At 49.7% G+C, this 70,833-nt stretch overlaps 1 protein-coding gene across 4 annotated transcripts; it reads right to left on the bottom strand.

Annotated features, from left to right (window-relative positions):
• Positions 1-890: 890 nt before the first annotated feature.
• On the bottom strand, positions 891-53,916 carry RAP1GAP (RAP1 GTPase activating protein). Of its 4 annotated transcripts, none has more exons than XM_033159388.1 (23): positions 53,859-53,916; positions 44,000-44,035; positions 41,944-41,991; positions 40,913-40,951; positions 38,807-38,992; positions 33,108-33,211; positions 32,018-32,096; positions 30,341-30,394; positions 29,045-29,128; positions 25,801-25,901; positions 25,493-25,622; positions 25,083-25,238; positions 23,629-23,700; positions 21,276-21,362; positions 20,379-20,519; positions 18,622-18,753; positions 15,583-15,660; positions 12,039-12,148; positions 10,772-10,885; positions 9,041-9,158; positions 7,697-7,799; positions 4,140-4,243; positions 892-1,323 (listed from the first exon to the last, which is right to left on the bottom strand). In XM_033159388.1, exons 2-23 carry the CDS (start codon positions 44,015-44,017, stop codon positions 1,213-1,215), a joined length of 2,169 nt encoding a protein of 722 aa, XP_033015279.1. In that variant the 5' UTR covers positions 44,018-44,035; positions 53,859-53,916; the 3' UTR covers positions 892-1,212. The 4 variants fall into 4 exon arrangements, with proteins under 4 accessions (XP_033015276.1, XP_033015279.1, XP_033015275.1 ...); XM_033159384.1 differs by lacking the exon at positions 53,859-53,916 and adding an exon at positions 45,445-45,680; XM_033159387.1 differs by lacking the exons at positions 892-1,323; positions 53,859-53,916 and adding exons at positions 1,979-2,054; positions 45,445-45,679.
• Positions 53,917-70,833: the final 16,917 nt, after the last annotated feature.

The raw sequence follows: 70,833 nt of genomic DNA on the forward strand, positions 1-70,833 counted from the left end.
GAGGATGAGGGCTCCCCCAAACCCTGCCAATCCACCCTGTCTTGGGGGCTCGTATATTTGGGAACCATTATGTGAAGTTACCCGGACGCCGCCTCCAATTCTGCCCTGGTTCCCATTATTGCCAGATGTGCCACTAGGAAAGAAAGGATTTCGGACTGTGTGGATGAGCACAGCAGCAAGGCTCAGCTGGAGAAAGAGAGAGAGAAAGAGAAAGAGAGGGATTCACAGTGCCACTTCTGATGGAGAGCAGCTGATGGACTTGGCAGCTGATGGCAGGATATATACACAGAAGGACGAACGGGGAGCATGGCTGTTTTACAAACGGAGAGAGGAGTGCCTTGATCTGTCCCAGCCTCTAGTGAACCACAAAACGGCTTAGACTCCACAGTCACAGCGCTTCTGGAGCAGGGTCTCCGGTTCCGCTCCCCCGGTGTGTCGAAATGCTGGAGATTCGGCACGGCAGGTGCTCCGTGGCGGAGCGTGAGCAGAAGTCGTAGAGTCGAAGAACTGCAGGGTTGGACGGTACCCCCAGGGCTCATCTAGTCCAACCCCCGGCAATGCAGGAATCGCAGCTAAACCACCCCTTGCAAGTGGGCCACCCAACCTCGGCTTCTAAACCTCCAATGAAAGAGAGCCCGCTGCCTTCTGAGAGACTCCACTCCACTGTCAAATGGCGTTCCCCGCCGGAAAGTTCTTCCAGAGGTTTTGTTCTTCTCTCCAAGCTCCCGATCCGGAGCTCTCCACTCCCTTTGGTGCCCTCGAAGCACCCGGACTGCCGAGCTCTTGGTTCGTTTTCTGCGCTGGTTTCCCTCTCCCCAGGTAGTTTGATGGCAATGCGAGAGCCGCAGAGCCACCCCACTGCCCCTTGCTTCTAGAGACAAGTGAAACAGACATTGCCGCCGCAGAAAAGGGCTGGGGGGAATCTGGATGTGGGTGGGTGATTGTCCACGTTTTGATTCAAAGAGCGCCATGTCCTCATCTTGGCTTCACAGTTGGGCCTGCCAGTCATCACTGATGGCTGCGAGATGTCGTCCGCGGAGGGCCAGACCTAATAATGGGGTGGGACAAGGGGGTGTCGAGCACAGCTCATGGAGGGGACAGGGATTAGGCAGGGACCTCGAGAGCCTCTCCTCAAGGCCTGGCCAGTCCCAGCATGCCTTGCTGCCCTACCAAAAGAGTCCGGAAGGAGAGTAAGGGGAGGCAGCTGCTTGTTTAAGATGGCGGCTTGGGCAGGTCAGCTTTGCCGGCCGGGCAGTAGTCTTGTGCCGTGACGAAGATGGGGGCCTTCCGCAATTCCCTCAGCTTGTGCTTCTTCGCCGTGTGCTGTAGGGGGGGGGAGGAAGGGCGGACGAGGAAGAGGAGGAAGTCAGTTTGGGAAAGATGGGGAATGCGGAACTCGTCCCCCTAAAGGCACCCTCGCCCTTTTAGGATGGGGAATGGGATTGGAAGACTGGGGGTAAATTGCAGAGAAGGGAGCTGAGGGGTGGGGGCCACAAGGAATAGGGTAACAGAATCCTAGAGCTGTAGAACAGGAAGAGGCTCCAAGGGACAACTAGTCTGACCTCCCCACTCCCCCGGCCATGCAGTGATCACAGCTAAAAAGCCCTGGCAGGTGGCTGTCCAACCTCTGCTTAAAAACCAATGAGCTATTTGGAGCTATTTTGGGTGGGGTGGGGGCGAGGGGCAGGAAACATGAAGGAGGGAAAGGGTTAAGTTAGAGAACATGCCTTACGTGCGCATGGTCCAACAGAGAATGGCATCACAAGAGGGTGGCACAAAGGAAGGGGCTGGGTGTTTCTGGGGTGCCCCTGGGGAGGGGCAGGGTTCTTTAGGGCAGGAAATGCCAGCCCCACCAAGGCAAGAAGTGGAAAGGAGGAAGCAGCCCTCCTTCCCCTTTTACGACGTGGAGCAATATGGGTCTTGCTCTGAGAGGGACCGGGAAGACTTGCTCAAAGCCTGCTGGCTTGCTCACTGCATTCCCGAGAAGCGAAAGAGGGTCTGACCTTGTGGGGAGAGAGGCATCCACGGAGGCTGGGCAGGGAGGGCTAGCAGCTCTGCGGGGGACACACAGAAAGGAAGAGAACTGTAAGGCCACATGCAAGGGGAGTCGAGGGAAACCACGGAACGGATCAGCTCGTGCAAGGGGGGGAGCCTCGGTGGCAGAGCCCCACGGCCTCCTCCAGGCCTGCCCCAATCCTCGTGCCTTCTGCCCACTGACACACTTTCCCATGGGTACAAGTGGCTGTATCGATTCTTGCTTAAGAACGTATTAACTGTCCTGTTGGATCAGGCCAACGGTCATAGCTGTCAAGTTTCGGTTTTGAAAACAAGGGATCAGCAGTCTCACCTATCCCGGGGACAGTCACATGTCAGTGGTGGGCGGAGCCAGAAGCAAAAGTGGGCGGAGCCGCAATGTAAACTCCAAGTGGGCTCGGGCTCGGAGCGGAGCAAATAGGAGGGCAGCCACCAAAGAGGAGGGCAGCCATGTGCTCCGCGCAATGGAGCCCCATCGTCTTCTTGTCTGATCCCATCAATACAGGACAGGAAGCAGCAGCTGCTCAAAGGCAGCCAGGCTCCGCCCGCCAGCTAACCCTATTGGCCGGCTGAGGGGCTCGGCGGCAATGGATAGGGGCTGATGCAGGGGGAGGAATACACCCCCTTGTAAGCACGGGAAACGGCTCCCACTTGCTTGGAGGGCTGAGGCTTTTCTCTCCAAGTAGGCGAGGTCTTCCCACCCAGTCCCTGGCCAGCAGGGGAGGAGCTGCTTCCATTAAAAACGGGAAATTTAAGGGAAATAAAAAATAAGGGAGAGCAGCGGGAAACTGCTTAAAATAAGGGAGAATCCCGGGGAAAACGGGATACTTGACAGCACTGCCAACGGTCCATTTGGTCCGGTATCCTGTTGCCACAGTGGCCAAATACCCCTAAGAAGCTGGAAATCTAGGCAGACTGCCCCTGAACCTGGAGGTTCCATAAGGACATAAAAAAGCCCGGCTGCTGTATCAGGCTAACGGCCCAACTAGTCCAGCATCCTGTTCCCACGGTGGTTGAACAGTTGCCCGTTATGCAATACCGGCAAGCAGGATTCAAGTGCAAGAGCAACACTCTCCCCTCCTGTGATTTCCAGCAACTGGGATTCAGATGCACCGCTGCCTCCGACTGTGGAGGCAGAGCAGAGCCATTGTGGCTGGGAGCCATCGATAGCTCTTGAATTTTTCTAACCCTCTTTTAAAGCCATTCAGGTTGGTGGCCACCACTGCATCCAGTGGGAGGGAGTTCCGTAGTCTGTGTCGCTTGTGTGTGTCAGCCACCGCTTTAATCTGCAAGATCAGCCCCTGTCCCACAGACACCAGAAGGGTGTCCTTTTCCTAACGCACCCACAGGAAAATAATCCACACACACACACCCCACCTTATGCCGCTGCCTCCTCTTGCCTCCTCCCATATCCCTGAAAAAATAAACCTATGCTGCCAATACTCGTGGTAAATCAGTATACAATAAGCAGCACAAAAACGGCGCACACAAATCTACCAAACCATTCCACGTATTGAATTCTATATTGGTAGTCCAATCAAAAAGAGAGCAATGCAAAAAGTCCAAACAAAGAAGCCACAAAGAGAAAACTCATTCAAGTTAGTACAACAGGACAATTTCAGTCTATAAATGTCTTTAGCCAGGCTCCTGTAGATATTGATGAAAATAGGTCCAGTCAGATGATACGCACAGATGTTAATAGATGAAAGCAAGTCCAATCAGATGGAATATTGAAGATGTGATGCACAAAAATTAGACAGGGTGCCGGCATTTGTCCCCTGTTTCGCCCATGGACAATTTGGGGCTTCTTCAGTAAATTCTTTCCCAGGATTTACTGTATATTCATACATACACTGGTGGGATAAGTCAAACCTTATTAGTATTAAAACATACAGCGCAAAGGGTATCAAAGTTTGTAAATAACGACTACCAATATAGAATTCAATACATGGAATGGTTTGGTAGATTTGTGTGCGCCGTTTTTGTGCTGCTTATTGTATACTGATCCTCCCATATCCCGGCTCCAGACACTCGCAGGCCTCCTCCTCTGCCCTGCAACCGGAAGACTGTGTTTGCGGCAAAACTTGGCCCTCTCACACACTTACCAGGTGGGGAGGTTGCCTCTCAGACTGTTCCAGCTGGATTTTTATTTCTGGACAAGAGGGGTCCGTAGATTTCCTGGGGTCTGGCTGCGGAGAGCGAGAAGGGCCTGGAAAGATGGAGAATGGGATGGGAGTGGGGGGACAGAACAACTTAAGTATAGCCTTTACCAGGAACAGTCTAAATGGGGACCCATTTCCCTACGGCAACGTTTTTTTTACCAGTGTGCCATGTTGCATGCCTTGAATGATGGTCAGGGATGCCGTGGGCAACGCTGGCCTCTGTCCCTCTTTCCTTCCCTCCCTCCTTGGATGCCCTCTTGCGTCTCTGCCTCCCAAAGGCTTGCATGGCTGTTTGTTGCAGCAGCCCTGGCTACAAGCTCCCCAGGCGAATGGTGCCTCTGGGGCTGGCCAGGGGTCAAAGCAATGATTTTTCAGCATCAACTTCGTTGGACTGGTCATGTTATTGCGGATGCCTGATGATCGTCTTCCAAAGCAACTGCTCTATTCCAAACTTAAAAATGGAAAGCGTAACGCCAGTGGTCAACAAAAGAGGTTTAATGACCCTCTCAAGACGGATCTTTAAAAAAATGTAGGATAAACACCGACAACTGGGGAACACTGGCCTGCGGGCGCTCCAGTTGGAGAACAGCCTTTACCAAATGCTTGAACTCAGGGTGAAAGGGAGAAACGTGCTAAGAGGAAGGCACACTTGGCAAACCCTCGCCGTGATCAACTCCCGCCCGGAAACCTATGTCCCCACTGTGGAAGGATGTGCGGATCCAGAACTGGCCTCCACAGTCACTTACGGACTCGCTGTTAAAACCGTGTTTATGGAAGACAATCTTACTCGGCTACGAGGGATCGCCAAAGAGAGAGAAGAGCTGGTTGGCAGGAGCTGAGGCGGCTCAGAGACCTGGGGTGGCTGTGGCGGCTGCGTGGGTGACTCCCAAGGAGAGGGGAGACAGGAGAGGAGGCCGAGAGAACACTCCACAAGGGAAGGTGATTGAATAAAGGGTGAGAGGCTGCCAGCTCAGCAGGCAAGGAGTGACCTAACTGGGCTCCTGAGCCTCGCCGGGGTGCCGCAGAAAGGATGTAGTTGGTCACAGGAGCTTTTGACGACTTCTGCCCTACGGGAGGTCCGCACAGAGGACCCGAGTTCAAGAGAAACTCCCTCCTCCTGCGTTTTCCAGCTATGGGTATTCAGAAGCATCACTGCCTTAAAGTGTCAGGTGGGTAGCCGTGTTGGTCTGCCATAGTCGAAACAAAATAGAAAATTCTTTCCAGTAGCACCATAGAGACCAACTGAGTTTGTTCTTGGTATGAGCTTTCGTGTGCATGTACACTTCTTCAGATACACTGAAACAGAAGTCACCAGCCACTTCAGAAATAGACTGGAAAGAGAAGTGGCTGAATTGCAACTAATCACCAAACTTAAAACCATGGAGAAACCTGGTCTGAACAAAGACATTGGATTCTTATCTCATTATACATAACAAAGCTATCTTTAGCCACCACACCCCTTGCCTTTTCCTGCAAGACTAATTGCAGCCGTTAACAGTCGTCAACAGGTTTTCCACACCTATCAGCTGATCACCCATTCCCACCACCCTTCTGAGTAATACCCCTCCCCACTCTCTCACTATATATAAGGATCTGGTGACTTCTGTCTGAAGAAGTGTGCATGCACATGAAAGCTCATACCAAGAACAAACTCAGTTGGTCTCTAAGGTGCTACTGGAAAGGATTTTCTATTTTGTTTTGCCTTAAAGTGTGACAGCAGAGCAAAACCAGCACGGTCAGTTGGCATTGATCCTCCAGAATAAGAGGAGAGCAAGAGGCAGGCAAAGGGTGCTTTGATTCGTGAGCAGAACATCTTCCCCCATCCCTGGGAAAGGAAGCGCAATGACGCAGGCCAATGAGCTCCATGCCTTAGGGGAGAGGAAGAACAGATGGGAAGAAGGGAGAGGCAACCACGGCAGCATCAGGACCGGTTAACATCTGGTTGTAACATATAACACACAGAGAGACCTGTAGGCTTCCCTTTCGTTAGCGTTGATTAATTGAACCCGGGTGGGAGCAGTGGAGAAATTCAGTCTGGTTTGCATTTTAAGAACGAGCCTAGCAAATTCAACAATGCGTGAAAGGAAAACACAGCTATTCCCTGGGTTTTTGCTCTTCTCCAAATTCAGCTCTCCAGCCAGACGATGCGTACAAAGACCAGGGTTCAAATTGCCCGCACAGCCATGAAGCTCACTCAGTGACCTTGGGGGCCAGCCATTGCCTCTCAGCCTAACCTGCCCCACAGGGTATCTGAAGAAGTGTGCATGCACACGAAAGCTCATACCAAGAACAAACTTAGTTGGTGTCTAAAGTGCTACTTGGGAGAAAAGCAATGAAAAACCTAGACAGCATCTTAAAAAGCAAAGACATCACCCTGCCGACAAAGGTCCGTATAGTTAAAGCTATGGTTTTCCCAGTAGTAATGTACGGAAGTGAGAGCTGGACCATAAAGAAGGCTGATCGCCGAAGAATTGATGCTTTTGAATTCTGGTGCTGGAGGAGACTCTTGAGAGTCCCATGGACTGCAAGAAGATCAAACCTATCCATTCTCAAAGAAATCAGCCCTGAGTGCTCTCTAGAAGGACAGATCCTGAAGTTGAGGCTCCAGTACTTTGGCCACCTCATGAGAAGAGAAGACTCCCTGGAAAAGACCCTGATGTTGGGAAAGATGGAGGGCACAAGGAGAAGGGGACGACAGAGGATGAGATGGTTGGACAGTGTTCTTGAAGCTACTAACATGAGTTTGGTCAAACTGCGAGAGGCAGTGAAGGATAGGCGTGCCTGGCGTGCTCTGGTCCAGGGGGTCACGAAGAGTCGGACACGACTGAACGACTGAACAACAACAACAACAAAGTGCTACTGGAAGGATTTTTTTATTTTATGTTTTGTTTTGACTAACCCACAGGGTAGTTGTAGGGATTAAATAAAGAGCTCCTTTGTGGGGGGGGGAGGTGAGACATGAATGCAAAGAATAAATCAAGATATATAGGGGAAAATGGGCATCAATGTACAGACATTAATGAACGTATCATATGGAAATTCATTCAAATAAGTCCTACTCGGAGCAGACACCCTGAAATTAATGAATCAAAGTCAGCCACGTCCATCACTTTCAATGGGTCTCCTTTGAGTAGGACTAGCATCGAACGTAAATTTCATTTATTTGTTTTATTTATTGGACCTTGGAGAAAAAGCTCAATTAATCAGCACAGTAATCCTGTGAGGTAGGCTAGGCTGAGAGGAAGGGTTGGGCCAAAAATTAGCTGGCCAAAAATGTGTATATTAGGAAATATGAGCACTAAGGACTTCCGGGGAGGCAACACGGCTGGTCAGTCGTCTCTGTCGAGACTGTCGGCAGAGATAATTAAGTGGTGATTAACGCTGACCGACCCATGCAAAATGGGGGGCGCAAGGCCCACCTCGCAGGGGTGTCGCAGTGGACAAGGCAAGGACTGCACGGGGCAGAACGGAGAGGGGTGTTTTAAAATGGAATCCGGTACCTGGTGAGCTGCCTCCACTGGTGTTGCTGAGGCTGTCGTCCAGCCAGGTACTGTAGATGAAAGAGTCCCGCTTGTGGGGGGTGCCTGATGAGGACTGGCTCTCCTGGGGGGCAGACACAAGAAGGAAGACACAGTGTTGGTGAGTGGGGGAGAAGGGGGACTTTTCTTTGGCACGGAAGAGAGAGTGAACCATCGCCAAGCTGATCATTTTATCACCTGTAATCAATGGCATTTATTCTGCAAACATCCTCCTGGGTGTTCTCCAGTTCATTTCCCTGCGATCTCAGTGCTTACTTTTTCATTCGTCTATTATGAACGTTTAAAACAATTACCCATCGCAAAGTGTTGTCTTCCAGGACAAATGCATGAACAGATGTTAAGCCTTGTCTGCGGTTATCCACATGGCAGCAGCAAAACAGACTTGAAAAATGTTATTAATCTCCCATCCACAGGGTATATACCTCAGTCTAGAGTGTTAAGATAATTTCTCCATAGTGGCTGCTTTGACTGGAGACAGAAGGGAAATTACTGCACTATTCTTAATAAACAATATACCGCATTGGTCCGAATATAAGCCACGCTCGCAAATAAGCTGCACATTTAGAATTCAAGGGTGGGGGGGAGACAATACCCGAAAATAAGCCGCTCCCTTAAAATTGGGTTACAGGCTAAAAATTGCTGCGGTTGGTAGAATTGACCTCCGAGCCAATTTAAGCCTTTGATCTTGCAAGTCCGCAAAAATTACCGTACAGTCACTAAAATCGCAAGTCGCCATTCCGTTGCTACAATTCCGCAGCAATTTTACTCCCGTAAATAGCAAACGAACAGTCACAAGCTCACAAATTGGAAATAAAACAATTTTTTGGGTTCCGTTTTACCGCATGTCTGTTTCAGCAGCGGTATCGTAAAAGCCAGTTTTCGTAAGGTCACGCATTTAAGCCACACTTTTAACTTTTCACGGTCGGAATTTGGAGGGAAAAAAGAGTGCGGCTTATATTCAGGCCAATACGGTAAATCATGTGCTTACTGACAACTTTACAAGCACACGGTGCTTAAAACCAAGCAACTCCCCATTTATGCATTACGCATTTGTGCGCAACCGCGCATACCATGCGGTGCCGGGAACCCAGAAGTGGAACCTGGAGACGTGGAGCCCCCTGGAGAGTCCTAGTGGCTTGCGAGGAGACCCACCCCAGAATCTGAAGAGGACACCCTCTTCGGCCTCCAAGGAGGGTCTCCTCGTAAGCCAGAGGGGCAGCGGGGCTTTGTTGAGCCTTAACAACTGGGGGAGCCATCGCAGCTTCCCTGCATGTACTAAGCTCTGCCTCGTCGAGACCGTCTTACCATGCCGGTGTCTTCATCGTGGCCCCCCTCTTCTGCCACGCTGCCAAAGCTGCTAGCGCTGGAGGAGGAACGCGAGAAATCGCGCAGGGCGTCTGGCTTGGGGGCTACAGGATCCGGTCTGCAAGGAGAGAGAGAGAAAGAAGGCCCATTTTCTCTGTGTCCCAAACGCATCATTGCGCCTAGAGGCTTATCTTTCCTAGGTATAATTACGGATCTGGCGCTGGACACTTAACTTCGCCTAAACTCAAATCCTCCACTGAGATCCAGCGCTGAGGGCCTTCTGGCCATAGCTGTCAACCCTCCCTGCTATTTCCCAATGCTATAATAAGGGGATTTCACGCAAAAAAGGGGAAAGGTTGACAGCTATGCTTCTGGCGGTTCCCTCATTGCAAGAAGTGAGGTTACAGGGAACCAGGCAGAGGGCCTTCTCGGTAGTGGCGCCCGCCCTGTGGAACGCCCTCCCATCAGATGTCAAGGAAATAAGCAGCTATCCTATTTTTAAAAGACATCTGAAGGCAGCCCTGTTTAGGGAAGTTTTTAATATTTAACGCTGTATTGTTTTTAACACTCGATTGGGATCCACCCAGAGTGGCGGGGGAAACTCAGCCAGATGGGTGGGGTATAAAATTATTATTATTATTATTATTATTATTATTATTATTATTATTATTATTATTATTATTATTACTCCCGGTCTAATATCCCTAGTGCTGCAAGATTGTCACAAGAGTGCCTGGACTAAAATTGTCTATCAAAAACTTCACTCTTGTGGTTTATCACCACAACAGCTACTCACTTTGGGTTTTAGTAAAGCAAACAGAATAATTTGTCAGCGCCCAAATGATATCGAGCATCAGAACAACTTGGCCACAATAAGGAAATTTTACACATGGTAATACTATTTTCTGCCTTCCCATTTTGACTCTCTGGCACCCTGTCTGCATAACCTAGCAATTCTAAAATATAGGCGCGCTTTTACTCTCGCAAGATTGAATGTATTGCCCTCGGCTGTACTTGAGGGACAATTCCAAACGAAAAACGCTTATGTCCCTGTGGAGATGGCAGTACCGAATCGGTGGCTCATGCCCTTCTGACTTGCACTCTTTATAAAGACTTGAGGAATGAGATTATCACCCCTCTTTTATTGTCCGTTCTGGGTCGCCCAACCACTGCCACAGTGTCCTTTCTCTTGGCACATCAAGATGAGCAGGTGACAGCGAAGGTTGCAAGGTTTTTTCGCTGGGGCAATCAGAATAAGATCCGCTATTTGACTATTGATTCAAAACCCTAAAATGTATTTTATATAATTGACTTTTAATTTCTATTCTTTGTATAGTCTGCGGTTGTTTTATTGCTAGGGCCTATGGCTGACACAAATAAAGATTCCTTCACTCATTGGTGTGCTTTCAAACTGCTAGGTTGGCAGGAGCTGGGGCAGAGCAACTGGGTTCGCGGGGATTCGAACCGCCGACCTTCTGATCGGCAAGCCCAAGAGGCTCAGTGGTTTAGACCACAGCGCCACCCGCGTCCCACTGCATGAAGAACCTAAGAACAGCAGAAGAGCCTCCTGTCTGGGTCAGGCCATGGCCCACCTAGTCCAGGATCCTGTTCTCGCAGTGGCCAACCAGATGCCCCGACTGGAAGCCTGCAAGCAAGACCCAAGCACAGGAGAAACACTCCCCTCCTGTGGTCCCCAACAAGCCAAACTTATGCCAAGAGACATATGCCAACCTGTTCTTGGTGGTGGGCATCTCTGGAGAGCTCTGATTGGATGAGTTCTCAGACTTGGGTTCTTGAGATACATGGCCGCTGTCCGGAGTCTTCTGGGTCCCAGTGGGGCTTTCCCTGTGGGGCACATAAAGCTGGCTTTGCTGGTCAAGTCAAAAGAATTTGGGAGTGGGGAGGAGGGCTTGGTTGCCACGATCATGTGATACTGGGGGGGGGGGGCTAATGGGAGCATGGCTGGAGTTAGCAGTAGGCAAACAAGTCAGTGTCAATTTTGGGACTCCTCGATTTCTCATTCTTAAACACAGTTCTCCACGTTTGGGAAATTTTATTATTTTGAAAAGTTGTGCGTTTTTTAAAAATAAAAATATTCATCTACCCCTACGTCATTAAAAAGCACCAGTTTACAGCAGTAAATCGTAAAACTTTGCAATAAAAAAGTATTAAAAGGTTTTTTTAAAAACAGGCATAATTTAAATATTGCGGAAGGATGTACAGTGGAACCTCGGTTTCCAAGTGTCTCGGAAGCCGAAAACCCAGAAGTAATTGCTTCCGTTTTCGAAAGTGCCTCAAAGTCAAACGGCTTTCGCTGCATGTTTTTCCGTTTTCTTTATTGAATTTGCAGACTGCCCTTTGCGCCTCGGTTTTCGAACTTTTCGGAACTCAGAGCAGTCTTCCGAAATGGATTAGGCTTGAAAATCGAGGTTCCACTGCATTCTTAATTGCCTGTATACAACAGAAAAGCTTTCACCGGGCATTTAAAAGTTGGCACGGCAGTTTAGTGTGAATTTCTCCTAAAATACACACGTTTGTACACAACTGTGCCCAAGATACACATTTTTGCAGAGTGATGTCTCCTAACGCAATGAATTTCGTCTGCTATTTTCTCTGAATATATACGCAGAATATATCTGTACACATTTCTTGGCTGGAGAGCTGCCTTGCGACATGCGGAGAATGGCGGATTTCATAGATCTGCAGAGTTGGAAGGGACTTGGAGGGTCATCTAGTCCAACCCCCTGCAATGAAGGAATCCCAACTAAATTTTAAATGTTGGTTTTGTGTTGCGGTTCTCCTATCGCTTTGGAAAGTGCAACCTGGATGAACTTTTGGACCAAAAAATAAAAATAAAATAAAATAAATCAGAAGGTTTAGATTGAAAAATAGTTAAGAAAATAACAAGGCGAGAAGAATATGTTAGTAAAATAGAAGAAGAAGCAAAACTGCCCACCTCCACCCCTTCCACCTCACTTGCCCCCCCCCTGCGCCCCACCTTTTCTCCTGCACCTCCTGGATGTTCTCAATCCCGATGGCGCTGCTCCTCCGGGAGCTGAAGGGCCCCGATTTCTTCCGTGTCGGGCTCTTTCCAGGGACTATCAGGGACTGGAAGAGAGGCAAGCCCATCAGGCAGAGAGAAAGAGAAACTTGAGAGAAGGGAAAGCAGGGCGCTGGCAGAGAAGGGTGCAAAAAGGGCAAGAGACTGGGACCAAGTTGGCCACCACAAAGTGGCTGCCGTAGAAGCGGAGGTACGGTCGGAGCTCGTGGGCAAGAGGGTGCCACCATCACGGGCCTTTGCAGGTGTTTCTATGCCATACCTGTCAAGTTTCGGATTTGAAAATAAGGGATCAGCAGTCTCACCTATCCCGGGGACAGTCACATGTCAGTGGTGGGCGGAGCCAGAAGCAAAAGTGGGCGGAGCAGCAATGTAAACTCCAAGCGGGCTTGAGCTCGGAGCGGAGCAAAGAGGGCAGCCAGCAAAGAGGAGGGCAGCCATGTGCTCCGCGTGATGGAGCCCCACTGTCTTCTTGTCTGATCCCACCAAAACAGGACAGGAAGCAGCAGCTACTCAAAGGCAGCCAGGCTCCGCCCACCAGCTGACCCTATTGGCCGGCTGAGGGGCTCGGCGGCAACGGATAGGGGCTGATGCAGGGGGAGGAATGCACCCCCCCTGTAAGCACGGGAAACGGCTCCCACTTGCTTTGAGGGCTGAGGCTTTTCTCTCCAAGTAGGCGAGGTCTTCCCACCCAGTCCCTGGCCAGCAGGGGAGGAGCTGCTTCCATTAAAAACGGGAAATTTAAGGGAAATAAAAAATAAGGGAGAGCAGCGGGAAACTGCTTGAAATAAGGGAGAATCCCGGGGAAAACGGGATACTTGACAGCATTGTTCTATGCTAGCAGGGACCCCAAAATGGTATTCTCCCAGAACTGTAGCTCCCATGGCTCCCTGGCGTGGGAGCCACGGGAACTACATTGGTACCTTGGTTCTCAAACGCCAAAAACCTGGAAGTAAGTGTTCCGGTTTTATAACATTTTCCGGAAGCTGGACACCTGATGCGGCTGTCGGCTACTGTCTCCGCGGCGCCTGCACCAATCAGAAGCTGCGCCTTGGCTTTCAAACATTTCGGAAGTCAAACGGACTCCCGGAACGGATTAAGTTTGGCGCTTTTGTTCTTGCTACTTATTTTGAATTTTCGCTTTTGAGGCTTTTTCGGTTCATTTGTTTTTGTGATTGTGTGGAACCCAGTTCAGCTACCGATCGATTGATTGTGTGACTGCGGAAATGGATGCACGCCCCCCCCTCCAAACAATAACTATCATCGGTGCAGGTAAAAAAAAAAAAAATTATTATTATTATCATCTACAATACTGTCTTATGTATTTTATAGTACAGTACATTGATTACTGCTTTCATTTTATGGATCCGTGGTCTCGTTAGATAGTAAAATTCACGTTAAATGGCTGCTTTAGGGGTTGTTTTTAAAAGTCTGGAACGGATTAATCTGTTTTGCATTCATTTCTATGGGAAAGCTTGCCTTGGTTTCGGAACACTTTGGTTTTGGAACGGACTTCCGGAACGGATTAAGTTTGAGAACCGAGGTACCACTGTAGTTTTAACCTGTTTAAGGTTGCAATGTAGATGGCTGTCTAGTGTATGTCTGCTTCAGCCAGTCCGAAGCCGATGAGGGTTAGTCCCTGCCACCCAAAATCCTTGACTAAAGGCATATGGGTAAAGCTCAGTGCAGAATATATGGAGAAGGATCTGCAAAGGCAGCTACAAATCTTTTAGCACCCTCCGTGACACTTCTGAGGTGGGGGAACAGGGAGTCATGCAAGATGGACCCAGACTTCACTTTGACGGTGCCCAGCAGAGTGCTTCCTTTTATAACGGGGAACTCCCCGGGTGTGGGAAAGAGGAAGGGTGAAGGTCAGGCAGGGTTGGTGGGTGTGTGGCTCAAGTGAATGGCAAAGCATGGCAAGGTGGACAGAAGTGTGCTCTGTGGGGCTGGCGTCCTGCTCATGCCACCATCAGCTCACACAATCCTTTTTATTTAGTTATTTGTTTTTCACAAGAAAAACTTGGGAGACTAGGTTCCTTCACAGTAGGCGTGGAGAACATTTGGTCCACCCTGACGTTGCTGAACTACAGCTCCCTCCATCGCAATCCCTATGGGAACTGTAGTTCAGCAGCAGCAACAACAACTAATAATAAAAGTAATAATAATTTTATAACACTCTGGGTGGCTTACAGCACGTAAAAAAATGGCAAAACATTAGACATTAAATATTTCCCGATACAGGGTTGCCTTCAGATGTCTTCTAAAACTCTGATAGTTGTTTATTTCCTTGAAATCTGATGGGAGGGCGTTCCACAGGGCGGGCGCCACTACCGAGAAGGCCCTCCCGAAAAGGTTCTCCCTCATTCTGATTCAGAAGGAGGGCAGGATCATTATGGCAACAACAAGAAGACAGCCTTAGTGCTGTCATCCTGTGCTGAGAAATCGTTGTTAATTGCTCCCCCCCCCCCGGAAAGCTGATTAAAACGTAAGTAAAATCAGAACAGGTAGCAGTGCTCCTTTATTAGGACCGACTGAAAAGCTACCCGGTAGTGAGCAAGCTTTCGATTTCACCAATTACCGTATTTTTCGCTCCATAAGACGCACTTTTTTCCTCCTAAAAAGTAAGGGGAAATATCTGTGTGTCTTATGGGGTGAATGGTGGTCCCTGGAGCTGAATTGCCCAGGGGCCAAAAGAGGATCATGCTTTTTATTTTACAAAGAGAAAAGAGGGTGTTGAAAGGACCCTACTCAGCAGCTGATCAGCAAGACATCAGGAGAGAGATAAGAGTCCCCTGCTCGGCTCCCTTTCAGCCCCGCCCTCCATTGTTGAATGTGCTGCAGAGGGAGGTTGTTTGTTTCCCCAACGACATGTGACTGGCAGATTAGATTATCTGTCTGGAAACTGTAGAAAAGGCTCCCTTTCCTTTAGAAGCTGCAGAAATGTGAGTTGAACCCCATAAAAACGGGGCTTTTCCTCTTTGCTTTCCCCCCTTCGCAGAAAAAGCTGCAAAACTTTTAGCTGATCCTCAAAAAACAGGGTTTTTCCCTTTGCAAAAAAGCTGCAAAACTTTTAGCTGATCCTCAAAAAAAACCAGGGCTTTTCCCTTTGCAAAAAAGCTGCAAAACTTTTAGCTGATCCTCAAAAAAAACAGGGCTTTTAGAGGAGGAAAACCAGGAAAAAATTTGTTTCCTCCTCTAAAAACAAGGTGCGCCCTATGGTCCGGTGCGCCCTATGGTCCGGTGCGCCCTATGGAGCAAAAAATACGTACTTTTGCAGGAGGGAGCAAGAATTATTAACCTGGGTGTTCCCTCCTGCAACCCAGCCCCCCCCCATCTGAGGTCTAGAGGGGCTATGGGGAATACCAGGGGTGGGGTGTGTGCCCCTCCAACATGCAGGAGGGGGAGGTAGGGGGAAGTCACAGGGCAAGAGGCAGTGAGAGAGACACCAAGAGACAGAGACAGAGAGAGAGAAACTAGCCACCTCTTCTATGGTTCCTATGCCTATGGCGCTGCCTCGTCGTCCGTACCTAGTTGGCGTTTTTCCGGGGACAAGCAATGACTGTGGTAAGCGGACAGAGAGAGCGCAGGGGAAAAAAAGGACAGGGAGAGGAAAGGGAGGGGGAACAAAGGAATGAGAGAGAAAGAGAAAGAAAGAGAGAGAGAGAGAGAGAGAGGTCATGCAAAACAAAATGGCGCCAGGTCATCATAACAATGGCTAAAGCTAAAAGGCGGGCCGGGGTCCCCAGATGGAGGGGGTGGGCATGGAATCGGCCATGGCACAGGTAGAAAGCGGGGAGCAAAATGCTGCAATTTGGGGGGGACCCCGTGTTGGGTCACAGCAGGTCAGTTTGGGGTATGAATAGCAATTCTTTTTGGGGGGGTTGCGTTGGCTGGATTTTGCCCGCAGTCTGCAATGGGGAGCAGCTGCGGGTATTGTCTGGAATAGGGCAGCAGGGACCCCCTTTCTCTGCCCCACATGCCAAACTCCTCGTCCTGATCTGTGCCTGGCCAGCCTTCCGCCTGACCCCAGCGCCCTTGTTCACGGTGCCTCCGTAGGACTCCAGTCCGCTGCTAAGCTGGGCTACCCACCCACCGCAACCCCTAGGAAAAAATGGCCGGGAATCTTGGGCCCTCCAGAGGCCGCTGAACCACCAGTAAATCTTGTATCAACCCCTGCCACCAGTTGGGGAGTCAAAGCTCAGCTGAGGAGCCACAGGTTCTCCATCCCTACATTAGAGTAAGGTAGAGTTGTGATGGAAATTGGTCTGTGCAGTGAAGGCAAGTAACAGTCTAGTCGAGGGACGGGAAAGATTTGGCCCTCCAGGCTGGACTCCCAACTCCCCTGTGCTCCAAACAAACATGGCCCCTGGCCAGGGGTCACAAATCATCAGATTGTAGAGTTGAGGATTTTAAAGACCCCCTCAAGGCCAATCTTAAAAAATGGGGAACACTGGGCCTGCGAGGGCTCCAATTGGAGAACAGCCTTTACCAAAGGTGTCGTGGGCTTTGAAGATGCTCGAACTCAGGACGGAAGTGAGAAACGCGCTAAGAGGAAGGCGCGCTTGGCAAACCCTCGCTGTGATCAACTCCCGCCCGGAAACCTCTGTCCCCGCTGCGGAAGGACGTGTGGATCCAGAATTGGCCTCCACAGTCACTGACGGATTCGCCGTTAAGAGTGTGTTCATGGAAGGCAATCTTACTCGGCTACGAGGGATCGCCAGTGAAGAACCCCCTGCGGAGTGGGGCACCCAGAGACAGCTAGAAGACCCACACTTTACTAGCAGAAGAGGAGCCACCGCAAGGGATGATGGGAGTTGGAACTCTGCAGCATCCGGAGGGTCAAAGCTCCCTCCCCCCCCAACCTGTTCCTAACCAGGGCACTGTAGGATGAAAGGGCATTGCTCCAGGCCCACCCCCACCCCACCCCCTGCAGCTTGCCGTCCTTGCAGCCCAGACAGGAGGTGGAATAATTGGACTTTTGCACCCTTTCGGAGGTACACGCACTTGAGTTAGCGATTGCAAGTACATGAAAGGGAGCCGGGGGCCACGTGTGCCTAAGGTTATCTTGTGCCAATCGGCTCAGAGCAACGGAACGTGCAAGCCTTAGGTCTCTGGAACTAAAATAAGAACCAAACAGGCCGTCCCTTCCTGCTCATTATTTTTTTTTGGGGGGTGGGGTGGGGGGCATGGGAAATATCATGGTCTTGCTTGGAGACTCCCGGCTGTTTTCATTTCTTAACTTTGCCCCAGCTCTGGAGTGCGAGCGCCATCTACTGGCCACTCGCAAGCACCGCATCCAAAGTGTTTCCAATGACTTTGCCTCCAGCCCCAATGAGAACCGGCTGCTTGGGAGTGACAAATGGATTTATGGAAACCTCACTGCGAGGGTGGCTTGGAGGAGAAGCACATTTACACTGTCCCTTACCCTCCCCCTTCATTCTTAATGCGTAGGAAACTGCATTGTATAGAGCCAGGCTTTTGGGGTCACCTGGCTCAGTATTGTCTGCTCTGACTGGCAGCAACTTTTTAGGGTTTGAGACACAGGACATTCCCAGCCCTACCTTAAGATGCTTGCAGGGGATTGAACCTGGGGGCCTTCTGCACACAGAGCAGGTAGCTCAGTCGGTAGAGCACAAGGCTCTTAATCTCGGGGTCATGGGTTCGAGCCCCACGTTGGGCAAAAAAAATTCTGCATTACAGGGAGTCCTTTCCAACTCTACATTCTATGATTCTATGACTCTGGGATAGCATTACTACCAAGCCAAGGTCCTTACAGAAGTCCATAATGGTCAAATAAGGGTGTACACATGTGAAATTGACTGGACCACATCATAAGCAACTCCTCCCCCCATCCCGCTTCAAGAATGAAATTGACTGGACTGGATAACCAGGAGCTCCTGGTCCAGTCAATTTCACTTCCAGAAGGGGAAGGGTGGGGAGAAAACCCTGTTTGCAATCTGCTCCAGTCAATTTCACTTCCGGGAGGGGAAGGATGGGGAGAAAACCCTGTTTGCAACCTGGTCCAGTCAATTTCACTTCCGGGAGGGGAAGGATGGGGGGAAAACCCTGTTTGCAACCTGGTCCAGTCAATTTCACTTCTGGGAGGAGGAGGGTGGGGAGAAAACCCTGTTTGCAATCTGGTCCAGTCAATTTCACTTCTGGGAGAAGGGTGGGGAGAAAACCCTGTTTGCAATCTGGTCCAGTCAATTTCACTCCCCAAGGTGGCGATGCATTGCTGAATGAGTGAGGAGCTGGCAAACTTCGCCGGTTATTAATGAACTCGTTTCGAGAGAGCTCAGCGCAGGAAGCAAGGGGATGGGAAGGTCAACCCGGGAAGTGACTTTTAATTGGGGGGTGGGCACAGATAAGGAGGGGGGGGAATGAGGCGTTCAGAGCGGCTAGGTCAAGAAGGGGCAGGAGTTACTAGGGAGGAGATGTGGCGAGAGGGGAGAAGGGTGGGGTGGGGAATACAGGGACTTGGGAGGGAACCAGGGGATTTGGGGGGAGGGGGGGCACTCACTATGCCTGCGGCTTTGGCGATGTCGGGGTTGTTGTGGCCAAAACTCCCGCTGTGGCTGGTGGAGACAGTGTTCTGCCTCTTGCCACTGAGCCCCATGGCATCCATTGACTGGCTGCGGCTGCGGATCACTCTCTGCAAAGGGGGGAAACGGATGTCGTGTCACCGGAGCCCCTCCCTCTTTACCCTCGCAGCCAGGCTCCCGGCCCTACAGCCCTTGGGCAATGGAGCAGGGAACTGAGAGGGGTCGGGCTGGGGGAGTGGGAGGCCTTTGCCTAGACGCAGATATTCCCGCCCGCCAAAACTTTGTAATTCTTTAGCTGCAGTTGCTGCCCTTCCGGGGGGGGGGGTTGGGCTAAATGACCCCTGGAGGTTCCCACCGACTCCACAATGCTATGATCCTATGATTAAATTCAATGCGACACAGGCAGGCTGCAGCCTACAGAACTGCTTTATAGAGAGAGCCCATGTAGCTCAGCGATTGTCTACACTGACCGGCAGCAACGGCTGTCCGGGGTTTTAGAGGCAGCCCTAGTTGGAGATGCTACCTTTGAGGACTGAACCTGGGGCCTTCTGCATGCAAAGCAGGTGCTCTGACACTGAGCTGTGGCCCTACAAAAAAGGCGACAAGTTCCTAGTCCTCATGGTTGTGAACAAAAAAAGGCAGCTATTAAGAGGCCGCTGCCTCGTATGGTGCCAACCTCCTTGGGTCTACCTAGTTCAGGATTGTAATGACTCCCCGCCAGAGTTTCAGGTAGGGGACATCCCTGGCCCGAACTAAAGATGCTGCTAAGGATTCAGAGTGGTGAGAAGATTGGTAACAGCGACTGATTTTATTGCAGAGTAGCTGCCATACATCTGTAGCGGGGGGGAAAGCGCGGCTTCGGATTGGCTGCAGGAAACTCCTGCAGCCAATCGGAAGCCCCGCCGGACAACTGGCTTCCGAAAGAACGTTTGAAAACCGGAACACTCACTCCCGGTTTTCAATTGCTCGGGAGCGTTTGGGAGCCGAGATACGACTGCATTGGATTTTATTGTGATGCTTCTGATGGGGTAGAGGGTTATAGGGATGTACTTATGGAACCGAGGGGCCAATGGGGGCCCCCAAAAGTTTGGGAACCGCCAGCCAAAGCCAGCGACCATGTGTAGAAATCCCTGTGCCCCAAACGAGCCATCGGGGGGGGATGCCTCTCAGCCCCGGGCGACGTCACCTGCTCCCCACACCTCTCTTGCACAGGTGGGGGTGGCACATCCTGTCTCACAGCTTGGGGCAACATGGGAAAGTGCTGCTCTGTGCGTGCGCCATGCGCCCACCCCTTATCGCCTCCGCTGAGCTTCATTTAGCTGCGGCTTCCGGCAAGATCTCGCTAGGGCATAAGAGTTTGGATTTGACATCCCGCTTCATCACTACCCGAAGGAGTCTCAAAGCGGCTAACGTTCTCCTTTCCCTTCCTCCCCCACAAAAAAAAACACTCTGTGAGGTGAGTGGGGCTGAGACTTCAGAGAAGTGTGACTAGCCCAAGGTCACCCAGCAGCTGCATGTGGAGGAGTGGGGACGCGAACCCGGTTCCCCAGATTACGAGTCTACCGCTCTTAACCACTACACCACACTGGCTCTGACATCTTGCCAGACATAGAAGCTGATACAGCTGCTTCTTCTCTGGGTTTTTTTGGGGTGGGGGTGGGCCACAGAGCCACCCCTTGGATTCCGCCACCTGAGGCATCTCCCTCACGGACGGCCCCTGCTCACACGCACCCACCTTGAAGGACTCGAAGAAGCCCCCGCTGCTCCCGCTGCCGTTCTCCATCTTGTCCTCATCTCCCCCGAGGCCCATCATGGACTGGCTGTTGAGGTGCAGCTCCTCGTAGAGGGTCTCCAACAGAGCTGTCCGCGTGCGCTCCTGCAGCCAGGAGGGAACCGGGGTGGGGTGGGGTTTAGGGCTGATCGGAGAGAGGGACGGGGAAAGTTTGGAGGAGAGGCGGGCGGGGAGACTAGCCTGATCCCACCCCACCCCACCGACCGCAAGTTGGCGGAAAAGCAGTGGAACCGCTGCCAGTTGAGCAGCTCCTCACTGTTAGGGCACCAACAAGTTGGCGTGCTGAAGCGCAGCAGTTAGGGTGAGATAAGGCAAGGTCAAACAGTCCAGGTCAGAAGCCAGCCGAAGTCAGGTATCAGTACTGGGGTCAGGAGAAGCCGGAGTCAGGGACAGTCCGAGTCAGGAACAAACCAAGTCGATCAGGAACAAGCCAGGAGTCAGGAACAACCAGGAACACAGGAACGAGACGAGCAAAAGCAACCACGCGCCCAGCACAATAGTTGCAGAAGCTGTAGAGTGGGCTAGCCGGCTTCCCTAAGAAGCCGGTTCACTCCCACGCTTCCTATGAGCTACAGCTGTCTCCAATTGACAGCTGAGAAGGGAGGAGGAGGAGAGGGGATCGGCCGATTCCCCTCCTGACTGGGACCTGCTTCTGGCCCCACTTCTTCCCCTAGCTCTGGTCTTCCCTCCTCCTCCCTGTCAGATTCCTCCTCCTCTGAGGAGTGCCGCCACCAGTCCTCCCCAGGCACGAACTCCTCAGATTCCTCTGTGGGTGCTGCCCTGTCGGGGGGGGAGTCCTTGCCACCACTCCTCCTCATCTGACTCGACCCTGACACTCACCTCCAGTTTGGCAAACTTCTCCGCCTTGTAGCAGGCGTACTCGGCGTTGATCAGCTTCGTCAGGAGGAATTCTTGGAAGTCGGGGCCCTGGGAAAAGGAAAACAGGAAGGTGGGGAAACGGAACGCAACTCCCGCCGTCCCTGACTCAACCCGCAGACCTTCTGCAAAGGCAAAGGAAGCGCTCCTGCAACTGAGCCACGGCCCCTTCCCTGACGACAGGTAAAGGCAAATGATGACCCACCATTTATTTATTTATTTATTAAATTTGTATGCCACCCTACTCTTAAGATTTAGTGTCAGGAGTATAACGTATTCCTGGACACAGCAGAGTTAACCGCAGGCTTTTTCTGGAAGCTTCTGGCTGTTGTGTAATTAACTGGACAGCACAACGCAGGAACTCAGCAACTCACTGGATAACTATATACAGTATTTGTTGAAGCAACTAGTATCCATAAGTTACTATGTACAGACTTTACAAATAAAAGAAACAAAGCATAAAATCTTTCCTCACTGTCTCTCTCTCTCTCTACACTGACCACTTTCTCCACACCAACCTAACACTAACACACCACACAAGCTCTCACACAGAGCTCACTCTTTAGGAACTCATTGACCAATCATAGGTCGTTGCTAAGGGTCTAGAGAGAGCGCAGATCTGGGCTTTCTGCCAACTGGTAATTGCTTGAAGATAAGACAGCTGAATTTCTGCACGTAGGCAATTTGAAATCTCTAACACCTACACCTGCAGGTCTCAGGGCGGTTACAACATAAAATCACAATGCAAAAACATAAAATACATAATAAAAACAAAAACAACCCAATAATCTCCCCCTCAAAAAAAAAAAAAAGGTTTCTCCCTCCCTCCTTTCTCACTGTTTACCCCATAAACCTGCACTGGAAATTCTCCCAATGCTCCAGAGCAGATTTAGGGCTTGTGGCAATGGGGGTGGGCGAGGGGGCGGTCCACCCTGGGTACCACTCTGTGTGTGTGTGTGTGTGACAAGATGGCCCGCTGTCTCCCCCCAGCTGTAGAGCAGCCGAGGGCACACACACAGTTTGTATGGGCGCCGCACGTGCGTAGTGCTTATGGACATTGCATGTGCACTGCCAGGTGGTTCGCTCCGTCCCTCGGCGTCCCGCCCCGGGTGCCGGTGAGCGTTCCTCCGCCACTGCGCAAAGGGAGGGGAGAATCTTGTTCCATGAATACAAAAACTCACTTGAATCCCGCCCAGAGCCAACCTAAATTAATCCCCCGGATAGAAAATACCAAACTGGAAAACAGTGCGTGGAAAAACACTCTGGCCTGATAATAATAATAATAATAATAATAATAATAATAATAATAATAATAATAATTTATTTATACCCCACCCATCTGGCCAGGTCTCCCCAGCCACTCTGGGCGGCCTCCAACAAATACCAAAATACAATACAAAGTCACAAATTAAAAACTTCCCTAAACAGGGCTGCCTTCCGGTATTTTCTAAATGACAGGTAGTTGTTTATCTCTCTGACCCCTGATGGGAGGGCGTTCCACAGGGCGGGCGCCACTACCGAGAAGGCCTTCTGTCTGGTTCCCTGTAGCTTTGCTTCTCGCGGTGAGGGAACCGCCAGAAGGCCCTCGGTGCTGGATCTCAGTGTCCGGGCTGAATGATGGGGGTGGAGACGCTCCTTCAGGTATACAGGACCGAGGCCGTTTAGGGCTTTAAAGGTCAGCACCAACACTTTGAATTGTGCTTGGAAACGTACTGGGAGCCAATGTAGATCTCTCAGAACCGGTGTTATGTGGTCCCGGCGGCCACTCCCAGTCACCAGCCTAGCTGCCGCATTCTGGATTAGTTGCAGTTTCCGGGTCACCTTCAAAGGTAGCCCCACATAGAGCGCATTGCAGTAGTCCAAGTGGGAGATAACCAGAGCATGCACCACTCTGGTGAGACAGTTCGTGGGCAGGTAGGGTCTCGGCTTGCGTACCAGATGGAGCTGGTAGACAGCCGCCCTGGACACAGAATTAACCTGCGCTTCCATGGACAGCTGTGATTCAGACATAAACACCCCCCCCTCTCTCTCTGCCTAGGTTTTAAGTTGCAAGCAACTCCTGTTAACCCTGGATAAAATTAACCTGGGTCATTTTGCACGTGGTAATTAAATTACAATCTCAAACTGAAGAGGGTGTTGTCCTGAACACACCAGGCTCAGTACATTAGCCGTGGTTGAACACGATTCCTCTTCCAAGGCTTGCTGGGGGTGGGGGAGGTACCCTCAGCTTCCTTCACTTTCCTTGACACCAGGACAGGCTAGAGGTGAAGGAGGAAGGAGCGTCAAAGCCCAGCTGGTCGGCTGCAGGAAAACTCACCTTTCGGAAAACGGCCGGGTTGGGCAACGGGGGTCCAAAGAAAGGCACATCGTCCCGGGCAGTGACAGAGACCTGGAGAGAAAGAGGGGAAGGATGAGGGGGATAGAGAGATGCAACCAGGAAGCTCCAGAAGCTGCCTAGAAGTCATCCAGAGATGGAAAGAAGATAAAGCCCCTACCAGAGAAGAGTGGCAGGTGAAGTTGATGGACTATGCCGAAATGGCTAAAACGACCGGATGAGTCAGAAATCAGGAAGACCAAAATTTTAACAAGGAATGGGGAAAATTTATAACTTATCTTAAAGACCGGGCACCCCCAAACTCAGCCCTCCAGATGTTTTGAGACTACAATTCCCATCATCCCTGACCACTGGTCCTGTTAGCTAGGGATGATGGGAGTTGTAGTCCCAAAACAGCTGGAGGGCCGAGTTTTGGGATGCCTGTTAAAGACCATTGTAAACAGCTAAAACGGTTAGTAGGATTGGAATATGGCTTGTAGTCTAAGGGCAAATTTTGGATACAATGGAGATGTAAAAGATTTGGATCACCATAAAAGATGCGGGAGGAAATGGTTAACAGTAGGACCTACAAAGGGGAGGAGGGAAGTCCGGGAGATGCCTTGAATTCCCGTTTTTATTATTTATGTTTGATATATCTCTGTAAAACTTTAATTTGAAAAAACAAATAAACAAATTGATTTTAAAAATAAATTGATCTTTAAAATGCCTTCGGCCCTCGTCTGTACCACTCCTTTTTGAGAGCCGGGCAGAGAACTCAGGTGGATTAAGATGGCGGAAAAAGGAGATTCCGACGAAATATTAGTAAGAACTTTGCAGCCATAACAGCTGTACGACGGTCGGACCGACTCCTTTGCAAGCAGGGCGGTGTCCCTCTTTCGTTGGGGATTTTAAAGCAGAGGTTGAACCTGTCAGGGGTTCTTTAGTTGCATTGCAGAGGGGGCTGGACTAGATGAGCCCTGGGGGGGAGGCTCCTTCCAACTCAAGTGCCCGGTAGCTCTTCTTTACGGACCCTCCAGGGTGTTAAGTATCAGCAGAGGGGGGGGGTCCCCCTTTGTCGCTCCACCTCCCTCTGAAGTTTGGGTGGTGGTGGCCTGAGACAGGGCCTTCTCTAAGCCAGCACCCCCTGGGTTGTGGAATTCCCACCCCAGAGAGGTCCGCCGGGCACCTTCACTGTACAACACCACCCTTTTCCCCTGGCCTCTGACAGACCAGAGGGTCTTTTTAGGGCCCACCCTCTTTCTGCGACTGTAACCTGCTATAACTGTATACAATTTTCAATTCCTGTCAATTACCTGCTGGTGAAAGGTGGGTAATCAATTGAATCAATAATGGTAATAATAGTAAAGTCCGTCCGTCCCCCCCCCCCAACCACCCATCGCCATTCCAGCTTCCGGCATCCGGAGCTAACAGACTCCACCAAGAAAAGGCCCAGCCACCTTGTAGAGAGTGTTCTCCGTACAGGGATTCTCAGCTTGCACTACAATGTAGGCGTGCAGGAAGTTGGAGGCGATCATGTCCGGGACAAAGGGCGTGTTCTCGTCCTGGAAGATGATGGCCACAATGTCGTTCCCGATGTGCCGTTTCCTCTGCAGCTATAAGCAGGAGGAGAGAGAGGAGAGGAGAGGGTCGTTGTTTCAGCCCCACTCGGTTTTGCTCACCCGGGAGGTGGGGGAAGAGGGGGGGAAAACACACACGAAAGGGGTTTCAGGCCAGGAGGCGACAAGTCCAGGCAAGCTGTGAGCTCCACCAGCTCGTAAGGCGGTGCTTCCACCGGTGCACTGCCGGCTACGCCTTTCCTCTGCCCTCCTGGCTGCGCTTTCCTCCGCCATCGCAGCCGCGTCCCTACCTGCTGGGCATCCCCCTCCGTGTAGGGCAGCTTGGTGGAGACGTGGAACATGATCTCCTTGTTTCGGAAGTTGTAGTAGACCGACTCTGTCCCTGTCTGACCGTGGGTCACGTCGAGGCCGCCCCGAAACCTGCACCCCACAGAAAGACACGGGCCTGAGACCAGTTTCGAGGGCTGTGCTACCAACAGCTTTGAGAGTTTTCAGGAGAGAAAAACAACAACGGTGCCCATGGCATGCAGCTGGGTCTGGGGAGGGGGGCAGACATAAAGGAGGCCCCCTGTTCTCCCTCTGTCCAGACTCTACTCACCCCTTGAAGTCCTGCAACTTGACTTTCTGACCCAAGAATTCAAGGAATTCGATGAATGCTGGGCTCTCCTCTGTGGTGCTGAAGAGCTCCTCTTCTGAAGTCTGCAGAGAAGAGGCAGAGTTATGTTTGTTGATGCTTGGCTTACAGCCACAGTGGGGAGGGGGGTAGGTCTCTGTGCATCCCTAACCCGGATCACCTTGAAGGGGAAAGGACCGGCCAGATGTAGGAGCTTACAGCCCTCTCCTGTTAGCATCCCAGATAACTTAAGAAGACCCCTGCGCTGGTTGGATTTGGCCAATGGGGGCTCTAGCATCCTGTCCTCAAGGTGATCAAGCAGCTACTGAATTGGGACCCTCGGCACAAGCGCTCGATAGCTCTCCCCCCACCCCATGAATTTGTCCAATTGTGTTCTAAAGCCATCCATATTTTGGGGGGGGGGAATTACCCCTGCTCTCCTTTAGAAAAGCGGGGGAGGACATTTTTGCTTTTAGGGAGAATGATGTGCTTTAGTTGAGGGAGAGAGAGAGAGAGAGAGAGATGATGTAGACCATGGGTAGGCAAACTAAGGCCTGGGGCTGGATCTGGCCCAATCGCCATCTCAATCCGGCCTGCAGACGGTCCAGGAATCAGCGTGTTTTTACATGAGTAGAATGTGTCCTTTTATTTAAAAAGCATCTCTGGGTTATTTGTGGTGCCTGCCTGGTGTTTTTATATGAGTAGAATATGTGCTTTTATTTAAAATGCATCTCTGGGTTATTTGTGGGGCATAGGAATTCATTCATTTCCCCCCCCCCCCGCAAAAAAATAATATAGTCTGGCCTACCACAAGGTCTGAGGGACAGTGGACCAGCCCCCTGCTGAAAAAGTTCGCTGACCCCTGATATAGATATAGCTGTATTAATGAGAAAAGTATCAGGCGGCAATCTCTAAGTCCAAATTCAGGAGTGGGCAGAAAGTAGTTTAGAATTAACTGGTAGATCTTGCGGGATCTGCAGGAGGGCTATTATCACAGGATCCCAACACAAGTCTCCTTCTCCACCCTCCTCCATGCCTACAGGTTTCAAACCGGGGTGCTGGGATGAAGAATGCAGCCTACAAGTACGCTTTTGTGCAAAAGAACGGCCAGTTCAAATTCTGCCCTGGAATGGGAAACAAAAACCCCATGCTCAGATTGTACAGGACACTCTGTCATTTCATTTCCAGGTTGGTGGGTCTCACGGTTACAGGGAAACCCCCACAAATCTGAAGTCATGCCGGCTGTAATTCATTGGGTTTGAATCTGTGGGGGCCTCGCCCTTTTGAGGGGGGCTGAGAGGTTAAATAATCTATAGACCAAGCAGGGGCAGTTTACGCTCTGAAAGAATAATGCCAAACTCAGCTGTCCTGTGAAGTTCTCTAAATTTTGCAATTCAGCTCTCCAAGAGGGGCGGGGGATAAAATTGTTGGGGGCGAAAATATAGGATATTAGGAGAAAGTGGACATAAAATGCATGTACCAGTGAGGAAAATAACATCCCAAAACGCATGGGGGGGGGGAATGTCTTGCGAAAACGTGTGTCTATATCAGAGGAAACAGCTTCAGTCCATTAATTTCAAGAGGTCACAATCCCAACCTGGGCCACTAGATGGAGCTCCCACCACCTGGCAAAATCATACATTTAACAGGCTTTTTTTATATAAAAAAATGCAAACATTTTAAATAGAGAGGCTGGTGGGTGGCACTATGAAAGCTGGATCATGGTGTTTCTCTCCCTCCCCCCCCCCCTTTCCCTTTTCATCCCCTGAGAATCACTTGTCAATTGACTGTGCCTTTTTACCCCTGCCCCAAAGGATCAGAGCTTTGTCATGACTTCCTCACGATAAAAGCTGCGCAGGAGGCAGGGAGCACTCAATTTAGCTCAGCTTTTTAAGAAAAGGCCCTCCTGCATGCTCTGGAGGGGGGGGGGGGTAGGAGGCTGCGTGCTGCCTCTGGGGGGGGAAGGTACCCCTCCCCTTTCCCGATCTGATTGCTCAGGTGTGAAGGAGCCAGAGGTGGGGAGGGGGAGGTGAATGGGGAGGAATCCGGCATCCCTGAAGCAGCACCGAAGTATTGCCATTTGTTCAGGGGGAGAAGAAGCGGGGGGGGGGGGTCCTCCGATGCTGGTGCACAGCGGCTCCCTCCAGCCAACAAACCCAGCAGGCAGGGCAGTCCACATACAGTGGAACCTCGGTTCTCGAACCGCTCCGTTCCCAAACGTTCAGCATATCTGAAGGAGCGTCTCCATCCCCATCGATCTACCCGGACACTGAGGTCCGGCACTGAGGGCCTTCTGGCAGTTCCCTCACTGCAAGAAGCTAAGTTACAGGGAACCAGGCAGAGGGCCTTCTCAGTAGTGGCGCCCGCCCTGTGGAACGCCCTCCCATCAGATGTCAAGGAAATAAGCAGCTATCCTATTTTTAAAAGACATCTGAAGGCAGCCCTGTTTAGGGAAGCTTTTAATGTTTGATTGATTATTGTATTTTAATATTCTGTTGGAAGCCGCCCAGAGTGGCTGGGGAGGCCCAGCCAGATGAGCGGGGGTATAAAGAAAAATTATTATTATTATTATTATTATTATTATTATTATTATGCTCCCGAACGTCAAAAACCTGGAAGTGTTCCGGTTTTCAAACGTTCCTCGAAACCCAAACGTCCGACGCGGCTTCTGATCTGCAAAAAAAAAAGCCTGGCTGCCAGCCAATCGGAAGCCGCGCCTCGGAATTCGGACGTTTCGGAAGTCGCACGTCCTGAAAATGAGTAAAAAAAAAAGAGAGGGAGAGAAGCGACCCCAAGGAGCCGTCCAGTCTGACCCCATACAAAGCCAGAATCGCAGGATCAAACCTGAGACCTTCTGCAGGCAGGACGGGTGCTCTGCCAAGAAGCTATAGGGACTTCCAAGTGAAAGAAAGTAAAATTCCAATAAAGGACTATGCTCTGCAGCGATGCTTCTGAATGCTAGTTGCTGAAAGCCACAGGAGGGGAGACGGTTGCTGCGCTCGGGTCATCCCTGTGGGATTCCCTTAGCGACATCTGGCCAGCCACCACAAGGGAAGGATGCTAAACTATATGGGTCCCCTTTGGGATGATTCAGCTGCAGGCCTGTTCTGGTGTCTTCCTGCCACTGCTTCCTCTTAAGAGAAGGTGCCTTCCTCTGGTCCAGGGCCTCCTGGGTATTTCTCCCCCCCCCCCGGCCCAGATCTCACCTGCCACAAGCCCACCCACTCACCTGGCCCAGCTTCTGGTAGATGACACCGAACTTGAAGTTATTGCTGATGACGTGTTCATCAAAGGTCACGATGAGTCGAGAGGCCTGGAGGTGGGGTGGGGCGGGGCGGGTTGGCGGGGAGAGAAAAAACTGGTGAGTTCAGCGAGCGGAGCCTCAGGCATCAACCACATCTACCTGTTGCAAAAATTCCCTGGGAACTAGAGATTCCCCCAGATCCTGCAGCACACATGGAGGGGAGCCTGAGACATGGGGGCCACAGGAAACTCCATTTCCCCTGCCGCCCGACACATCTCACCCCCCACCAAAAGTTCCTTTGTGTTTCTTTCTTGGCTTTTAAATTTGCCTTCTCCTCTCTCCTTCCTGCTCTGCAGCTTCGGAAAAGCTGGCTGAAGTATTTTATTAGGTAAGAATTTTTATATCAAACACTTCACCCAGCTTTTCTGAAGCTGCAGAGCAGGAAGGAGAGAGGAGAAGGAACATTTAAAATTCTGATTTTCAGTTTTGTACATTTCAATAATTTTACAGCCATTTTAACGTTTCAAAACTCGACTTCCTTCCCTCCCTCTTTCTGCGGTTCCTTAAATTTATTTTTAATATTTTCTGCACACACACACAAACACACACACACACACTGTGTGGCCTGGGAGGAAAAAAAGGTTCCCGGACCAAGAACAAACTGGTAGGTGATAATAATAATATCTTCCAAATGAGCCCAGGATGGCAAATGCTCAAGCGATAAAAACATTGAAACATACAGATGAAAAGATTGTGAGGCATGGACCTCCTGATATATAAAGTACAAAATACACAATAAAAACGAAAATAAAGAGAATCCATTAACCTCCCCTTCCAAAACACATTTTAAAAGGGCATTATATGCCAGCCAGCCAAAGGCCTCGTTAAGGAGGAATGATTTTGCCAGGTGCCTAAAGGTGTAATAATGAAGGCGCCAAGAGAGCCTCCCTGGGAAGAGCATTACACAAATGGGGAGCCACCGTAGAAAAGGCCCCGTTCTTGCGCTGGAACCCTCCGGATCTCTTTATCTCAGGGTCTGAGTAGATTCATATGGAGAGAGGTGGTCCCTGAGGTATTGCAGTTAATAAATTAACTCTGAGGCAGCCGCAGAGCTTTTATATCAGATCAGTTAATTCTTAATACTACAAAATGCTTGGTATAGCCTTCCCTTAAGACTGCATCCAGGTTGTTGAGCATCACCTCAAGACTGATTTTCAGGAGAAGGCATCCAAGAAACCGAATAAATACCCCAGTTTCGGAGAGTTTCCTCCCCGCTCCTACCTTTGGGTACAGCACGGGATAAAAGCGATCCACGTTGACGTCCTCGCACACCAACTGCGGCCAAGAGAGACAGACACGTTCGCTAAGACATTGCGAGTCTAAGATTCGAGGGTCACAAAAGGAACCGGTTCCTCTCGCACAGGCGCAAGAGGAATTTCCATCCAGTCCACTGCTGCTGCCGCCGTTCTGCTAACGGAACAGCCATTTTCCTTTCTGGGGCAGGGAAGAAGTCCAACAGGTGCAGCTTCTGCCTTTGTGGTGCCGCGATAACTGAGGGGTGTGTGAGAGACTGCAGTTCCCCACTGTTGCCCCCACCGAATCGCCCTTCCTGTCAGGCTGAATCCATCAAAGGTCCAGACACAACCCCTGCCCCTCCCCAAGATTTCTGATTAGTGAAAATAGACGATATTTGACCACCCAAATGCCATATGTAGCTAATCTTGAAATTCCAAAGCAGCAAAGGGCATTCACTTTGGCCCGATGTCGGGCATTACCTTCAGCAATGCAAGAAGGCCGTTATGAGAAGATACCCCATGAAGAAAGGAAATGCCCTTGTGGTGCGGGGCAGCAGGAAACATTAGAACATGTCTTCTTCTACTGCAAGTATTATACGGACGTCCGAGCAAGGTTTATCCAACCCATTTTAGATAAGTTTCCTGGGCTTTCAGAACAACATAATATCTCATTGCTGTTACAGGATGAAAGCCCAGAAATCACTTACGTTGTCGCCAGATTCTGTGCAGCCTTGATAGATATACGTCGAAAGATGGTCTGTGATGTAAATCAACTTTAAATAGTGGCCTAAAATATTGTTGGATCTATATTTTAGTAGCCTATCTCATAGAACCGATACCCGAGTCTAAATTTTATTAGTTATATCTAGGTTTAATCAATGATTTTAAGGACATGGTTTAAGTCGGGCTGGATATGTTGAATATGCCCTCATCATGTAATGAGTACCCATTTAAACATATATTTTTTACATTGTTTTTACATTGTTTTTATAAATGCAAATATCATGTTTTATGCTGGTCTGTGACCGAATAAAGTACATTCATTCATTCATTCACAACCCCTGCCCCCTGGGGGGGGGGGTTCTGCCTTGACCGACAGGTCACAGCAGGGGTCAGCAAACTTTTTCAGCAGGGGGCCGGTCCACTGTCCCTCAGACCTCGTGGGGGGCCGGACTATATTTTGTAAACGAAAAAAAAGATGCAAGAGAACCACGAGCCCCGGTGGCTGCTTACCTGTGTCTTGCGAGTGGCAGGGGCTGGCGGTGGCAGCAGCAGCGGAGGGACGATGAGCGGCGTGCGAAAGGGCTCCGGAGAGGGGCTGCTTAAAATGGCGGCCGCCTGAGCGCTGCTGGCACCAACAAAGCCCAGCCCCCTTCCTCCTCTAGGCAGGGCAGGGAGAAGCCAGGAGGAGGGAGGGAGGAGGTGCCGGCGCCGCCATGTGAGGGAGAGGGAAAGAACACGTGCGCTGGCAATCCACGCGGCGATTCCCGGACCGTCCGCGGGCAGGATCCAGAAGGCAATTGGGCCTGATCCGGCCCGCGGGCCTTAGTTTGCCTACCCACGGGTCACACCATCAGTGCTTTTGCAAGGCAAGGGTCCGAGGGCTTCTCCCTCCATCCCTCCCTCCCATTGCACCCTTTCCACCCCGACCCCCAATACTTGCCTTTGCCATCTGGACAACGTTGGGGAACTCGGTCAGGCAGGAGATGGGGATGACGTCGTGGTAAGTCCGACATTTCGTCCTGCGGGGGAAGAGGGCAGAGGAGATGGGAGGAAGCCAGGCAGAATATTCCCCCCCCCCCCGGAAAATATTGAGGGGAGAGAGAGGGAATTCCCCCTTCTGCCTCGCCCCAGCATTAGTGGGAAGTCCCAATGTAGCTGGAGACCCAAGTTTGAGAAACACTGATCTAGCGCGGTACAGTATTGTCTTCACGGACTGGCAGCAGCTCTCTAGGGCTTAGCAACATCCAGTCCAGCCTCCTGTTCTCACAGTGACCAACCAGATGCCCATTATCGGAAACCAGCAGCCAGGATTCGAACGCAAGACCAAACGCTGCCATCCTGTGGTTTCCAGCAAGTGGGATTCAGAAGCCATTGTGGCTAATAGCATCGTATTTCAGGTAGAGGAAATTCCCAGGCCTACCAGGAGAAGTTGCCACTTGGGGATTTTCATTTTATTTTATTTTATTTATTTATTTATACTTTTCAAGTTTATACATTTCACTAATTTAACAATCATTTTAGCATTTCAAAACTTGACTACCTCCCCCCTCTTTCTGCAGTTCCTTCAATTTATTTTTAATCTTCTGCATGCCGAATTAACTTAATTTGCTCATTTATCCATCTACTTTAAACGCATACTCCTATGAAACGGCAGGTTATTACAATAACCGTGCGCCAATGTTCTTGTCTGTTTACAACTTGTTTGTTAAATAAACCATTTCTGTTCTTTTATTTTAAAAAATTGTTATCTTGATTTCTTATTTTCCCGGTAAGTTTCACCAGAAAGAAAGAGAGAGAGAGAGAGAACACACTTAAAAAAAAAAGTTCTAGTCCTCATGATTCAGAATGAAGTTCTGAGTTAAACAGGGAGCTGCCTGGCACTGAGTCAGGCCCTTGGCCCATTGAGTTCAGCTGCCCTGGGTTTCAAGCAGGAGTCTTTCCTGGCTAAGAGGATTGAACCGGGGACCGTTGGGCGCATGGCCAGTCTGTTCCCGCCCTGGCCTCGCAGCCCCCCCTCTATTCCCACTCACCGCAGGAGCAAGCGCAGATGCTCTTGATCTCCGATCACGTCGTACTTGAGGGAGAAGACAAGGTGCCCCAACGCCGCGTCCACAGAGTAGTAGTTAAAGTGCTCCTGGGTTGGTGGCGGGGAGGAAAAAGGTGAATATAAGAATGGAGGAAAACCCACGCAATGAAGGCTCCCACCTCCGTGATTGGCCAACCAGATGCTGTCTGGGGAAGCCTCCCCTTGCTATCTCCCCCCCCTTTTTAAATATAATTTTTATTATTTTTTACACTATACTACTACAATATAAAATTAAATCAAACATTTTCATACATTTTCCACTTTGGCTTACAAAGCCATGACTTCCCTCAATCCCTCCACATGGCTTTCGGAATTATATCTTGATATTATACTTCTTTAATCAACCATTGCTTATGTTATCATAAAATTCCTTCTTACTTTAAACCATACTTACAATAATATTTCTACACATTAACTACAAAACTTCTTGAAATCCTATCAGCGTATTCAATTGTAAATTGTCTTTTAAATAGTTCGTAAACTTTAACCAGTCTTTGATGAATTTCTGGTCCCGCTGTTCCCGGATTCTTCCCGTCATTTTGTCCAATTCTGCAAATTCCGTCAATTTCACTGTCCATTCTTCTTTCGTCGGTAATTCTTCTTGTTTCCATTTTTGTGCTAGTAAAATCCTAGCTGCAGTCACTGCGTATTGGAAAAGTCTAATGTCCTTCTTTTCAGTGTCTGTACCTACAATACCTAATAAGAAAGCTTCAGGCTTCTTAACAAATGCTATCTTTCCCCTTAGCAGCTGGTAGACTGCTCCTGAACCTGGAGGCTCCAGGCACGAGAGGCGAATTTTTCTCCCTGGAATTTGTCCGCCCAGGAGTTGGCGCCTGTCCTGCGGCTCCGAGTTCCACAGTTCAAAACCAGGTCCTCTTTTGGTCTAGCCGGCATCTTCCGGCTTCCAGTCTCAGTTATTGGGGCCACGGGGTCCTGGTGCTTTGAGAGGAGGAGAACAGCACCCACTTTCTCCACCCCATGTGTGACGATAACAATCGCCGCAATTAAAATGCAATATGAAAAGCGGCTTTAAAAAAAAAAGGTTGCCATCACGGAAATAAGGTGGCTCCTAAAAATACACATAAAATGTATTTCATACCCCCTTTCATGCCCCCCACGTTTCCCCCTAATCTTACAAGCCCCAAAAGCTGCAAACTTTCCCCCATGGGGGGGGGGGGTCCCTCGATTGTTTCAGTTGCCCCATTGGCAACTTTTCCATCTCTCAATTACCCTTTCATGGACAAGGCCCCAGCCAGAAATTCAATAAATAATAATAATAATAATAATAATAATAATAATAATAATAATAAAGAACAGCACACAGATTTGTGTAAAGGCAAGCTGGAGGAGGGGTGCAGGGCAGGGAGGAAGGATATGTCTTTTGTGAGAGGAAAAGAGAGAGCCATTGAACCGCAAAGTTGGAAGGGATCCCCAAAGCTCATCCAGTCTGACCCCCTGCAACACAGCAACCGCAACTAAAGCATCCCTGACAGGTGGCCCTCCAACCTCTGCTTAAAATCCTCCAAGGCAGGTCTCCGTGTCGTTATCACTCTTCTCCTTCTCTCAGTATTCTATTATCGTGCCTCTTAATATTTTATCTCGCTTTATTTAACTGCATGCAAATGAAGCAGCTGAACAGAAGGAACAGGTCCCTGTATGAGAGACAGGGAAGAGGAAATCTCTCAGGGTGAGAAGACAGGGGCGTGTCCCCCCCAGACGAGAATCAGGAGGACACACCCTTTCCTGTGTGGGAGAAATGTTAAGATATATTTGTGAGAGAGGATCCTGAATTTCCCCTCTCTTCTACCTTTACTTTCTTCTTTTATTCTCTTCTTTAAAAATGTACTTTTTACTTTTTGTGCAACTAGCTTGTCTTTTGTTGCACTGTGAAAAGTGTTAATAAAACTTTATTTTGAAAAACAAGGAAGGAAGGAGAGTCCACCACCTCCCAAGGGACCCCCAGAAGGTAAAGGTAAAGGTACCCCTCACCATTAGGTCCAGTCACGGACAACTCTGGGGTTGCGGCACTCATCTCGGTTTATTGGCCAAGGGAGAGTTTGGATTTGAAGAGGAAGACGACTTTGGATCTGATATCCCGCTTTTCACTACCTGAAGGAGTCTCAAAGCGGCTCACATTCTCCTTTCCCATCCTCCCCCACAACAAACACTCTGTGAGGCGAGTGGGGCTGAGAGACTTCAGAGAAGTGTGACTAGTTCAAGGTCACCCAGCAGCTTCATGTGGAGGAGGGGAGACGCGAACCTGGTTCACCAGATTATGAGACTACCGCTCTTAACCACTACACCACACTGGCTCTCACAGCCGGCGTTTGTCTGCAGACAGCTTCCAGATCATGTAGCTAGCATTACTAAGCCGCTTCTGGCGAACCAGAGCAGCACACAGAAGCGCCATTTACCTTCCTGCAGGAGCAGTACCTATTTATCTACTTGCACTTTCATGTGCTTTTGAACTGCTAGGTTGGCAGGAGCTGGGACCGAGCAACGGGAGCTCACCCCGTCGCAGGGATTCGAACCGCCGACCTTCTGATCGGCAAGCCCTAGGCTCTGTGGTTTAGCCCACAGTGCCACCCGCGTCCCATATATCTTCCCCTCAAAGCATTGCCTTTATACCCCTTGCCATCTTTCCTGGGTGCACAGCAAAGCCGAAAGAAGATTCAGAGAATCCAATAAACCTCCCAAGAACGTAAGAGGAGCCTGCTGGATCGGGTCAAAGGGGGTGCAACCAAGTCCCGCCACGTTTTCAAATTGGCGAACCAGATGCCCCCCAGAAGGAACCCTCCAGAGCCCCCTCCCCTCGTGTGGTTTCCAGCAAGTGATATCCAGGAGTATTTACTGGCTCTGACTGTGTGGGCATTTTCTATTCGGCCTTAAACTTTGGGACCTGTTTGCTGGAGAAGAGGAGGAAAAGGAGAAACTGGAGCGATAAACGCTCTGCCCTCCCAGGGTGGCACAAAGCTACCCAGCCTGACCCTGGCACAGCCCGGAGCCCCGCCCTTGGCACACAAGGAGCAGTTCCCTCTTGGCGAGAACCGCAAAGGAAAAAAAAGAAGGAAAACAACAAGTTGAAATGCAGTTAGCCTGCTTTGGTGATGCCCAGAGGAGGAGGGCAGGGTTCTCAACTGGAGGGCAACCCTCACAAGATCACCCCCATGTCGCCACGGACCTGCCGGGCCAGGAAGTTGGCCCCGGCCAGCCTGCCAGCTGGGTGCCACAGCCCCTGAAAGCCCTCTGAAACAATTTGTTGGCAAACAGAACATGGAAAGGGGACCGGAACAGGAATGGAGGAGGAGAAGGAAGGGAAGTCTCACCTCCGACGTGGGCATCTTTTGGTCCTCCAGGTGTATGGCTAACAGGGGTGATGGGGGCTGGAGTCTGGCACCATCTGAGGGTCGCAGGTTGCCCATCCGAGCATTAGGAGAAGGGCAGAGTGCCGAGGAAGTTAGCCAGGGCAGTGAAGGTGTGTGATGGTCTGTTTCAGGGCTGGGGAACCTGTGGCCCTCCAGAGATACTCCCATCGGCCTGGGGAAGCCTAGGCAGTGGTCAGGGATGATGGGAGTTGTAGTCCAGCAACATCCAGAGGAACAAAGCTTCCCCACACCTGCCTTAGCTGAAGGCTCCAGATGCCAAGCTAAGGTGTGCTCCCCCCCAAAAAAAAAACAACCCAGCCAGTTTGGGCCTCCAGGTGGGACTCTGCACCTAATCTCCCCGCTTGACTTTGGTCAATTTATGGAAATGTTTATGTCTTGCATCTACTTATTCATTCGGCGCTAAAGATTCCCCGCCTTGACGCTTATCAATCGCCCGGCTGTCAGATTGTTTGTGCAGAGGTTATCAAAGAATTTATTTTATTCTGTTACTGGCTATCTTTCCTTGATATGACTTTTTAGCTTGGATTGTTTATTTTTCCCACACATTAACTGATTGCTATGCGCTCCTATCGCTGCCTGCTTTGGGGACACACACCAAGGGGCCATGGACTACTTGGAAATCAAGAAGGGTCTTGACGGACCATGTAAAGATTCGGCTGCCTGTCATAGCACTGTAACCCGTTGAGCCAGATGTTGTAGGATTTCTATTTGTGCTTTTAATGGCCCCTTTGATTTCTTATATATTGCATTTAGCATTTTGAATTCCAGAATTTAAGTTGCAACGCAATAAAATACACTAAAACTAAAAGCGGCAATAAAAATACAATTAAAAATCAATATAATTCAATGCAAAGGATGTGCTGTCTCCTTGCCTTTGGACACAAATCCACAAACGTGCTGTGGACCACCTGACAGAAGCTTGCAAGCCGGAATCAACCTTTCAGTATGACAGCGCAAAAACTTTGGAACTCCCTGCCTATTGACATCAGGAAGCTAAAAACTTTTTGGTTTAGGCAAAGCCTGTCCAGGTACGTTGAAGTTGAGGCTCCAGTACTTTGGACACCTCATGAGAAGAGAAGAGAAGAGAAGACGCCCTGGAAAAGACCCTGATGTTGGGAAAGATGGAGGGCACAAGGAGAAGGGGACGACAGAGGATAAGATGGTTGGACAGTGTTCTCGAAGCTACCAACATGAGTTTGGCCAAACTGCGGGAGGCAGTGGAGGATAGGGGTGCCTGGCGTGCTCTGGTCCATGGGGTCACAAAGAGTCGGACACGACTGAACGACTGAACAACAACAGTCCAGGTATGTAGAATGCTGATGTGTGTTTTAATCTGTTTTTAACGTACTGCTGACTTTGTTTTTTGAAAATGTTTTAAATCATTTTTCATTGTTCTTACTGAAATTTTATTTCTCTTTGTAAACTGCTGTGAATTATTCTTATTTTACAATCAAATGGCATTTAGGGCCTCCTTGGTTTTATAATTGCAAGTTGCTTTGAATTGTTTTTCATATTGTATTAAACCCGCCCTGGGACCTTAGGGTGAATTGTGGCAATAAACAAAGCAAAATAAATAAAAACATTGGGTTCTCTAGTTCACCCCATCATCAGGCTATAATTCCTAGCATCATTAACAATATGATTTCGAAGAACAATTCAAAGTGTTGGTGCTGATCTTTAAAGCCCTAAACGGCCTCAGCCCAGTATACCTTAAGGAGTGTCTCCACCCCCATCGTTCAGCCTGGACACTGAGGTCCAGCTCCGAGGGACTTCTGGCGGTTCCCTCCCTGTGAGAAGTGAAGTTACAGGGAACCAGGCAGGCCTTCTCGGTGGTGGCACCCGCCCTGTGGAACGCCCTCCCATCAGATGTCAAGGAAATCAACAACTATTTGACTTTTAGAAGACATCTGAAGGCAGCCCTGTTTAGGGAAGTTTTTAATGTTCTATCGTGCTTTTAATATTCTGTTGGGAGCCGCCCAGAGTGGCTGGGGAGGCCCGGCCAGATGGGCGGGTATAAGTTGTTGTTGTTGTTGTTGTTGTTGTTGTTGTTGTTGTTGTTGTTGATGATATTGTTGTTGTTGTTTGGTGGGCAGGGAGTGGGGAGTCACATGCTTTAAATGCATGGTGTGTGCGCGCAGCTTAGGACTGAATGGAAACTGGCCAATCGGAACTGCTCAGGCATTTTGTCAAGGAAGCGGGTGGGAGCCATAAGGAGTTAGGGAGGGCGCCGTCACCTGGAGAGGGGGCACAGACTTGCCTTGCCCAGGAAGTGCTTCCGGTAGAGCCGGGCTGTGTGGTTGCTCTCCAACTTCACCTTGCAGGTCGGGGACTGGAGCAGCTCTGTCTCAGGGATGCTCGACAGCTCGTGGTTGGTGCCTTCGATCCAGTAGCCCCCAAACTGCGGCAGCAAGATGAGGGGGAAGGGGCCCTCTCGGCCCAGAACCTGGAAGAGGGGCGAGAGAAGACCGAGGTGCCAGTAGTCAAAACAAAATCGAAAATTCTTTCTAGTAGCCAGTAGATAACCAGGAATGGTGCCAGTAGATAACCAGGAATGGTCCACTGGGGGGGTTTGCCTCTCAAGTGCCTCGTTCTTCATTTAATTTTTAATTTTTTAAAGTTTATTTTCTGTACCACCCTTCATCTGAGGATCACAGGGCAGCTTGCAACACAGAAACACATGCCATAGTAACAAATGAAAACAATACCCTTCCCCACAGTTTTAAGGGTCATAGGTTTGTTCCATTTGAAATGAAGGCGCCGGGCGAGCCTCCCTGGGGAGAGCATTCCGCAAACGGGAGCCACCACAGAAAAGGCCCCGTTCTTGTGTTTCCACCCTCTGGACCTCTCATGGAAGGAGCACACAAAGAAAGGCCTCAGATGATGATTGCAGGGTCTGGGGTTGGTTCATACGGAGAGAGGTATTGCAGTCCGGAGCGATTTAAAGCACTTTGAATCGGGACCAGAAACTCATTGGCAGCTAGTGCAGTTGCCCAGGATTGGACTTATACTGTCAAACTGTCTTGCCCCGGTGAGCCAAATGGCCGCTGATTTCTGCACCAGCTGAAGTTTCCGGTGTTCAGAGGCAGCCCCGTGTCGAACACCTTGCAGTAATCTAACCTAGAAAGTTAGGCTATCCCTGTCCAGATAGGGGCACATCTGGGCCACCAGCAGAAGCTGGTGGAAGGGTTCCTAGACCACCTCCTCTCGCAAGGAGGCATTAATCACTGCAACCAACACCAGGGGCGTAGCAAGGTAAATTGGTACCCGGGGGCAAAAATCCCCCCCCCCAGGCATGGGAAGGTCAGGTGGTACCTGGTGTGGAAAATTTATTGTCAACCCCCCCCATTGATCCCCCCCCCACAAAAATGGTTTTACGTTATTTCATATTTTCTTACAAAGGAATAATAACAAGTAATAATAGGAAAAAAAACTTTTATTTATATCCCACCCTCCCTGGCCAAATTCGGGCTCAGGGTGGCTAACATCAGATACATAACATTGGTATAAAATCAAACAATAATTAAATTACCTCCTAAAAACATCTCAAAATCAAAATAAAGTCTAATTAGATGGCTTTCCACAGGGTTAGGGTTGGGAACAGTAAGTGTTCTCTGAACTGAAATTTCAGCCTTCATGACATAGGAAAACAGCCAAGTGAACAGCTGTTTTGGTGGAGGAGGGTCAAGATATTAACCAATATGCATGAAATTTCATATATAGCTATATAATCCCTAGTATAGTAAGATAAGACCTTTGGAGCAGGCATTTTCAAAAAATAAAATAAAAAGAAATGTAAAAAAAAATCCAATAATTTTTTTTCCCAAAAAAAAATTGTTCCTTGATAATTTGTCACCCCCTCCATTATGGAACTCGAGGTGGCCCGCCCCCTTGCCCCCCCTTGCTACGCCCCTGCCCAACACAACAGGACTAGGCTGTGCTCTGGACACCCCCATGAGATTCATCTGCTGCAGCAAGATCCCAAGTCAAGATCCCGGTGGATGCAAGCAATTTGATCCTCAAAATGCTTTGCAGACAAGTCACAGCGAGCTACCGTTGCTTCAGACCAAGGCCCCACTTCATCAGTATGACTCAGAGTAGACTCAAGGGCCATCTCTAATGTAAGGACGTTCCTTCCAAATCTACTCCGAGAACCAAACTGAGCTGGGTAGAACTTATCACTCTCCAGAAGCAGCCAACTCGATGCTTCCGGGTATGACGGCAACAGCTTCCACCTGCCCACTTATTTCCGTTTGCTCCAAGCAACTGCCCTTCCAGAGGTAGACTGCTCCTGCCTGTGGAAGAGCCACCGCAGCCCACAGAAGACAAACCTCCCCCTCTCCCTGCGACACGGCCTGCTCCTTACCTCGTGGACGCTGGGATAGGGGATGTAGTCCTCTTCAGTCTGCAAAACACAAAGTGGAGTCGGGTCAACCAACTTGTGGGAAAGAAGAAACAGGGCTGGCTCGTCTGTGTAAAAATTCACCGAAATGGCTCCTTGCACGGTTTGAAGGAAGCCTCAAAGGCTGCCAGCCACATGGATGGGTGCTGGGCACCTTGACTTGTGCCACATGGGTATCCCGCAAGGATCTGGAGGTGAAACGAGGCAGAATGAGGTGCCAGCTATGGTCTACCTAGAGTAAAGGTTGCAGAACGTGTGTGTGTGTGTGTGTGTGTGTGTGTGCGGGTTGCAGGGGTGGGGGGAACAGGATGCCAGAACATAAGCAGCCGCCCTAATGCCAAGACAGACCCTTGGGTCCGTCTAGCGCAGCAATGCCAACACTGGCCGGCAGCATCTCTCGCCACAAAGTAAGATTCTAGTCCTCATGATTCTGATTTAAATAAGGAAGTGCCTTATGACCACTAGGCCATCTGGCTCAGTGTTGCTTACCTTGACCGGCAGCAGCAGTCCAGGATTTCAGGCAGCCCTACCTGAAGATGTTGCCAGTGGACGATCGAGCCCGGGATCTTGTGCAGTGGCTCTAACCCTGAAGGCGATACAACCCCCAGCCCCACTCCTTGGAAGTATCCGAGGCAAGACAGATCTCTCTGGGGCACCGGGTGACAGCCCCACACAGCGGCTTGCAAACATTGCCGCATTTCCTGGCTGTAGGGACCTCCCAGAGTTGAGCAGGGGACAGGGGACAGGGGGGGCTCTGCCAGCCATGCAGAGCTTAGCAGAAGCACAGGTTGGAGCCCCCGAAACCCGAGCGAAAAGGAAGGCTGGCCTATGAAAGAATACCCACTGCAGAAATGCCCACCCATTCCAGGCTGCAAGGCCCCATTTCCCAGCAGATGGGGGGGGCAGCGCTCAGGAAGGCCTGGGTTGCCTGGGGCTGCCCTCTTCTCCCCAATGCCCAACGGGTACCCGAGAGGAGGAGGAAAGGAAGGACATACCTTCAGCGGAGGAGGGAAGGAGCATCTCTGTTCATCCATTCTGCTGCCCTGCAAGAGACATGGATGGGTCAGAGTCAAGGCCTGGCCATGCCCCCCCCCCCCGGGATGCAAGCCAAGAGCACCTTTGCTTTGGAGAACAGGCAGGGGAGGGGGGGGAGGACGACGGCACATCCTGCTTGGCACAAGGACAGGCAAGGCGGAACGGGACAATGATGTTTGCAGGACAAAGGGGTATGTTGACAGAGAGGACGGCCTCTACAGTTGGAATTAAAGCCGGTTGTCCATTTCCCTGCTTTTAAAAACAGCCAGGTCTGTGGCATTTGGAGGAGGGGGGGGGGTCAGGTCAAAACTCCTCCACCTTTCAGGCCTAGAATCGACATCAAGGCTCGTCTCTCTCTCTCGGTTGGGGCAGCCCCTCTCTGGAAAAACCCTGGAGGGCACCCCCTCTGAGCGTACGCAGAGCATGTGGTGAAACTCGAAAAATTAGAATATCATGGAAAGGTTCATTCCCCCCCCCCCAGTAATTCAACTTAAAAGGTGAAACTAATATATGCAATAGACTCATGACATGCAAAGTGAGATATGTCAAGTCTTTGTTTGTTATAATTGTGATGATTATGGCGTACAGCTGATGAGAACCCCAAATTAACAATTTCAACTGTGTGTCATAATCACCACAATTATAACAAGCAAAAGCCTTGACATATCTCGCTTTGCATGTCATGAGTCTATCTCATATATGAAACTCCAGTAGCTAATGAAAACAATTGCTTACGTAAATGGGACTTTTCCACGATATTCTAATTTTTCGAGTTTCACCTGTATACCGCCAATGCCTCAGCTACAGTTTCCAGGAAGCTGCGATTTCAAGGCGGCCAGGAATCCTCCAACACCACCTTTCCCCTGCAGATTAAATCCCTGAAAAGGTGGCGGGAGGAAAGGTGGAGGCAGAGAAACAAGAGGTCTGTAGTCCCTTTGCAACTGTTGATTCTCTCTCTCTCACATGCACAGATCCGGGGTCCTTTCTTCTGTTTACTGAGCAATACCAAAGTCGTCTCCCATCCGCATCCGCCTCCCCCCCCCCCGCTGTCTTGCCCCACAACCAGCCAGTCTCCTGTGAGTCATTTGGTGCATTATTCTGAAAGAATTTCCCAGAGCAGCTTATGCCAGCTTGAGAATGTCAGAAGAGCCCCCTGGATCAGGCTCATCTGGTTCAGCATCCTATTCCCACAGCGGCCAACCTGGTGCATATTATGGGGATCCTGTAAGCAGGATCTGAGCATCACAGCACTCTTCCCTCCTGTGGTTTCAAGCAACTGGGGTTCAACCGTGGAGGCAGAGCATAGCCGTCAAGGCTAGTGAATCTGTCTAATTCTCCCTTTTAAAGCCATCCAGGTGGGCAGCCTCCTGTGGCAGGGAGTTCCACAGTTTAACTATGCACCGCACGAAGGAGGGCTTTCATCTGTCCTGAATCTTCTATCGTTCAGCTTCCGCAGAAGCCACTTTTCTCTATCCACCGTCTTCGTGCAATGACTAATTGTGTAAATCTGCATCACGCCGCACGAAGAGATGCATTTTTGCATGCGCACATACGCGCACGCACTTCCAGCGGAACGGACTCGCTCGGGAGCCGGTGGGCTCTCCTTCCTTGGAGGTTTTTAAGCAGAGGTTGGGTGGCCACCTGTCAGGGATTCTTGAGCTGGGATTCCTGCGTTGCAGGGGGTTGGACTAGATGACCATTAGGGGACCCTTCCGACTCTACAAGTCCTGACCATCTCCTGTCTGCTGAGGGTTGCAGTCCAAAACAGACACACACAAACCCCGCCAAATTGGGGAAGGCCATTCTTGAAAGCTTCCTCTCCCAGCCCTGCCTTCCTTGCTTCCAGCCCAAAGCTCTCCCTGTCCTAAAAGCACCTTTATCCCCTGGGGCAGGAAGGAGACCCTGTCCTGCCCACATTCCCCCTAGACTGCCCCGAGTGTCTGGTCATCCTCCGGTCTGCCTCTGTCAGACCCGGGTGCAAGTCCAGGCAGGTCTTGCCAGATAAATTTGACTCACCTGCATCTTCTCAATCATTTCAAACAGCTCTGTGTTCTGCAAGAAATCGGGGAGAAAGGAAGTAGTGGGTGATGGCTGGCTGCATGGGAGGGGTCAGAAATAGTCACACCCCCCAAAAAAAAAAACCCTGTCCCCCTCAAAAAAAAAGAGACTTTAAACACAGTCTGCGAGTTGGCAAGATCCACTCTTAAACAGGCACCATGCAAGAATCAGGGGCACTCAAAAGACTGTGGGCAATTTCCCACAACAAACCTCCAAGGTAGGTTAGGCTGAGAGAGGCAGTGACTGGCCCCAGTGTCCTGGGAGGATTTGAACCATGGTCTCTCCTAGGCCTGGCACTCTAAGCAATAATGCCTCTGGGCAAATTTTAAGGTGGGTGTGCGTCTCTGCATCACTGGGGGTCAGAGCGTTAGTGGATCTGGGCCCAGGCAACGTCCACCAACCAGAAAAACACCCCAAGGGTTCAGACCGACCCCTAACAGTAACCCTGGCAAGAATGGTGGTTAACGGTCCTTCACAACAACCCCGCGGGGTAGGCTGGCCTTCTTCCCATTTCACAGAGGTGGCACCGAGTCTGAGAGAGGGTCTATGTAGCGAATCCACAGCAGCGGCAGAGATAGGGTTCAAGAGAAGAGCCGCACCTCCTTCACCCCCCCCCCCCCCGCTGTCAAATCTGTAGGGTCCTGGGTATACCCCATGCCCACAAACATGGCTGCTTCACCAGGACCCAGGAGAAGCTCAGCGTCGCCCTGCCCCCCTTGCACAAAGCAGCAGCAGGTGAGAGAGCCCAGAAGCACAGCACACAAAGGGTTAACAGGCTCTCTCCTCACGAGGCTGGCTTAATGATTTTTCTTGGAAGGAGGTCAGCGCTTGGCAGGGGAGAAAGAGAGAGAGGGACCCGGGGAAGACAACTCTCCTTTCTGAATACGCCACTTGGGCCCGCCTGCCCTGGATCTGGCTACTCAGAGTAGACCCGCTGAAATCAGTGGCCCTACACATCCACTCGAATGAGGGGAAAACGGCAGAAGAGCCTTGCCAGCAGCGACTCATCTAGTCTCGCCAAATACCCCTAAGAACCTAGGAATCTCGATAGACTGCTTCTGGACCTGGAGGTTCTCCATGAAAATGCCAAGAAGAGCCGGATCACGCCAAAGGAAGCCCCTCTAGCCCAGCACCCTGCCCTCACTGCGGCCACCCAGTGGAAAACCCAGTGGGTCTACTCTGGGTAGGACTAACACCAGATAGAGCCCCTCGCTCGCTCTGCCACCAACAAACTCCTGTACATTTCCTGCCTCCCCCCACCAGCTCCCCCACCCACCTTTATGGCCTCCCCTAAGTCAAGGGTCATCAGGAGCAGGGTCCCCCCCCCAGACACCCCACCAGAGGCTGTGGCACCGCCACCCCCTAAAGCCAAGAGATAGCCCCCCAAAGAGGGGTTAACTCACGCTCCAGCCATCCTCTACGGATTCCCTCCTCCGAGGAGGGGGCAGCTCGGGGGTCCCCGGGAGGGTTTGCCACTCGGCCATCAGCCTTCCTCCTGCTGCTGCTGCAGTTTCGTGGGTCTCGGGTTCAGATCCTGCCCACACCCGGCCTGGGGCGCTGGAGGCTCTGTGCCTCTGCCGCGGGATGGGCAGCTTCCATGGCGAAAGCTCCCTCCCGCCGCCTCCTTGCTCGCAGGAGCCCGGGGAGAGGAGGGAAGCCAGCTCTGCAGCCTCGAGGGGCTCTCCCCTGCCTGCCTGCCTGCCTGCCTGCCTGGCGGATCTGCTGGGATCTGCTGCGCCGTGTGTGTACTCTTTGGGCGTGGAGCCAGGTGCTGCCGGAGGAGAGGCAGGTCCCTGCAGCCGGATGCAACCCTTCCCGGGTGTGTGTGTGTGTGTGTGTGTGTGTGTGTAAGAGAGATGGGGGGAGGGAGGCAGGGAGGGAAGCTGGCTGGCTGGGGCCTGGACCACTGGGGTCGCCATGGCAACTGGCCTACACTTGAGGGGGATGAATGGGAGGCGAGGGGGAGTCTGGAAGGTGCGGGGCGCGGGGGGGGGGGGAGGCGCATCGCTGCTAGGATTCCCCTCACCTCCAAACAGGAAAAAAGAGCTTCTCTCTCCAGCACTCAGTCACATCTGGAGAAAGCAAAGTTTCACAGCAGCGAAGAAGAAGAAGAAGAAGAAGACGAGGAAGAGCCGAGCATCTCCCATCATTTCTCAAAATTTATCATTTGGCATTAAGAAATTGATTTATTTAAATGCTTATATTTTGGGGTCTTTTGTTCCATTCAGAAGTAATAATAATAATAATAATAATAATAATAATAATAATTTATTTGTTTTTTCAAATCAAAGTTTTACAATCATGTATCCACCATAAACATAAAAACAAGATTCCAAGGAATCTCCTGAATTCCCCTCCTCCCCTTTGTGGGTCCTATGGATAATCATTTCCTCCTGCATCTTTTATAATAACCCAAACCTTTTGCATCTCCATTATATCCAAAATTCACCATTAATCTACAAGTGTTATTCCAATGCTACTAACGATTTTAACCGTTTACAGTGGTTTTTAAGATAAATCATAAATTTCCCCCATTCCTTATTAAAAATTTCGGTCTGCCTGATTTCTGATTCTTCCGGTCATTTTAGCCATTTCGGCATAATCCATAAACTTAATTTGCCATTCTTCTCTGGTCGGGGCTTTGTCTTCTTTCCATTAAGATAAATTCAACAGTGTAAACAAGTTTTGATGGATGCAATAATGGAAAACCGATTGGTCAGGACTTTACTGTATCTTCTTTCCATGCTTATAAGCTGGACTTGCATAATTTTGTGTGTTTATATGTTGCTGTTGTTGTTTTGTGTGTGTGTGTAAACACACACAAACATATAAAACAAGGCAATGCTTGGCATAAAGGCCAAAAATTACAATAAGGTTGGACCAGATAATCCATTGGGTCCCCTTTCCAACTCTACAACTGTGTTTTAAGGAAAGGTCTGGGGCTGCGGTGTTTTTATTGTAATTATCTATATTTTTTAAATAAGTATGATATATGTCTGTGTGCTTTGATTTTATTAGGGTTGGATTGCTTTCTAATGCCTGTCTTTCCCCCATGTTTTAAGCTGTTTCTGTTTTATCGGTAATAATAGTGCAATTCTATTATTCTTAAAGGTACAGACTTTCATTCTCTATTAAGGAATCCAAGATCTGTCAGAAACCCAGGGCAGGCACACACACAAACACACACACAAAAACGCACACACCAGCCTCCAGCCATAACTCTGTGAAAGCAGAACTGAGGAAATAATAATCAACCTCTCCTTCTCTCCCCCTCCCCTCGCCCCCAACCACCTCGTCTGTATCTGCAATTAAGGCCATCAAAGCAAGTTAATTAGAGAGAATTAAGTGTGCTCTTTTAACCAGTTAATTGATCCTTTAATTGATATGGGGAAAGTGGGGACAGCAGATCCTCAATAGACTCTCAGGTCCTTGAGGCTGGGGGGGGTGTGTCTCATGAGGATAACCCGAGACCACCCCCCTCCCTCCCTCATTTCCCTCTCTTCTCTGAGTGGAGTTGATTTTTAAGCACCAACGGAGCCAGGATGGGCATGGCCCTCTGAGCATGCGCCGAGTGCCTCCCTCACCACCAGCAAGCAAAGCCGCCCTCCAGAGACAAACATAGGAAGATGGGCGGGGTACAAATAAATTATTATTATTATTATTATTATTATTATTATTATTATTATTATTATTATTTGTGCAGAGTCGGATCCTCCAGTGCAATATTGTCTAGGAGTCTCCCACCTTTCTCTGAGCCCAAAACAAACATGCATTTGAGGACTCATTTCTTAAAAGATGTTGGTGCCGTGCCAGTGTTGATTAGGCCAATGCCCAGTGGCAGGTCTTGCCCCACACCGGCAATGGCTCTCCAGGGATTCAGGCAGGAGATGCTGCCAGTGGGGACTGAACCTGGGGCCTTCCTTCTGCAGGCCTAGCAGGGGCTCCACCATGCAGCTGCGGTCCTTCCCTTAAAAAATGAATCAAGATCCCAGACCTCATGGTTCTGAAGGGCTGGCTTAAACAGGAAGCTGCCTTAGACTGAGACAGGAGATTGGTCCATCTAGCTCAGTGCTGCCTACACAGACCGGCAGCAAAGGCTCTCCAAGATTTCAAGTTGGAGAGTCTCTCCCAGCCCTACCTGGGGATTGAGCCCGGGGCCTTCTGCATGCCAAGCAGCTGCTCTGAGCTCTCCCCAGCTTAGAACAAAGGTGAGCTGGATTCTAAGGAAACACAGATTCAAATCCTGGAGAAGCTGTATGGGGTGTTAGGGGAAGGGTGGTACCTCTAGCAAGGGACAGATCATGCCCCTTATGGGGTAGGTAAAGGTAAAGGGACCCCTGACCATTAGGTCCAGTCGCGGACAACTCTGGGGTTGTGGTGCTCATCTCGCTTTATTGGTTGAGGGAGCCAGCGTACAGCTTTCGGGTCATGTGGCCAGCATGACTAAACCGCTTCTGGCAAACCAGAGCAGCACACGGAAACGCCATTTACCTTCCCGCCGGAGTGGTACCTATTTATCTACTTGCACTTTGACGTGCTTTCAAACTGTTAAGTGGGCAGGAGCTGGGACTGAGCAACAGGAGCTCACCCTGTTGCGGGGATTCGAACCGCCCACCTTCTGATCGGCAAACCCTAGGCTCTGTGGTTTAGACCACTGCGCCACCCGCGTCCCTCCTTATGGGGTAGTTTGTCCATTTTTTGTCCCCACCCTGCATTCAGCTCTCACCTGTGGCTTCTAGAATCTGTCAGCATGTGACAGCAACCACACCCCAGGAACAGTTTCTACTGGCCAGCTAAACCAGGTGAGGGGAACAGGTGAGTCTCAAACCCCTGAGTTAGAGGCTTCCCCTGCATACGAAGATGGTGGAATGAACGGACGAGACCATGTCCAACCGCCAAGAAGGCAGTTTCTGCACACGCCATAGATGGAAGGGCTCATCCACCAGAGAAGGTAGCCCATCTAGGAGAAGGAAAACTCTGGCCCTAAACCTCTGCTAGCCCAGAGATGGAAAGAGGGCAAATTCCCAACCAGAGAAGAATGGCAGATCAAGCAGATGGATTATGCCGAAATGGCAAAAATGACCGGAAGAATCAGAAATCGGGGAAACCGAAATTTTAATAAGGAATGGGGAAGATTTATAATTTACCTTAAAAACCATTGTAAACAGTTAAAATCGTTAGCAGGACTGGAATGACACTTGTAGTTTAATGGTGAATTTTGGATATAATGGCGATGTAAAGGATTTGGATTATTATAAAAGATGCAGGAGGAAATGATTATTCAAAGGACCCACAAAGGGGAGGAGGGAAGTCCGTCCGGGAGATTCTTTGGAATCTTGTTTTTAATGTTGTATGTTGCATGTTTGTGATTGTAAAACTTTAATTTGAAAAAACCAAATAAAGAAATCTATTTAAAAATATAAAAAATAAACCTCCGCTGCCTTACGCGATATCTTTGAGAGAAAAGAAGGCTCGGGGGTAAAACCCGCACAAATCTGGAGTGGGGTCCCTAAGGAGGATGGCACTTTGTACGCCTCCTTCCAGCAACTCCTGCTGCCACGATGGTACCAAACATATTGCTCTGCTTTCTTTTGGACCCCATCAGTGAGTCTTGTCGTCTGGGCAGCCCAGGACCTCCAAACACACTGCCCAGGCAGCCAGGCTTGTGCCCAGGGGAAGTCACTTTGCTAAGGCGGCAGGGTCTGGGCCTGGCATTCCTCCCTGCATTTCTGCTGGTGGTTTTCACATGAGCCTACCACCCCTCCAACTCTCCCAGAGGAGGAAGGTGGAGGGGGGGGGCAGGAGATTCCAGGCAGGCACTTCCTTTGCCGAAGGACTCTGCTCCATTGACATTGGCAGCCGCTCTCAGAGCCCCAAACAAGGAGCCCTTTCACCTCTCTGTGTGCCTCATTTGCATCTCAGAGGCGGGAGGGAGGAAGGGAGAAGAGAAGCAAGCCTTTGGGTCTCTGCAGAGGCTGCCTCCTGCTCCTGCTCCTGCTCCTCGCAGGGATGGAGCACTGACTGAACAGCACTCTCTCCCCATTTTGAAAAGGAGAGATGGGCGTGAGAAGCAACAGCCTTGGCAGGCAGGCAGACCCTGAAGTGGTACACCCTCAGACACACACACACACCCCATTCAGTGTAGTGCAGTGGTTAAGAGTGGTAGACTCGTAATCTGGGGAACCGGGTTCGCGTCTCCGCTCCTCCGCACGCAGCTGCTGGGTGACCTTGGGCTAGTCACACTTCTTTGAAGTCTCTCAGCCCCACTCGCCTCACAGAGTGTGTTTGTTGTGAGGGAGGAAGGGAAAGGAGATTGTTAGCCGCTTTGAGACTCCTTCGGGTAGTGATAAAGCAGGATATCAAATCCAAACTCTTCTTCTTCTTCTTCTTTGAAATTATAATTTGGGTTTCTCAAAAACAAGACAGGCTAGACAAATCTCATTTCTTTTTTTGATAGAGTTAAAAGCTGGGGGAACAGGGGAATGCAGTGGACATAGTGTATCTTGATTTCAGTAAGGCGTTTGACAAAGTCCCCCATGGTATTATTGCAGAGAAGCTGGTAAAATATGGACCGGGTGAGATAGCTATTAGGTGGGTTTGTAGCTGGTTGACTGACCGAACACAAAGAGTACTCATTAATGGTTCCTCGTCATCCTGGGAAAAAAGGTTAGCAGGCTTCTGTCCTGGGCCCCCGTTGTTGTTCAACATCTTTAGAAATGACTTGGATGAAGGAATTGAGGGGATGCTCATCAGATTTTCAGATGACACCAAACGGGGAGGGGTAGCCAATGCCTCTGAAGGCAGAATTGGGATTCAAAATGAAATTCAAAATGAATTTCAATAGGGACAAATGCAAGGTTCTGCTCTTTAGCAAGAAGAACCAGACGCAAAAATGGGCGACACCTGACTTACTAGTAGTACACGTGAAAAATATTTAGGGGTTTTAGTGGACCACAAGCTTAACATGAGGCAACAGGGTGATGCAGCAGCGAAAGAAAGAAAGAAAGAAAGAAAGAAAGAAAGAAAGAACGAAAGAAAAGCTATTCTAGGCTGCATCAACAGAAGGGCAGTGTCCAGATCAAGGGAAGTAATAGCACCACTCTATCCTGCCTTGGTCAGAGCACACCTAAAATACTGTGTCCACTTCAGGGTGCCACAAGTTAAGAAAGATGTTGACAAGCTGGAATGTGTGCAGAGGAGGGTGACCAAGGTGATGAAGGGCCTGGAAACAGGGGTGTAGCAAGGGGGGGTGTAGGGGGTGGACCGCCCCATTTTCCATAATGGAGGGGGTGTCAAATTATCAAGGAACAATTACTGCCCTACTAGGGTGGTTCATAAAAAAACTTTTTAAAAAAAGCCTGCTCCAAAGGTCTTATCTTACTATACTAAGGATTATATACCTATATATGAAATTTCATGCATATCGGTTAATATCTTGACCCTCCTCCACCAAAATAGCTGTTTACTTGGCTGTTTTCCTATGTCATGAAGGCTGAAATTTCAGTTCAGTGGAGCACTTACTGTTCCCAACCCTAGCCCTGTGGAAAGCCATCTAATTAGACTTTATTTTGATTTTGAGATGTTTTTAGGAGGTAATTTAATTATTGTTTGATTTTATACCAATGTTATGTATCTGATGTTAGCCACCCTGAGCCCGACTTCGGCCGGGGAGGGCGGGATATAAATAAAAGGTTTTTTATCATTATTACAGTACTAGTTATTACTCCTTTGTGAGAAAATGTGAAATAACGTAAAACCATTTTTTGCAGCGGGGGGGAATCAATGGGGGGGGGTGCCAAGAAATTTTCTGCACCGGGTACCACCTGACCTTTCTACGCCTCTGTCTGGAAACCAAGCTTTGTGAGGAACGGTTGAAGGAGCTAGGTATGTTTAGCCAGGAAAAGAGGAGGCTGAGAGGAGATATGATAGCCATCTTCAAATATATAAAAGGGCTGTCACATGGAAAAATGGAACAAGCTTGTTTTCTCCAGCTCTGGAGGGTAGGACTCGAACCAATGTCTTCAAGTTACAAGAAAGGAGAATCTGACTAAACATCAGGAAGAACTTGCTGACAGTAAGAGCTGTTAAGACAGTGGAACGGTCTCACTCCGGAGGTAGTGGACTCTCCTTCCTTGGAGATTTTAAAGCAGAGGTTGGATGGCCATCTGCCATGGCTGCTTTGGTTGAGATTCCTGCATTGCAGGGGGTTGGACTAGATGACCCTCGGGGTTCCCTTCCAACTCTACGATTCTGTGAATTTCCTGCTCTGCACTCCCCACCACCCTTGCAGGATAAATGCCAAGTGCACGGGAGAAAAGATGCTAAGAACGTCAGAGGAACCTGCTGGATCAGGCCAATGGCCCATCTCTGGGTCTGGTAGCCACCCCTGCCTCCTGCAGCAGGGAGTTCCACAGTTCAAGTCTGTGCTGTGTGCAGAAACCCCTTTCTTTCTCCATCCCATTCAGTTTCACGAGCTCATCTGCCTCGAACAACAGAGGAGGGACGGTGCCCATCGCTGCCAGGCAGCAGGGCGGCCGGGGGCAAGCAGGAATCCTGCCCCGAATGCCAAATCAGCCCCTCGCTGGGCCAAGGGCACGACCTCCTCCTCCTCCTCCTCCGGAGCCCTAATGATTCAGGCTCTCCTCACCCCAGAGACCTGCGGGGGTGCCTCCGTTGCCATGGGGACCACCCACAAGCGGGAGCTATGCATCACACACGGGGCGGGCGGGCGGGTGGAGGACGACTCAAAGCATTGCAAGCCTCACGAACCAGCAAGCCCCTTCCCCCCCCCCCGCCTGGTAACAAGACCCCCAACTTAGGGGAGGAGATGGGGGGTGAGGTGGAGGTGGTGGGCAGGGAGGAAGGAAGGGGGCAGAACTGCAGCTTATGCAACCAGAGGCAGGTGGAGGTGGCAGGCACCTTCTCCAGGTAGCCCTGCTGGATGAGAGAGAGAGGTTTGGTCCCCCTTGGCATTACTCACCTTTGTGGAGGAAGGGGCAGGGTGGGTGGGTAGGTGGGTGCTCTGAGCCTCAAGGGGTTGCTCCGTAACCAGAAGCTGCTTGGTGCCCACCTACAGCACTCCAGGTCTTCCACCCACAAAATAATGCAAGATTCTAGTCCTCATGGATATGAGTCGAGGGCTGATCATCATACTTAGGGGCCCAATACTGAGTCAGACCACCTAGCTCTGTATTGCCAACACGGACTGGCAGCAGAAAGACTGGAGATGATGCCAGGGAATGGCACCTGTTGCCTTCTGTGCTGACTGGCAGGGGGTCGGGCTAGATGACCCACCAGGACTTCTTCCAACGCTGCAATTCTATGATTTTATAGGGGGTCTCTCCCGCCACCCTCCCCACCTTCCTCTGCTGTTCAGGCCCCACAGCTCCCTTACGGGACAAGGAACTCCTTCAGCCCCATGGCAGGGAGTGACACTTGCCCAAGACGGGCAAGGATGCCTGGGTGCAGTTTGAGGGCAGGGCAGAGGCTTTAAATAAAGCCGATCTGCTCCTTGCAGCTCGTTGCCTAAGCGGCAGGTTGGTGGCAGAGAACAAGACCCACCGGCAGCCCCGCAGGGGTGTTGTGTTGCAGCTGGGCAGCGAAGGGGCTGTGTGAGGCTACTCTTGGGCACTTTCGCTGAGCTGGTGAAATGGCCCCGTTGGCAGAGCACGAGACTCTTAATCTCTGAGTCGCGGGTTCAAGCACCGTGTTGGGTAAAGAGATTCCTGCATTCCAGCGGGTTGGACTAGGTGAACCTCGGGGGTCCCTCCCAACTCTACGATTCCCTCCGAAAATGAAAAGTGATGGGGACTCTTACCTTGGGGTGGCGGAGAGCGGCGTGGGGGAGGTTGGCGCCCACGGAAGGCAGTTCTAAAGGGCCGCCGAAGGAGACGCTGGCCGGCCCATCCCTGTGTTTGCTGGGGAAAGAGAGAAAGTCCTGTCAGAAGAGGGGACAGAGTCCAGGAACCCAAGGGTCGCGGGTTCGAGTCCAGCAGAGATGAAAAACGTCCAGGCCGTCCGGAGAGGATCTGAACGTGGAGGCGAGCCTGGGGGCAGATGGAGAGGCACCTTTCACCCAGCTAGACCACTGCTTCCTCTAGCCCAGTATTGCCCGCAATGACTGGCAGCAGCTTCAGACAAGGAGTCTCTTCCCCAGAGATTGAACCCGGAACCTTCTAGAAGCAAAGGCACACGAGCTTCCGTCCTCTAAAAATAAAATAAGATCCCAGTCCTCATGGTTCTGAATCAAGGGCTGATTTGAATAGAAACCTAGGAAGTTGCCTTCTATCAAGTCAAACCATTGGGCCCATCCATCCAGCCCAGTAGTGTCTGCACTGACCAGCAGCAGCGGCTCTCCAGAGTCTCAGGTAGGGAGCCCTACCTGGAGATGCTGCCGGCAGGGATTGAACCCGGGTCCTTCTGCATGCCAAGCAGATGCTCTTCCACTGAGCTCGAGCCCTTCCCTTAAAAACACAGGAAGGTGCCTTCTACCAAGACATTGGGTTCATCTGCCTCAATATTGTCTACACTGGCTGGCAGCTGCTCTCCAGTGTTTCAAGCCTTTGAAGCTTCCTGAAGCTTCCTGACTCCTGAAAGCACCTCAAGGAGGAAGGCAGCAGGGAACATAATCACAGAATTGCAACAGTCACCTGCAATTCAATCGTCCCAACCCCAACCGGCCAATCACCTTTCCCCTTCACTGAGACATTGGCCTCTCCCCCCCCCCACCCAATTTTTCTCATCCCGGCTATAAAGCTGAATCAGGAGCTTTGTGGGCCACCTAGTGCGGCTTCCAATTTTCGGAAACGGAAGAGGGGTGGGTGGGGGAAGGAACCATGCGACGAAACCCCATCTCACTGACCGTTGGGCGAACAGGTTATTCCCAGAATCCAGCCTGCCTGCAGCTGGTGCAAAGGATTATGGGAAGAGTGAAGGAAGGTTCACAGGGGTTCGGCAGAAGGCACTCTGCATATGCTCAGGCAAGCGCTTGCTTGCCAGGTCATACATTCCCAGAAGTCAAACATTAAAGAATCCAAGAACTCTAGCCAAGCGGGAGATCAATTTTAAAGTCTTCAAACAGTTTTATTAATATAGAAGCAAATTCCAGTCGAAATAAATTCCAGGACAAGGCATACAGAGAATTGGTACACCTTGACCATGAAAATCTAGCTGAGGAAGAATTAGCGAAACAGGGCCTTGTCCTGAAATTTATTTCGACTAGAATTTGCTTCTATATTAATAAAACTGTTTGAAGGCTTTAAAATTGATCTACCGCCTGGCCAGAGTTCTTGGATTCTTCAATTTTTGACTTCTGGGTATCACCCAGAACTCCAATTTCTACAGTAGGTCAGACATTCCCGGCTTTGAAACATGAAACATCCTCTCGGTGTGGAGTTCAGCAAGGTCTTAGATCAGTGCTGGGGATCATTTATGGCACTCCAGATGTCGGAGGACCCCCCTCCCGCAAAGTACAGCAGCCATCATAGCCAATGGTCAGGGGCATCCGGCAACATCTGGAGGGGCACAGATGTGACCCCCCCACCAAGATTTAAATCTTTGCGAGGTCCAAACCAAAGAAGAATGGCAACTTAAACTGACAGAATATGCACAATTTACAGACTGAACATATAGAATAAGAGAACAAGAAGAGCATGCGTTTAAAGAAGATTGGAAAACATTTATGGAATATATGGGAAATAATGGGAAACAGCTGAAATATATGGGAAACAGCTGAAAACGCTGACAACATTAAGATAAATTCTTTTTTTTAAAAAATTATTTATTTGGTTTTTCAGATTTACAATCACATATCCAACATACAACAGTGTTATTGCAATCCTAATAACGGTTTTAGCTGTTTACAATGGTTTCTAAGATAAATTATAAATTTCCCCCATTCCTTATTAAAATATTGATCCTCCTGATTTCTGATTCTTCCGGTCATTTTAGCCATTTCGGCATAATCCATCAACTTAATCTGCCATTCATGTCTGGTCGGGACTTTATCTTCTTTCCATTAAGATAAATTCAATAATGGAATAATGGAAAACCGATTGGTATGGTTTTTGTAAAATATGCAGGGATTTAAGACATGTAAAATGAACCACGGAAAGAGAAGAAAGGAAGTCATTTAAGGATGTAAAATGAGTATTTGAAATTGTAAAACAGAAAATTTAATAAAAATCATAATAGTAAAGGTTTAAATCTTTAGAATTGAAGAGGGTTGGACTAGATGACCCTCGAGGCCCCTTCCAAATCTACAATTCTGTGACATATCTAAGAAGCACTTGCAGTTCTAAAAAAAAACACACCTCACCTCAACTGGTTTTCTACTGTGTTAACTGGATTCTCATCAGAGATTCCTAACTGGGAAAAGGACGCCACCCAGTGGCACCATTAAACATCAAGCAACAGAGAAATTCAAAGTTCAGGCTGCATGCCATAGAACAGGGGTCAGCAAACTTTTTCAGCAGGGGGCTGGTCCACTGTCCCTCAGACCTTGTGGGGGGCCAGACTATATTTTTGGGGGGGGGGGGAGAATGAACGAATTCCTATGCCCCACAAATAACCCAGAGATGCATTTTAAATAAAAGGACGCATTCTACTCATGTAAAAACACCAGGCAGACCCCATAAACAACCCAGAGATTCATTTTAAATAAAAGGACACATTCTACTCATGTAAAAAAAACGCTGATTCCCGGACCGTCCGTGGGCCGGATTGGGAAGGTGATTGGGCCACATCCGGACCCCGGGCCTTAGATTGCCTACCTATGCCATAGAGTCATAGAATTGCAATGATGGAAGGGGACACTGAGGATCATCTGGTCCAATCCGCCGCAATGCAGGAATATGCATGCTAGACTCTTTCATTTTTGGGGTGGTGGGGTGCATGTATGTTGTATTCTCTGGCCTCCCCCCTCTGCATCCAGCCAGTCCACGGAGGCTGTCTGATAATGTGAAGCTCACACACATTCTCTCTCTCTCCCTCCCTCCCTCTGAAGCTCAGGATTCAACCTCCGTCCCCGCATGGCCAGGGGTAGGTCGGCTGAAGCCTGACAGGCCCCTGGCGTTGCAGCAGCAGCAGCATCCGTGGCGCGTACGTGGCACAGAAAGGCAGGAGAGAGACACGACGCTACTTCAAGAGTTTCCATGGCAACGGGATGCTGGGGAGAGAGGGACAAGGAGGAGGCGGCTCAAGTAATTGATTGGCAATTACCATCGGGTAATCGGGTAATTATGGTGACAAATCGTGCTCCAAACTCCAGCCTCCCGCACAGAGGAGGGAGGGGAGGCGATACGAATACCTCTCTCCCGGCAATCCAGGCTCTCCTTGTGCCCACCAGGGGGAGCCCTCGAACCACCGCTCCCTCCAAAGGCTCTGGGTGCCTGCTGCTCCTGTCGCCCACCACCAGGGCCGGCCCTAACCAGAGGCAGAGGCCTCGGGCTTCAGAGACCAAGGGGCAGGCAGTAGGTGCCTGTTGCATAAGCCAACCTGCAGGTCTCGGGTGTCACCAGCATCCGACACATCCAAAAATCCTATGCTGGCACAGAAGCAGCCACCATTGTCCTGTCCCAGTTACGTGAGATCAGGGTTTTGTCCACACAATTATTATTATTATTATTATTATTATTATTATTATTTAATCCAAGGCATCCTGTTCTCACAGTGGCCAACCAGATGTCCATTCTGGGAAGCTCCCAAGCAATAGCCATCTCTCATTCTTGATCACCATTCTAAGGTAGACTGACTCTGTCCATGGAGGCTCCATTTAGGAATGAAAAGAAACTAAGATCCTGCCGGATCAGGCCACTGGCCCATCTCGTCTGGCATTCTGTTCTCACAATGCCCTAAAGGGAAGGAGCCCACAAACGGCGCTGAACGCAACGGTCACGCTCCCAGCTTCTGATTTCCAGCGAATGGCATTCACTGCCTCTGGCAACGGAGGGAGAACACAGCCATTCAGAGACTAGCAGCCACCAATAGCTTCCTCCTGCACAAATTTGACTCTTATTGATTTAGAGTCCTATTATTATTATTATTGCCATCTTTTGTTAAAATCATTTGAGCGAATGCAGAAATTTATTTGTGTGCGGCTCCAGCCAGGCTGTCTCCCTCTTTGGCTCCCAGAAGACCTCCCTCTCACCAGCTGGGCTTCTCCCCTCCTCCTGGGGCTGCTCAGATCATCCTCTGCTGACTCCCCCCCCCCCAGCACCAAATCCTATGGGATGTAAAACGCAGGAGCAGTCAATCACAACATTGCTAGAGTGGACGTAGAAAGGGAACTCTAGGCCAGCCAGTCGGAACTCACTGGCTCCCCTAGGCTGGGATGGATTTCCTCTGTGTAACTGGAGGTGGTTGTGGTCTCACCTGGGCAGGTTAACACAAAACCACAGGGACCACACTCCATCTCTCTCTTTTGGACGAAGTTCTCAAAGAAGCTGTTTTGCTAAGATGAACTCTTGGCTTCCAGCCAAGAGAAGACAAAGTAACTGTTTTCCAGTTACAGGTGGGTAGCCGTGTTGGTCTGCCATAGTCAAAACAAAATAAAAAATTCTTTCCAGTAGCACCTTAGAGACCAACTGAGTTTGTTCTTGGTATGAGCTTTCGTGTGCATGCACACTTCTTCAGATACACTGAAACAGAAGTCACCAGATCCTTAAATATAGTGAGGGAGTGGGGAGGGGTATTACTCAGAGGGTGGTGGGAATGGGCGATCTTTCCAGTAGCACCTTAGAGACCAACTGAGTTTGTTCTTGGTATGATCACCCATTCCCACCACCCTTCTGAGTAATACCCCTCCCCACTCCCTCACTATATTTAAGGGTCTGGTGACTTCTGTTTCAGTGTATCTGAAGAAGTGTGCATGCACACGAAAGCTCATACCAAGAACAAACTCAGTTGGTCTCTAAGGTGCTACTGGAAAGAAATTTTTTATTTTGTTTTAACTGTTTTCCTTTATGGAACAGTCTCCTGAGTAAATGTTACTTTTACTAAGTTTAAGTCTGCCGTCTGGGATCCAATTGTGAACAGATGATTTCTCGTGAGTAAACGTTTTATGCTTTTATAGAAGACTGTGTAGTGTCTTATTTTGAGAGGGATTAATGGGGAAAATACCAGGACATTTATTACAAAGGTTTTAACAAACCCGAGCAAGCTATCCGCTGTGTGTGTGTGTTTAAAAGCGGAATGAGAACTCTGCTAATTTCTGGGACTTGTAAACGCAAGTTGGAATAGGATATCTCAAACAATATATCCTCTCCTGCATCCCAAAACATTCCCACAAATCGCCCCCCCCCCCCCGTTTTTGCAAAACAGAAGAGCTGCCTTCTCTGTATATGCTGCAGATGCAGATGAGCTTGACAGGGCAGTCTTGTTTGTTTGCTCACACTGTCAGGGTGGCAGAGTGACAGCCAGAGCAAAGGGGTGTCCTGGGGGGACGACCATTTATTTGTTGTTTTAAAAACTGCCTCCTGGGTTTCTGCCTTCATGTCCATCATGGTGCCGTCTTCTCCCAAAGAATCATGAACTGCCGGGGGGGGGGGAGGCGGCCAAGCCCCTTTCCCTTTTCTCCTTTCACCAGGCACTCAGCATCCTCGGATCCAAACAGATCCTAGCGCACTGGGTCGCTGCTCCTGTTGCTTTAATTCCTGAAAATGGCTGCGTAATTGCAGAGGTGACCCCCTGGGTCAATTCCAAGCATGTGGCTTCCCACAAAGGATGCTGGGAACTGTAGTTTAACACACACACACACACACACACAGAGAGAGAGAGAGAGAGAGAGAGAGAGAGAGAGAGCTGCAGCATCCGGTTTCATCAGCAAGCTACAGTTCCCAGGAGTCTTCCGGGAGTGAAAATCTTGTGCTTTCAATGTACACAGCCTGGGGCAAACTTTGCCCCAGACTGTGTGAGCTCGTCACCCAGTCCCAGATCAACAGAACCAAAGAATCATGGAATCGGAAGGGAACCCAATGGATCATCTAAGTCCAGGGGTTCCCAAACTTGGGTCTCCGGCTGTTTTTGGGCTACGATTCCTATCATCCCTGGCCACTAGGGATGATGGGAGTTGTAGTCCAAAAGCTGCCAGAGACCCAAGTTTGGGGAACCCTGATCTAGTCCAACCCCCTGCAATGCAGGAATCACAGCTTAAAGGCCCCAACTGCAAGGTTATCTGCATGTGCTCAGGGACACTCAGCTATGACATCATGTGATTTAAGCCTCACGGTGAGACAGACACACACACAAACACAAGAAGCTTCAGTCTCCGAGGAGAGGAAGAGGCAGTTTTGCCAAGGCAAGGGCTTATCTGCTCAACAGCCGCCTCGCCTTGAGCCAAGCTCCTGCCCCATAACCTTGCTTCCCCACTCCAGAGCTCATTCAGTCCCAATCCAGCCCCTCCCCAAGGCTGTGAAAAGTTTCTGCACAGCGAAGGCACCTCTTGAACCCAGAGCCTCCCTTATCTCGGGGGTGGGAGAGTGTACGTTCATTGGGAGAACACCTTCAGAGTTAAACCTGACAACGCCTGCATCTCTGGGCAGCAAGAGCATTGAGTTGGGAAGGTTATTAATTTTGCTCATCGCCTCCCACAGTCGATGGAGGCTTCAGTTCAATTTGCATTAGCAAGGAAATAAAATTTAATCGGGTCATAATTAAAACAATACAACATAGAACAAATATATACACGCTACTGCGTTCATCCAAAATACTACATTGACGGTGGGTTGTGTTAATTGCACTCAGAGTAGACCCACTGAAATTAATGAACATGATTTCTTTAGGTCCACTCACTAGCCCAAGAGCTTAGCTGGAGACAACCCTGTGTTTTAATTTGTCTTTTGATTACTTGTCCATCTACTCACAGTTGCCAACCAGGTGCCCCAAAGGAAAACCCACAAGCAGGATTTGAACACAAGGCCACGTTCCCCTCCCGGGGTTCCCAGCAACCGCGAAGGCAGAGAACAGCCATCCGTGGCAAGTAGCCATCAATAGCTCTCTCCTCCATGAATCTCTCTAATCCTCTTTTAAAAAACCTATTCCTGTATTGCATCCCTTCCAATCAATTCCATGATTCTATATTAATAAAACTGAAGGTGAAATGAGATATTAAATGTGGTGGAGATTTGAAGAAGAAGAAAAAAATCCACAGGATGGAGGAGGAAATGAAATGTGGAAATGTGTTTAGAAACCACCACAAAGTCTCCCCTCCCCTGGAAAGACCAACAAGTTAAAAGGCCTGATGGAGTCGCAGCTGCTGGTGTTTCAATCTGCATTAAATAAAACTCACTCACTCAAATTTCATGCAAATTTGGAGCTAATTCTGCAAAGGCCGCAAACAGCTGCGGCTACAACCTCTTGACCAGGCATGCTCCCTCGAAGACATGAGAGAGAGAGAGAGAGAGAGAGAGAGAGAGAGAGAGAGAGAGAAATATCCTGGAGGGGGAATTATAATTTGCACGGAGGATGTTGGATGCAGAGAAGCAGGGAGATGGATGCATTTAGTTACTGCTGGTGACAGGAGTGAAAGAGAAGCAGCAAGACACAGCCCTTCAAGGAGGCTGAGAAGGTTTATATTTATCCCTTCTCTCTCTCTCTCAACCAGAGCATTCCATCTGGAGGCGCACAGAGGCTGGGATGAATCAGGTTCCTGCTCCACAGCGGCCAACGAGAGGCCTATGGGAAGCCTGCAAGCAGGATTCGAACACAGGAGCAACTCTCCCTTCCTGCAGCTTCCAGCAACTGATAATCGGAAGCCTTGCTGCCTCTCTCTGACTGTGGCAGCAGAGCCACAGAAAGGCCCTGCCTGCACTCCAGAGCCGCTCGTGTCGACTGAGGATAAACACCCGGCAACTCCAGAAAAGCTTCAGCGGCTGTAAAATCTCTTCCGGCTCCCGGAAAACACTACCTGCAGTAGCCGCAAGAGGCCACCAGGTGGCGTCCCCCCACCCCAAACCTGAAGGTTGGGGGGAATAATTCTAAGTAAAATGTCAACAGCAATTGCTCAGCCAAAAGCAAAATAAAACCAGGACCCTCCGGCATTAACAGCCAGGCTCCTCTGAGAAACTCAGCAGCCTCCTGGCCAGCCTGCAACGCACTGGACTGCAGCTCCCAGCAGCCAGCATTGGCCATGTGCTCCCAGGCTCCTTGCCTTCAGAAGGCCCTCCCCTCTGACCGGCTGGAAAGCAAACCTTTTGGAAAAGCAAGGCAGTTAACAGCTTATTTATGAACCAATCAACAGCCCCCCCCCCCATTTAATGCATTTATATTGCACCTTCTTGGAAGATGGCGAGGAGGGGGGTGGGGTAAAAGATGAGACTTAATAGGATGGCTAACCATGGTAACTCCGACGTCAGAGGGTAAAAATGATTTGGAGAATGGAAGAAATATGTAGATCTTTATGAAAATGTGTTGATTATATTATTTCTTAAGGTAGGAATTAGAAGTAATAAGAGCAATAGCTTTACTGAGTTAAGAGAAGAAAGGATATAAGAAGTTAAGATTTGGAATGTGATGTTTCATTTGATAAATAATAAGTTTTATGATATAAGATATGTTGATATTTGATTTGAAGATTAAGAATAATGGTGAATGATTGTTAAATTAGTTACAAAGTTACTAAAGTAAATTAGAATTGAACGCAGAAGAGAGAACGGAGGAAGTCCCCCAAATAAGATTCAAAATAAGAGTATGATATATAGATTGGTGTGTTCCTGTGTTTTCGTCGTGTTAGAGGTTTGTATTAGTTTTCATTTGATTGTTATTTGTATTGTGTGTTGAGTTTGTTTTTATATGTAAAATGTATGTTTTTTATTTGCTGTTTTTATGTGGAAATACCAATAAATTTTCTATATGTGTGTGTGTGTGTGTGTGTGTGTATATGTATATATATATATGTATATATGTGTATATATATATATATATATATATATATATATATATATATATATATATTGCACCTTCTTTCCTCCAAGATGCTCAAGACAGGGTCCGTGGCTCTCCCCCTCCTCATTCTCAACCCTGTGAGGTGGGTTCGGCTGAGAGGCAGTGACTGGCCTGAGGTCACCCAGTGAGCTGCATGGCTGAGTGGGGATTTGAACCCTGGTCTCTCTCAGGTCATCATCCAACACTCTAGGTCAAAGGTAAAGGTAAAGGACCCCTAAACGGTTAGGTCCAGTCAAAGGCGACTATGGGGTAGCGGCGCTCATCTCGCTACCAGGCCGAGGGAGCCGGTGTTTGTCCGCAGACAGCTTTCCAGGTCAAGTGGCCAGCAGGACTAAACTGCTTCTGGCACAACGGCACACCGTGATGGAAACCAGAACGCCGTTTACCTTCCCGCCACAGCGGTACCTATTTATCTACTTGCGCCGGTGTGCCTTTCAACTGCTAGGTTGGCAGGAGCTGGGACAGAGCAACGGGAGCTCACCCCATCGCGGGGATTCAAACCGCCGACCTTCTGATCAGCAAGTCCAAGAGGCTCGGTGGTTTAGACCACAGCGCCACCTGCGTCCCTCCAACACACTAACCACTATTCCACACTAACTCTCCATAAAGGCTCTGCACTAGGGTTGACAGGTCAGGAGCACCCCAGACCCTGGGATATCAGGGCTGAGACCTGGGGCGGCACCTGGTGATGCCATGGGGGGGGGGAGAGTTACGGGAGGTGGTTAATTGGGAGAGAGGAAGGGAAGAAGGCAGTGATGTCACAGGCCCTAAGGAGGTCAACACCCCCCTGGAGATGGAGGTTAATTAGGGGGAGAGGGAAGGCAGGCCCCACTTTCTATCACATCACTTCTGTCCCTCTTCAAGTCTGGGATCCTGAAATTTGAATCCTGGAAATCTGGTCATATCTCCACCATCATACAACTGCTGGAGCTTGACCATTTTGTTCAAGCAAGCCTTTTTCATATTCTGGACCGACATCAACAGGGCCACCAGTTTTCTGGCTCTTTGTGTTATATTTTCTGATCTTGTCCAAAAAGTGTTTCTTGCACAGTACTAAGTTCCTTTGACTTATTAAAAGCAATGGCCGAAAAGCCGACGTTTCTATGCAAGCGGAAGAAGGAGATTGCGGAATGGAAAACGAGAAGAAAACCTGGAGAGCTGTTGGAGAATCGTGATGTATTTGTAGAAATTTCAGCTCCTTGCTTCCTGTCCCCGCTCCTCCACCAGAACAGAGGCAGAATAGGAGAATTCATTTCGAGATGAAGGGAGTTGTGCTCATGAGTTGTGCCCTCCTGCGCCAATTTACGCAAAAACCACCTTTGGTGCAACAGCCGCCTTCATTTCAGAGTTGGTGATAAACACACACACACACACACACACACACACACACACACACACACACACAAACACATCTCAAGACACAGAAATGGAAGAAGTTCTGGGGACTAGAAACATACCCTCCAGGAGTTACCTAAAAGGATATTGGAAGTGTGGTGGATGGGAAGCAGTGAGGCTTAATGGGCTCATCAGAACATCTCAAATCCAGGCCTGGAGCCTTCTTTCTTGCACAATTCCTACTTCCTTCAGAAAATCATGCTCTGTGTGTGTGTATGTGAAAGAGAGAGAGAGAGAGAGAGAGAGAGAGAGAGAGAGAGAGATGGAGTGGGGGCGGGAAATGGCTACAGATCTTGTATAATTATGATCATCATTTGCCCACAGGGGGAGGGGAAAAAATCAGTTCTTGGCAAACGTTACGCAGAAATGAGGGTAAAGTCCTTCATTCTCTTCGAGGCAGATAGATAGATATAGGCCTATCTATTGTATCTATAGGCCTGGCTTAATGCCAGGAGCAGATTTCTCCCTTCCTGAAGAGCAAAGGGGCGCTGAATTAGCACTGCTGGCATATGGAGAGGTAGCGCTGTATAGTGGGAAGAGAGGGTTGGGCTGGAACATGGGAGACACCCTGGTTCAAATCCCCTGCTTGGCTGTGAGGGCCCGGTGGGTGACCTGGGGCTTGCCAGAGTCACTCAGCCTAACCTTCCTCGCAGGGTTGTTGTGAGATTAAAGCAGGGAAACGGGGAGGAGAGAATCATGCACGCTGCGCCGAGTTTCTTGGGAGAAAAGGTTAATGTAATGATAAAGAAGTAACATCTCTGGAAGAACAGACCAAAGTTTGGGGGCCCCTCTGAAGGGGTGTCTCCTGGCGTGTGTTCTTAAGAGAGGCAGCGGTGGTGTATTGGTTAGAGCAGGCATGTCCAAAGTCCATTGGGGGGGGTGTCTATTCTGGCCCGCTGGATGGTTTACTCTGGCCCCTGGGGTAAAATCCTAAGAAAAACCTTAACCAACGTCAGTTGTAAAAAAAGCTCAACAACTTTGGTTGGCCCTTTGGTCAGCCCCCACGGCCCTTCACTTCATCAAATCTGGCCCTCTTTGAAAAAAGTTTGGACACCACTGGGTTAGAGTGTCGGACTAGGGCATGGGAGAGACCAGGGTTCGAATCCCCATCCAGCCACACATCTGGGCGTGTCCTTGGGAGCCAGTCACTCAGCCTAACCTTACCTCGCAGGTTTGTCGTGAGAATAAGTAGGGAGGAAGAGAACTACTGCCTTGAGCTCCTCGGAGGACAGGATAAAAAATACAACAAACAAATAAGGCTTTATCCTGAGGTCCCAAATCCCCAGATCCTTATTCCCCAATTAGTGTTATTCCCCTATTATTCACAAGTTAGTGTTTTTGTGCTAGGAAAGAGGTTGAGGGCATCTAATGAGTGGATGGATTTGAAGCAGGCTTCCAGACATGTGTGCCTGCATAATTTGGGGTTGGGGTAAAAACGTATTATTAGCTGCAGCTCCAGGCCCTTATATAGCCCTGCACTGTGGAAGGGCCATGCCCCAGCGGCAGAACACCTGCTTGGCATGCAGAAGACCCCAAATTCAATCCCCAACAGGAGCAGCTCCAGGAAGGGGCTGGGAAGAGACTCCACATCGGAAACCTCCAAGAGTTGCTGCTGCTGCTGCCAGCCAGTGTCTCAACTCCCAGCAGTCAACATGGCTATCGGCCAGGAATGATGATTGATGGCAGTTCTGAATTCAGCAGCAACTGGAGAGTCCGAGGTTCCCCATCTCTACCTTAAAAGAAGGCAGAGTTGTGATGGAGAGAGAGGGGGACAGTAAAGGCAAGTGATGGTCAACTTCAGCACAGGGAAACCTGATGGTCTCCAGATGTTGTTGGGCTCTTTTAACTCCCACCAGCCTCAGCGGCCTGGCATGACAGATCTGGAGCCCAACATCTGCAGAGGTATCATTTTGCCTCCCAGTATTGCTGTACGCTGTATTGCTGTATATTGTCTCCCTGCTTATTTAACTTATATGCAGAATTCATCATGCGAAAGGCTGGACTGGATGAATCCCAAGCCGGAATTAAGATTGCCGGAAGAAACATCAACAACCTCAGATATGCTGATGACACAACCTTGATGGCAGAAAGTGAGGAGGAATTAAAGAACCTTTTAATGAGGGTGAAAGAAGAGAGCGCAAAATATGGTCTGAAGCTCAACATCAAAAAAACTAAGGTCATGGCCACTGGTCCCGTCACCTCCTGGCAAATAGAAGGGGAAGAAATGGAGGCAGTGAGAGATTTTACTTTCTTGGGCTCCATGATCACTGCAGATGGTGACAGCAGTCACGACATTAAAAGACGCCTGCTTCTTGGGAGGAAAGCAATGACAAACCTAGACAGCATCTTAAAAAGCAGAGACATCACCTTGCCGACAAAGGTCCGTATAGTTAAAGCTATGGCTTTCCCAGTAGTGATGTATGGAAGTGAGAACTGGGCCATAAAGAAGGCTGATCCTTGAAGAATAGATGCTTTTGAATTATAGTGCTGGAGGAGACTCTTGAGAGTCCCATGGACTGCAAAAAGATCAAACTTATCCATCCTTAAAGAAATCAGCCCTGAGTGCTCACTGGAAGGGCAGATCCTGAAGCTGAGGCTCCAATACTTTGGCCACCTCATGAGAAGAAAAGATTCCCTGGAAAAGACCCTGATGTTGGGAAAGATGGAGGGCACAAGGAGAAGGGGACGACAGAGGATGAGATGGTTGGACAGTGTTCTCGAAGCGACTAGCATGAGTTTGGCCAAACTGCGGGAGGCAGTGGAGGATAGGCGTGCCTGGCGTGCTCTGGTCCATGGGGTCACGAAGAGTCGGACACAACTGAACGACTGAACAACAACAATTGCTGTATGCTACCAGTGTCGAAGCAATGATTCTTCAACATCAGCTTCATTGGACTGGTCATATTGTGCGTATACCTGATTATCGTCTTCCAAAGCAACTACTCTATTCCCAACTTAAACGTGGAAAGCGTAATGCTGGTGATCAACAAAAGAGGTTTAAAGACTCTCTCAAGGTAAATCTTAAAAAAAGTAGGATAAACACCGACAACTGGGAAACACTGGACTGCCACTGCTCCAATTGGAAAAGAGCCTTTACCAAAAGTGTCGTGGACTTTGAAGACGCTCGAACTCAGGACGAAAGGGAGAAACGTGCGAAGAGGAAGGCACGCTTGGCAAACCCTCACCGTGATCAACTCCTGCCTGGAAACCTATGTCCCCACTGCGGAAGGACGTGTGGATCCAGAATTGGCCTCCACAGTCACTTATGGACTCACTATTAAAACTGTCTTCATGGAAGGCAATCTTCCTCGGCTACGAGTGATCTCCAAAGAAGAAGAAGATGACCTCAGTCCCATCTTGCAACAACAAAACTTAGCCCTGTGAGGATTTCTGTTTTTTAAGTGTGTGCATGAACACACAGCACCTTTCAAATGTTTGTGAAGCCAAGAAAGAGTAAGTCAAAACACAGCTTTTCGACCCCTTCCTATCATCGCTGCAGCCAACTAAATAGCATCTTAGCAGCAGCGCCTAATGCCTAATGAAGAGATCCGTTTCCCCCGATTAAAGAACTGATAGAGATTTCCTCACTTGGGTGGAAGTCGCTTCTCAGGAGCCAGGAGCCAGGCAGTGAGGAGGGGGTCACTGTCCCCTCCATCCGAAGCCCAGGAGCCCCCTCTGAGGACACCCAAATGATCCATGTATGCTCAACAAAGACATCTTTTAAATTTATCAGATGCTATCACCGTCTCCACTCTCACAACCCCAGACAAAAAGATCTGAGAGCCTAAAAACGTATCTGCCCAGTTGATGAAAGTGGTAATGGTAATTATTATTATTGTTGTTGTTGTTGTTGCTGCTGTTGTTGTTGTTTTGCTGCTGCTGCTGCAGTTATGCAGGCTGCCCAATAACCTCCATTCTCTGGAAACCTCACGATAAAAAGGAAGGAAGAGTAACAAGCCACATTAAGGAGCCAGACCAAAGCAAACAGCCCAAAAAACTTTGTAACCAGCAGGTGGAAAAACTGCTACACTTCCAAAACTAAGGACTATTTATTGATAGCATTTACACACCAGCTTTTTCTCCAAGGAACTAGAGGCGGTGTACGTGGCTGTTCTCATCGCCATTTTATCCTCACAACAACCCTGAGAGGTAGGTCAGGCTGAGATGCAGTGACTGGCCTCACCACTAGGGTTGAGCATCCCGGGCCACGAGTTTTCAGGTCCCAAACATACGACCTGGGGGCGGCCCCTGGTGATGTCGTGGGGGACGGACTATGGGATAAATCCTTGCGTTAAGAGAAATCCTTGACATTTGCAAGTATCTGCATGTTCTCGGATTACCGTATTTTTTGCTCCATAAGACGCAACTTTTTTCTCCTAAAAAGTAAGGGGAAATGTCTGTGCATCTTATGGAGCGAATGGTGGTCCCTGGAGCTGAATTGCCCAGGGCCCAAAAGAGGATCATGCTTTTTATTTTTCACAGAGAAAAGGGAGTGTTGAAAGGACCCCGCTCAGCAGCTGATCAGCAAGAGATCGGGAGAGAGATAAGAGTCCCGGCTCCCTTTCAGCCCCGCCCCCTTGCCCAGGCCTCCTTTGTTGAATGTGCTGCAGAGGGAGGTTGTTTGTTTCCCCAGCAACATGTGACTGGCTGATTAGATTATCTGTCAGGAAATTGTAGAAAAGGCTCCCTTTCCTTTAGAAGCTGCAGAAATGTGAGTTGAACCCCATAAAAATAGGGCTTTTCCTCTTTGCTTTTCCCCCTTTCCAAAAAAAGCTGCATCCTCAAAAAAACAGGGCTTTTAGAAGAGGAAAACCAGAAAAATATTTTTTTTCTTGTTTCCTCCTCTAAAAACAAGGTGCGCCCTATTATCCGGTGCGCCCTATGGAGCGAAAAATACGGTATATTCCTGCGGCGGTCCTGGGAGATAAGGGCTGGGCGACGGAAGTGGTGGGGCTGCAAGCCCTTCTGGTGGCCCAAGACTTTTGCCTTGAACCTGGAAGGACGAAACAGCCAACCTCTCTCACCCTATAGATCAAGGACACTTGCTGCCCTTCCTATGTCTGAGCCTATTTCTTACAGATGGCCATTTATTATGAACGCCTATCCGGACTTTTCGCACGGCAATATGTATTGATTTATATGTTTGCTCTGAGATGGATGTATTGATTGTCGCTGTACTGTATTATTAATGTGAGGTGATGCTTTCTTTAATGTTCTGCTTTTTCCTCTATTTTCTTTTTTAAAAACCTACCACTTGCTATACAAATCAGTAAGAATACCCTTCCTAGGTAATTGACACCAGACTCATATACGTATTGGTTACCGGTAGACTGCTAAGCCAGAAAAGGTCGTGGTCAAAGGTCAAAGTAGAGTTGGAAGGGACCCCCAGGGGTCATCTAGTCCAACCCCCTGCAATGCAGGAATCTCAGCTAATGCATCCCTGACAGATGACCACCCAGCCTCTGCTTAAAAACCTCCAAGGAAGGAGAGGCCAAAGAGTCCTCTTGGAACCAATTAAGTTCACATCATGGAGTGCTCCCTGACCTCTATGCCAGGCACCCACTCTCCACGCTTCCGAACTCACCCTCGGGTGCCAAAGATCTGGGCCTCAGAGCACCTCGCAGTCGAGGAACCAGCCAAGGCGAGGCAACAAATTGCAAAATTAAACAAACCGAGTGACTCATGTAGCCGTCCATTATTTATGCTGGCATTGAATAATTCATCAGGGAGCCTCGGTTTCCTAAGCGCAGCCGCCGCCAATTTTTCCACTCGGTCGCACGAGCCCAGGGCCCCGGCCACAAGGCTGCCACCGGGGCATCGACAGTGTCCCCCCCCCCATCTGCTTCTCCCTGTGTGCGCACGGGAGCGGAAGCGACAGCAAAAGGGCACCTGCGCATTGCCAAACCGGGCTGGCCCGCATACACAAGTTCCCATGCGCCTGAGTGCACCAGCGACGCAAAACAGCACAAGAGGGCGGCCAATTTTGTCGCACGGCGGCCGCGGCAGTGAGATTTGGACGGCCGATTGCCCACGTCAGCAAGAGCGAGAGGGCAGAGTGTCACAATGCAAGTTGGCGTCCAAGAACCCGCTGAGCTGATCTGAAAACGATCCCAACCGCTCCTCATGCGTAAAGGGCACAATGTGCCACACAGCTGGTTTCCGAGAGCCTTTGAACAAACTCTTTCCTTGGCTGCCAGTGCAGAAGCGGACCTCAAACTGCCACACCTAAGAATGCAAGAAGAGGCTTCTGGATCAGGCCCACAGTGTATCCGGTTCTCACAGTAGCCAAAGAGTTTCCTGTGAGAAACCAGGAAGCAGGATCCAAACACATGAGTGACCCTCCCCATCCTGGCTAATAGCCATTTGCCAACCCTCTCCTCTTCCATGAATTTGTCCAAATCTCTGTGCATAATTCTACAGGCCTTTATCGTCGCCTCTTCCTTGCCTTTTCTCTCTAA

Source organism: Lacerta agilis, chromosome 8 (genome assembly GCF_009819535.1).
Source record: "Lacerta agilis isolate rLacAgi1 chromosome 8, rLacAgi1.pri, whole genome shotgun sequence".
Taxonomy (NCBI): Eukaryota; Metazoa; Chordata; class Lepidosauria; order Squamata; family Lacertidae; genus Lacerta; species Lacerta agilis.

Excerpts from the sequence above, each read along its gene's own strand:
- RAP1GAP (XM_033159384.1), bottom strand. The coding sequence starts at position 45,525 with ATGGCCGAGTGGCAAACCCTCCCGGGGACCCCCGAGCTGCCCCCTCCT. Across the intron at positions 25,623-25,800 it reads AAGTTGCAGGACTTCAAGGG|GTTTCGGGGCGGCCTCGACG; the intron begins GTGAGTAGAGTC and ends TGTGGGGTGCAG. Across the intron at positions 23,701-25,082 it reads CGGAGAACACTCTCTACAAG|GTCTCTGTCACTGCCCGGGA; the intron begins GTGGCTGGGCCT and ends CTTTCTCTCCAG.